Raw genomic sequence first — 65493 nt, 5'->3', positions numbered from 1 at the left:
ATTCGGTAGATGACATTTAATAAAGTTAGAGTGCTTCAAGGATCCAGTGGGAATTGAGTCATGTTCGAGAGTTACAATTGGGACGTTTACACATTTATTTCAAACCTTCCTCCAAACACCACCTGATTAATTTCCCTTTGATGCTTAACCCTTAAAAATAAATAGCGTGCTTAAATATCGTTTACGTGATTTAAATTCTGCACCTGAACCTAGCAAATAACTGAATTTTCCTCCTTACCTGGCATTCACATCGAAAAATTTGATCGAAAAATAAGTATAACGTCACGGATTAACAATCTATATAATTTGAGATACGGTATATATATAAATTATTGTAGCAAATACGCAATCTGAAGATGATTTGGAAAAATGTATCACGGAATTTTCCCGAGTTATTTTATTTAACATGGACTTTCGGTTTGAAGATGTTGGTCTTCAGATTATGAATTTATGTATTTTGTGAAATTGTTGGCTGGTATAAGTTTTTTTCCTCTTGTGTCCCGCGGCTAATCAAGATAATTATTACAGTGTTTACTATATACAGTACTTAATTGTATTAACTACATTTACTTCATTGCATTAACTCTAATATAAATCTGCTTTGTCTTTCTTCTTTTAAAGGCATCGCTACGTCTTCAACAACTCCAGGTAGTAACACTCCATATTTCTGTTAAAAAAGTATCTCATAAAATCCTGTCAAACTTGAAATAGCGTTGTCATTTCAAACATTATTTCTCCCTTTTCTTGCAGGTCCATGTGGGATTAGCCACCTGTATGCTCCTGCTACACTTAAAAGTCCTCTTTATCCCAGTTACTACCCTAACTCGATCGACTGTAACTGGACTATTTCTTACACCAATGGATCAAGGATTCTGTTGATGTTTTCATCTTTTTCGGTAGGTCATAATCGGGTTTACTATAATTCAAAAGAGGATAGCCCTTTTAATCTTGGAGAAATCAGGACGCATAGCCATCACTTTGATTATGAATAATCTCGGGTTGTTTGTTTACTATGTTAGACATTATCTGCTCTCTCGTCTGAAAATCGAACTTTATCCTACGAACATTATTTTTTTATGGCTGCAAAATGTTATTAATTTTTCCCATGTCCATATCTACACAGCCATCAATTTTTTCAAAGCTTGCGGACCCCGCACGTAAATAAAACTTCGCTTTCACGTACTTCAAAAAGGCGAGCAAAGCATTTTTGTTTCTGTTTCACCTTAGTTGGAAAGTCATTCACGTTGTAATTATGATTACTTGGACATTTATGACGGTGACTCCTCGTATGCAAAAAAGCTTGGGCGATATTGTGGAAGTCAATTACCACAAAGTATGATATCATCTGGATCCCACCTCTTTATTGCGTTCCACTCGGATGGTAGTCTACAAAAACAAGGATTCGTTTTGAATTTCACAAAATTTGGTAAGTTTTATGTACAAATTTAACTTCAGGATAACCTAACGAACACTGAAAATCCATAAATTATAAAACTGCCTAATTATTCATACGGGAGCATTTATATGTATATCAGTATGCAAAGTAGCATGCATCGATCCATATCATTGGCTAATTAAACAAATCCATACTGTTTCCATACCAGCATTTCCACAATTAAAGGAAATTCCTTCAAAATGTCAACCATGAGGGAGGGAGGGATTAGTTTTAATAGGATATATTATTATAAATTCTTTTCAAACGTTTTTTGTTTCTCTCTTTTTCATTACCATCTCCCCATGAGGACAGCCTTATGCAAATAAGTTGTGGAAACGCTATTCCATACATGCATAGTATAACCACATTTGAAATTTCTCAAGTCGTTCTTGCGTCTGAATAATGGTCACTTACACAAACTCTGACCATAAATCAAATCAAAACTTCTGATTGATTTAATTACCATCGGTATAAAATACAATCATCAATCATGCCCCAAAGAAGGTAAAACTTCATGTAAATGATCTGCAATTGCTCAATTCTGACTTAAAAACACTAATCAAATCTCTTCAGCTTGCTTTTTCAAACGGCGAAAGCGAAACATATCACTATTACCGGAAAAATCTTAGAAAGAAATATTTCGCGTCTAAAGTCCAGCATCTTAAGGACACGTGGTAGACCTCTGTTAAGCGTGTAGCAGTGATAACATCCTCCTGCGATTCGGAGTCACTGCTTTCCAAATTGCAAATCCCAAGTACCGATTCACTTTTGCAACAGGAAATTGCAAGCATGGTAAAAAAAGCTTTCCTTGAACACATGCAAACTTTTCAAAGGGTTGATCCTCCCCCTTTTGAACCACACGGAATTCCAAATTGGATCCTTAAAGAATACGCTGTAATACTGTCAGATCCCATTTGTCATGTTATAAACAGTTCATTCGCCGATCAATGTCTCCCATCCTCCTGGAAATTAATAAGAGCTAATGTAATACCTATACCTAAACAAGGCCTAGTTGAGGATGTTAATAACCACCTCCGTCCCATTTCTTTTACACAAACTATTTCTAAGTTTGCTGAAGACTTTGTAGTAGAATTATACATTGGAACTGCGATGAAATGCAAAGAACTCATCATTGACTTTAACATTCTGAGCATAATTTCGACCCTTTATTAGTGAATGGTAACCACTTTACGTCGTCAAATACCAAAAGATCTTGCTTTTTTCTCATCCGATCGTCAGTGGAATATTCATAAAATTATATATTAATATAGGCGAATCAGCGGATCTATTTCTTGGTATAATTAAAGCGCTGTGGGGTGCCAGCAAACGAAATTAGAATTTTGATCTGTTCCTGTATTAGACCTCAATTAGAATATTGTTGACAAGTATTCCACCGTTCCCAGCTCATATAAAACTGAAATATTGGAGTGATGACTTGGAAAAGAGCACAGGCCATTATCTCTTCAAATTATTTATATGAACACAATCTGCAAAAGTTTAACGTGGCCTCTCTTAAAAGAAAGACGCTCTCATTTATATGCGAAAGGTGGTTTTCGTCAATGGTGGGTTCGGAGTCTTATAGACATAGGTTACACAGCCTCTTACAACTACTGCAAGAGGAATCTCATAATATTAGGAATAAACGAGTTTTTAACATTCCATCAGGAGCCATCCAAACAAGAAATTTAATTCGGTTTGGAAAACAAACTTGGAGCAGTACCTTGTTGTTCTTATTTTATGAAACATTTATTGATTACGATGCCAAAATTTGGCAGCTTAACGACCAGCATTTAATATACCACAATAATCCCATAATGGTCACGTTATAAACGTATGGAGGGTATTACGACTTGACAACTTAAAAAATATTTAATCGAAATATATGTCGGGGCCGGTTGTATGAGAGCCGGATAGTATTTTTTTAAATCGTTCTACAAATGCTGGAAAAGCGATAAAGTTTCTAAATTATTATTCAGTTATTAAAGCCATCCTGTCGCTATAAATGCTGGAAATAAATTGCCTTTTAGAAAAATATGAATGTTACGAATGCCACAAGCAAGCGTCCTGTATTAATACCAATGGCACGCTCCACTGCTCTTGCAACAACGGTTTCACTGGAAATGGGTCTTCATGCACAGGTGTGTTTTTCTTTTAGTGATATTTTCATATATTCTTTATATTTCAGGGCCTAATTCCACGGGTGCTTTTACTCGGCGAAACGGGAAATGAATATGAATTTCGGCCACTTTAATAAATTGATTTTGCTTCATTGCTCACAATTTAAAAAAAGCAGGCAAAATATTCCGCATTTCGCTTAAAAATTTAGCCCGTGGATTTAGGGGTTTATACTTAGATCACCATGACACCGCAGAAATTAGGGCTGCTTTCCACTGCCGCGTTTTTTGCACGTACGTACACGCACGTAAAAACTTAAAACCTTCTAAGTTTTTTTAAATTAACTTTATGGCTGAAAAAGCACACCTAACGTTCAACAGAATCCAACCCTATGTATCTACTCAATCGTTGATTTCATAAGTATCACATAAATGATTTTAAACTTTCACGTGCGGATACGTACGTACAAAAAACGCGACAATGAAAACAGCCTGTAGTAAGACTTGGTGATTTCAAACTTGGTGGGAAAAAGACTTAACAAAAAAATAAGTTTTCTTGCTCTTGTAATTGATCATGGTAACAAAAAATGAGTAAAATAGCTTGTGAGTACACCACGTGGTGTATTTACAAGTTATTAATTTACTTAAAACATGCTTAAAATATGCTTAAAATATTGTTAAAGTTTACTTGCACAAAAGATTTGAAGCTTGCACACGGCAAAAACCAATCGTCCAAATTAATAACATTCTGTATACATTTTAAGTCTCAAACCTCTTTACAGCTGTCAGATGTGAATGATGATGTGTTAAAAGATCGAAAAATGTGTTTTCAACTTTTTAAAGATATTCAATAGTTTTCTATTTGATATACAGAAAGGCACATGTAATTGTGAACCATGCAGTGATTGGATTTTCGGGTTGAAACATCTAACTCCAACTTCTGCGGTGTTGACGAATATTTATCTTTGATGCTGTTGTATTTCTACATATTTTTTCTATATTATATTTCAGATGTCAATGAATGTGAAATTGGAGCAAACAATTGCAATGGCAACGCGTCTTGCAACAATACCATTGGCTCGTTTAACTGTGTTTGCAATATTGGCTTTGTTGGCGATGGAACAACATGTAAAGTACATTTTTAATACAATTAAAAACAATATTCATCAAACTAAAGCAAAATGTTAGTTAAGAAATTCAAAACACACCATGTCTTCCAGTTTTTTTGTTAATTTATAAGTGCACGTCCTTACACACACATATATAAATGAGTTTACATTTAACACCACAAGATGGTTTTGAGGTAAATTAATCCTACAGTGTTCGCAAGAACATCTTGCAAAGAAAAGGAATTTGAAAGACTTTTTATGTGAAAAACTACTACATTATTGTTAGGAAATAGTTACTCAACTTGTCGATTACCATAAGCGCAACCAAATTTCAGGGGCGATTCATGTAAAAAAAAATATTTTAGGTGAAGAAATAACAATATGCCCAAAAAGAATCGATCTTGGATTTATATTGGACAGTTCTGGCAGCATTGGTAGTTACAGCTTTGATCAAACGAAGTCATTTGTGAAAGATCTCACGAAATATTTCACGATTTCTCAAAACAGCACCAGAGTGTCAGTGATGTCATATGCCTCATGGACAACATTGCATTTTCGCTTTTCTCGAGTATTTGGAACACGACAAAATCTTTATTCAGCAATAGATAACATTCCATACAGTGGAGGTGGGACGAACACCCATCTGGCGTTGTTAAGAGCGTATACAGATATGTTTAATGCAAAAAACGGTTTCCGAGTCACAGGTTGGTTTGGTATCAGAATTTTTCATTGCAGTAGAAATTGCAAGTTTTTAGAAATGAAACAACTTGAGCGAATCGTCTAGTATTTAGTCTATATAAAGCAACCAATAGAAAAAAGTAATATTTGAGTACAAAAGGATTGTCATTTTGAAAATGCAATTTTTGGCCTACATTCATTGAAAAGTTAAAAAATAAAAGCAATCGGTAACATCAGAACACGTTCAGGGCCGCGTGACTGCTGCCAGGAAGTGTGTGGTGTAACACTAACACTAACATCCCCCAAAATAACTATAAGCCCCGGAATTTAGCAAGAAAGAAAATATTTTCAGTTTTCAGCTGTCTTTTCACCGATATTTCCTGAGCTCCCGGCGTTTTTTCTACTTCGAGTCTCCCGGAATTAAGTCTCAAAGCAGCGCTCGATTTACGTGTTTGAACTACACGCTGCACGGGGGGGGGGAGAAAGACGATAAATGTCCGTTTTGGATTAGGTAAATGGAAAAAGAAGCTCGCCATTGCATCGCAAAATGTTTTGCCTTTTGTTCTGCCTTCTCAGTTAAATCACTCTAATTATTTTGTGTAACACCAGCCAACTATCTTTAGGTGTAAAGAAAGTTTTGATCGTTTTTACGGATGGCCATAGCTTTGGAAATGTATACCAACCCTCCCAGCAACTCAAGAATATTGGTGTTGTAATATATTCCTTCGGAGTTGGAAATGGAGTCCATATGCCAGAGTTGAGAACGATGGCTTCTTCTCCTGCGAATAATCATGTTTTCCTTTTGCGAAATTTTGATCAATTATCAACATTGGAGAAGAATATTTCATATTCTGCTTGCAACGGTAATGTTTTAAAACGTGCTCAAAATATGGCTTTTTAACGGGTTGAATGGATGCTATCTTGCCCAGAATAATACTGTTACAATAATTAATATCTAATAAATGCTGCTTTTTAAAGGAAATTATGATTTACATTACTACGACAAGTACATTCTGAACATTACTTTCCAGATAATTTTGAATGTTACCGCTGCGATATTCGTGCATCGTGTCTCAAATCAAATGGCTCGTTTCACTGCTTTTGTAACATCGGTTACACTGGAGATGGATTGAGATGTTCTGGTATGTTTTACGAAACTCAGCATTGACTTTGACATCCATAATTATTTCTATACATAGAGTGGCGGGGATTCGGTGAAATATTTCCCGAAGTTATGAAATTATATCTTTCGTCAAAAATACGGTTAATTTTCATGGCAGAATCGTTAATTTCTTGATTTCAAACAAACAACAACACCATTCCCGCCATTATTTCAATTGCGTGCGTGTACTTCTCGCGAGACGTCGCGTGAGATAGATTTAATACCACAGTGTAATAAATTTAATGCCACACCCCCAACTCGGAGATAGAAGTCTCGGATGCGATACCGCGAAAAATATCCTCGTCACATGATACAAATAATGTTTTTTGTTTGGGCAATTTGAATTTGAGGTATATAATATTACATAACATATATACCGAAATTGACGTTCAATTGGTTAGTATGTTGTACTTCAGATGTGAATTTTGTATTTTAGATGTTAATGAATGTGAAATTGGAATTAACAACTGCAATAGTAACGCGTCGTGCAACAATACCATTGGCTCATTTAGATGTGCTTGCAACGTTGGCTATGTTGGAGATGGAATAAAATGTACAGTAGATATTAACAAATGCGTGATTAGAAAAAAATCCACTGATATCTCTGACTAAAATACTTATTCTGCAGTGACCACAAATAAAGTTTTCTCCGACTATCAGAAACTTTCAGTTTACCATTTTTTTTACTAAGGGCGACCTAACTATTGCTCAATTAAAACCGAGAGGAGGTTTTTATTCAGCGACATTCACGCACCTAGCTCTTCTTTGGTGAATAATTATTTTAGCATACTTACACAGGTGTTTTGTTGAAAAAAAAGCGAAACTGTTCTAGAATGTACATTGCGTTTAAACAGCTTTACTTGTGTGTGTGTGTTTTTTTGTAACCGCATTTTCGTATACTTTACCACACTCGCCGCCATTTTGAAAAATTTGCTTAGGTTAATTTGGCGTAATAATCTGAGGTCGCTCGACCAATTAGAGGCCAGAATTTTTAACGATCACCTGTTTAATTATACTATATAAACAATAATATATAAATATAGTCCCATAATAACCACCTAATGATGTCCCTGCATCTTTTAGCGTTTCGATAGCTACTGCAACGATGCTATTAATGTTTTGTCTTAATCTTATCTATCACGTTTTATAGGTAGAAACCTGACAATCTGCACGAAAAAGATTGATCTTGGGTTTGTAATTGACAGTTCAAGCAGCATTGGACATTATAATTTTAACAAAACCAAATCGTTTATAAAAGATTTTACGGATTATTTCAAAATTTCTGAAAACGGAACGAGAGTGTCGGTGATAACGTATGGGACATGGCCAACATTACAGTTTGGATTTTCTCGAAAATTCACCACCCGACAGGATCTTTATTCAGAGATAGATAACATTCCATACACAGGATATTGGGGAGCGGACACCGAAAGGGCTTTAACAAAAGCATATATAGATATGTTTGATACCCAGAATGGTGCCCGGATTTCAGGTATTTGATCATTTGATTTTGGTCATTATCAATCCTTTTTTTCATTTTTTTTAAATCGCGTCTACAGGGTGTATCAAAAAAATGTCCAAAATGTAAAATTTTCGTTTTTCAGTATATTTTGCAAAATTTGGCAAATTGTTGTGTTCCTAGAGATAGTCGAGACTTATCTGGTATGCCCAGGCCAAGTTTGGTTTTTCATTAACAAAATTATGTTACCGGGGGAGTGGTTCCTTTCCACTGATATTTAGAGGGCTTGCGCGCAAAAATGTGATGCTGAAATTGAGATATTATTTAGCTGTCTAAAAGTAGGAAAACTTTTTTATAAACTGTCAAAGTTTCAAGAAAAATAATGCATACTGGGAGCAACGCGAGACTCCTAAAGAAGACAAATATTTTATTGCGCGCAGTGGAATAAATGCATCGTCGATTTTAGCGTGACCGATCTCATGCAAGGGTGGGCAAATGAATAAATTAAAGCGAGAAACTGAACAAAAAAACGAAGCGATTTAATAACAAGATTTTTATTCGTGATGTTAATCCTCAACGTTTCCACTATTTCTTTCTAAGCAAACTGGTAAACACTGAACGGCGAACCATTTGTCTGGTCTGCCTCAAATTCTCCATTTCGTTCGAAATTCTTTCTTGCAAATCGCCTGCGCTACCACCGGCAAATATAGGGGAATGGACAGACAAATGGTTCGCTGTTCAGTGTTTACTATGCTCAGACGAGCCGCGGTTTGCTTAGCATAAAATGGTGGACATGCTGAGGATTAATATCACGAATAAATCGCTTTGTTTTTGTGTTCAGTTTCTCGCTTTAATTTATTCATTTGCCCAGCCTTGAATGAGATCGGCCACGCTAAAATCAACGATGCATTTAATCCACTGCGCACAATGAAATATTTGTCACTTTTAGGGGTCGCGCATTTCTCGCAGTATGCATTATTTTTCCTGAAACTTTGACAGTTTATTAAAAAGCTTTCCTACTTTTAGACAGCTAAATAATATCTCAAGTTCAGCTTCACATTTTCGCGCGCAAGCCCTCTCAATATCAGTGGAAAGGAACCACCCCCCGGTAAGATAATTTTGTTAATGAAAAACCAAACTTGGCCTAAGTATACCAGAAGCCTTAACTATCTCTAGGAACACAAAGATTTGCCAAATTCTGCAAAATATCCTGAAAAACAAAAATTTTACATTTGGGACATATTTTTGGCACACCCTGTATATACTATTATTTGTGAGCTGATCTTACATTGTAAACAAATTAATTCCGATGAAAATTTCAACTTATGTTCTTTCTTTGCCGTAGTTAGATCAATATTTTCAGAAACAAGAGGTCCAAAAGAGTGTGGTTTATTTGCTTCTAGTTTTTAGTAAACTGATAATGGCCTGACTTAATAGTAAAAAAGTTAATTCATTGAATTTCATCCGCGCGGCAAAACTCTACCATTTTCCACCGGACTTTATCAAAACCTGTGTTACATATACCAAATCTAGGAAATTCGCGATGGGACGGAAGAGTTAAATTTGCCCACCAACAAAACACAGGGAAACTGCGTTGTCATAACATATTAAACGAAAACAGATCAGCAAAAGCCGTTTTTACAAATCTTCCGTATTTTTTTCTCATGCTTGCTAATAATATTTAGGAATAAAGAGAGTTTTAATAGTTTTCACTGATGGAAAAAGCAGTGGAAATGTTTATTATCCTTCTCAACAACTGAAAAACATGGGTGTCGTAATATTCTCAATTGGGGTTGGTTCAGGGATCGATGTTTTACAGCTCGAAACAATGGCTTCCTCTCCTGCAAAAGATTATGTGTCCCTACTCCGCAATCTCAGCGAATTCGCACATTTGGCTCACAATATTTCATTCATTGCGTGCAATGGTATGTTATTAAGTTCTGTTAGGCGTTGAGAAGAATGGGTAAAATAGTATTTTATCTCTCATTCATAAAGTGTTTTTAAATTGATGTTTCTGTTACAGGCATCACTACAAACATAACGCGAGGTAATTTTTTAAATTTATTTTATTGTAGTCAACGTTATTTTAAAAGACAATGGAAAACGGATTTGTTAAGAAATTTAAAAAAAATAATTTCAGTAATGGGTTGAGCACTAAGAAGGGGATATGGCAAAAACTTTTCCTCTTTTATACTCTCCACCACGCCACATCCCACTAAACGGTCTAAACCAACTCGAGGTACCATGAAAACTCATGTAAATTCACATAACCCAATATTCGCAGCAGCTATAGTTTAATACATTCTCCTTGACTTTTTTTCTTATTCAGATTCATGCGGAAATACTCATCTGTACACTCCTGGCAGACTCACAAGTCCTCGTTATCCTTACGAGTACCCAAGACAATTAAATTGTTCTTGGATAATTTCTAGTACCAATGCAACATATGTTTTACTGCAATTTTCAGTGTTCTCGGTATGTCACAATTGTAATATATATTTTTCGACTTCGATAGTATAGGTATATTATTTTTTCCCTAGTGTCGCTGGGTTGTCCAATTAATCAGCATTTTGATAGTGAGTTGGAAGTAAACGCCGTCAAAGATTATGACCAAGCAAACTTTGTTTTTAAAAACATTTATTTGAATAATGGCCGTGTAAGATCTTTTACTGAGGGCGCCAATATTCATATATATTCACGTTCATCATTACTAGTTTATTCTTAATTGATTTATTGATATAACGTTATATGCTAATTTTCTATTGCTAAGTTCACGCATCACTAGTCGGCCGTAGCCTATGTAAATGGAAAGCCTTAGATATCCTATGAGAAAGAACTAACTGACGTCAAGGGGAATAACACCTTACAAGGGATATATCTTAACCAATACAAGCACGGGTACAGTCATGGTATATCTCAGTATTTGCCAAGGTTTAAACTTTTCACTTTGGCTTTGCGCACGGGACGAAAACGCAGTGTCAACCAGACGAAACGTAGAACGCAAAGTGATTTTATGAATTAGATTATACCCTCTGAGGATTATATCATGTAATTATACAGCCACTGTTATCGCTAACATATACAATTACATCGTTTTTTATTGTGTGTATTCACTATTGTCTCTAGTTTTCACCGACGAGATAATGATGTAAGTGTATGTTAGGAATAACAAAGGCTGTATGATCATGGTATCGCGAAAAAAGCATTTGAAATAAGCGCCAAATCCTAACCGCAATCATTTCCTCCATTGTAAAATAATAGTCTGTAAAATTTGTGTCCGCTCATAAAATTTATTTTGAGCCAAAAAAAATTAAATGCATGCATGGTGCAACTGCAAATTCATTTCATTTATAGCTGGAAGGCGGTTCAAGTTGTCAATATGACTATTTGGACGTTTATGATGGCAATTCTATATATGCGAAAAAACTGGGGAGGTTTTGTGGGCAGCAATCGCCAAGAAAGCTGGTATCATCTAGTTCAACGCTCTTCGTCGTATTTCATACGGACAGTAGTGGTCAGAAACAAGGATTCGTTCTCAACTACACGGACACAAATGGTATGAAATAGTTATTTCAATAGTTATTTTTATTTCTTTGCACAGCTCAAGTTTTTTTAGAGTTATATTCTTATTGTGCTTCACTTTATCTTCATGTCACGCATTCTTACTATTACCTGTAAATTACCCAGGTAAAAATTTACCACATTTGTGTCTACGATATTTTCTTTATGAGAGAACGGAAATTCTGCAAGGGTTATAAAATTTTATTATCGTAGTAACCAAGCTATAACGTGCTTTATTTTCTTTTATTATATTATATAGAATTTTTTCTAGCCTTACGCAGACTTACATGGTCATTTAGAATTTATTTTTATACTACAGTCTGTAATAATCTGACAATTTTAATATAGACAAATTTAATTGCCTTTGTAACTAAAAAATCTATTCTGCCCTCAGAACGGGTTATTTGTATAGGTAATAGTAGGCAGTAGTGTAGCCAGGTTGACTACACTTACCCCACTAATAGTAGGCCTATGGTTTTGGGTGCAAATTGGATATATGTAACATGCACGAGTGAGTTTTTAAAGACGTCAAAATAGCACGAGGCCGAAAAACGAATGCTATTTGAGGTTTTTGAAAAATTGCCGAGTGCATGTTATATCCAAATTGCACTCGAGCCCATGCTACTACCTATACTAATCCCCGAGCCGGTGCGGAGCACCGTGCAAGGTTACTAATTCCGCCAGGAGATTAAGAATTACACCCGGGACCCGGGGGAACATAACGGAATCCAAAGTCGCCTAAATTTGGACCATGGACGTTCAATGGTCATGGTACTTGTGCGCACGTGCAAAATTTGAACGAGTGACGAATGGTAATTAGCAACTTGCTGATTGGCTAACACGAAACGTTCGTGTTTCAGTGAAAAACGTCAGCAATTTAACTGTCATTTTGCAAAGTATTTTTTTAAAAAAATGTTTCGAAAACACAATATGAAATGTTGAATGAAATAACAGATAAAACACTGGGAAGAGTTTAAAATATTATCAGAACTGAAAGAATTAGCAGTGAAAAGGAAGAACTGGCTTATAATCCTTGAAATGGTAGGAGTCTATTTTGTTTATTTGGAGGTTTCTTTCGTGTTTGCTGTACGAATACATTTTATGACCTTGGTACAGTATGTCGTTTTGCTCGATTTTGCGAAAACGTGACCGACTATTTAAGGCATTACATCATCGTTTTACCTTCAAAAAGAGTTCTTAAACGTGTATTTTGGAGTTTTTATATAACAAATATCATTTTAAAGGTTTATAGAGTCGACTGCAATCACTGCATGAATTTAAGAATCGAAAAACAACATTCGACGTTCACTGCTTATTTATATTATTTGCGTTGTTTTGATGTTTTGAAGGTTTAGCTATAATGGAGTATTAACTCTCACTTAAACTGTGAAAGTCTATAACTTATTGCAACGGAAAGAAGCAGGAAAACGGGTGATTTTACTTCACCTTTACGACTGTGTTTGTTTCTGAAAAATTTGAAACATCAGCTATCAGCTTTACATTTAGGACATTTCATAATATTGAAGGTTAGGTCTGGCTAGCTCAGGAAATATTTTGCTTCGTTTGAAATGGCGAGGGGTTGCTGCAAGCATGTATTTCTAGTATATATAATTTAATTGACCACTTGCGTATTAGCTGATGCCCGCTAAAGATGACGTTAGGAGTCTGTAGGCTGCTTTCGAACGAAATGGCTGCGGGATTAGCAAGCGATTTTGTCCGGGAGAAGAAACGGCTTCTTTTTGACAACATTTTGCATGGATCCATACCTTTTTGGGTGGAACATTACGAGGCTATTTGGCACTGCTCATAGAGAAAATTAGAAGAAAATCGTTGCATTAGTGGCGAACAAATTTTGTTGCAAAGACATCAAGTTGTCAACGCGCTTCCTCTAAATTTCTTCGCTAAAACTTAGGAGCAGGAACTAAAACAGGTTTGTTGGCTTTCCCACTTGCGATCGGCTACGTGTTAAAAAAAAATAAGCTCAACCGATATTTTTTCTCACGGTAACTCAAGGTTATTTGAAAATTATTGTTTTCAAAATGCAATTTTGAGCGTTATGAAAATGATATATCTTTGCCAAAATTTTGTTCCAATTTACGATTTGAAAGGTCATAGTCTGGCAAAATGTTTCGAAGTGGTTTTTGCGCGAAAATATATCTGAGTTAATTTAAATTAGTATCTTGTAGCGATAACAGGAGAATATAAGTTGAATATGTTTATCATCGTTTTCTGCTGCCGTTTTTCCTCGAGTTGAGGTAGGCTTCGGTTCGTTTCATCCTTTGTGAGCTGTAGAATTAATATTTTGATATTTTAGCTAGAGTATAAACATTGAGATTCATTGAGGTAGGATTGTTATAATTAGAATGATATATACATAATTCATTTTGGAAATTGAAGCGCGGGCGGCGGAACAGCGGGGGGGAGGGGGAGGGGGAGGGGGAGAAGGCGAGAGTGGCGAAAACTTCTGCCAGATTTGAGGCGCAATATGGCTTCAAACCGTGCGATCTTGCGATCTCCATAATTCACGAACAAAGAGGCAACATGGCGTTTCTAAATTTGAATAATTCATGTCCTCGCAGAAATTTCTTGTATCTTGGCGGAGCGGAAAGACTTGTTGCTCAATTTTTTGTAGCGAAGACCTAGCCACGTTTTTTATAAATGGCCTTCAGCATCATTACAGAATGGTGCATAAATGCGTGGATTTTAGCGATATGATAATAAATGAAGGCATTAATTCATTGCGTGAATTTGTGGTACCTGAAACCAGACAAATGTTTTGAATTGATACGTCCAATATATCGGATTTCAGAACTCGCAAGAGTCGTCGGCCCCATCCTCACAGTCATCTGATGACTGATTACAACTCTCCATCGCAATAACGTCCAAAAACGACGCTTATATAAAAAAACAATGACGCCAGTAGAAAGTAAATAAAAAGTAAACGTTAGTAAATTTAGTATAAATCTCCCTCCCCAGCTGTTCCGCCGCCCGCGCTTCAATTTCTTACGGTTTAAAACCCTTTACAAACCCGACTAACCCGACGAAAACCTCTGCGGAGGAGAGAGTATACTCTAGCTAAAATATCAAAATATTAATTCTACAACTCACAAAGGAGGAAGCCTACCTCAACTCGAAGACAAACGCAGCAGAAAACGATGATAAACATATCCAACTTATATTTTCGTGTTATCGCTACAAGCAACTAATTTAAAGTCACATATATTTTTGCGCAAGAACGACTTCAAAACACTTTGCTAGACTACGACCTTTGAAATCGTAAATTCGAACAAAATTTTGGCAAAGATATATATCATTTTCATAACGCTCAAAATTGCATTTTTAAAACAATAATTTTCAAATAACCTTGAGTTCCCGTGAGAAAAACTATCGGTTGAGCTTATTTTTTTTTAACACGTAGCCGATCGCAAGTGGGAAAGCCAACAAACCTGTTTTAGTTCCTATTCCTAGGTTTTCGCGAAGAAATTTAGAGGAAGCGTGTTGGCAACTTGATGTCTTCGCAACAAAATTTCTTCGCCACTAATACAAAGATTTTCTTCGAATTTTCTCTATGAGCAGTGCCAAATAGCCTCGTAATTTTCCACACAAAAAAGGTATGGATCCATGAAAAATGTTGTCAAAAAGATGTCGTTTCTTCTTCCGAACAAATCGCTCGCCCAGGCTGCAGCCATTTCGTTCGAAAGCAACCAACAGACTCCTACCCTCATCTTTAGCGGGCATCAGTTAATACGCAAGTGATCAATTGGTTCACAGTGATTGTACAAAATTGCTCTGTGACTACAAAAAATTGTAATTACATAAAATTGCACTGTCATTACAGATTTCTGCACTGTGGTTACAGACATTTGCACTGTGGTTTAGGATTAACTTAATTGAAATCAACCAATCACAGTAAAGTAATGCTTTTATATAAATTATTAGACAGTAAAAGCAGGATTAGTATTTTGAATCCGCCTTTTACAATTCGAATGTGACGGTTCGTTATTTCCGCAGAAAAGAATGATTGCTTGATGACGGATTTTCTAACATTTGGGTGACTTAAACCACAAAGAAACAAAGACGGAAAATAACACAAAATTAATAAAATATTAAGTATAACTGAACAACTGGCAACTAGAGTTTCACCCGCTACTAAACTGACTTTTTTTCTTCAGATTCAGATCCATGTGGAAATTCTTATCTGTATACTCCTGGCAGACTCACAAGTCCTCTTCATCCCTATTATTACCCAAGAAACACGGATTGTACTTGGATTCTTTCTAGTACCAGTGCGGCAAATGTTTTACTGCAATTTTCATTCTTCTCGGTACGTCACATTTTGATACATTCGTAATATATCTTTTTTAACTTCGATAGTATATTGGTATATTATTTTTGCCGTCAGTAGTATTTTTCAGGAGGGGGTGGAAAACGTCGTCAAAGATTATAATTACGCAATCTTTCTCAATAAAAAATATTCTTGAGAAATAATCTTCTTAAGTCTTTGCCTAGCTATTAATTATTCCTAATTATTCCTGCATGAGACAAGATTTCAACCAATCTTGTTTTTAAATCTGGGGAAAGGATTGCATATTGTTCCAACTAAATTGTCCTAATTACAAATAACCCATGCCTTTACGAAATTGAAAAAATTTTAACCAACGTTTTCTTTACTACAAAATAATGAACTGATTCAAAACACACTACAGTGAATAATTTCGACCTCATCCATTTTAAAGTATCACGGGCCGTGTAAGATCCTCAACTGAGGGGCCAATATTTATATATTCACGCTCAGCATTATCAGTTTCTTTTTAATTGATTTTTTACGGTTTGTTCACAGGAATATATGAATATCAGCCCACTGCTTCTATACCCAGGTGTTCAATTTTCTATGATATCTCGCTGAAACACAGTACTTTTAGAGTTACTAACTCTCCTAACGAATGCCCTCAAGTCGAAACGCCGAGAAGTGTTTTATCTATTTTAGGCAGTTGTTACACAACATTTGATCTTAAGTTACTTCTGTATGTTCTTACAAATTGTTTTTTTTAAATTACATAATTCAACACATAACCATTCGAAAACACCAATATATAAAAACTTACGTATATCATTTTTTTGCAATGTTCAAATTTTTTTCCCAGCACCAAAATGATTGTAATCAGATGCGTAACCAGAACGATAAGTGGGGGGAGGGTGAATATTCATATAATCATTCTGTTCCGCCTGACGGATTTGTATTGTAAGCTATTGCACTTGCAAAGAAATCCGCATGGCAGAACTGGTTATACTATGAATATTCACCCCCCCCCCTAATTATCGTTCTATTACGCCACTGATTATAATTATCTTTCTTCAGTGCAAAATTTTCAACGGTTGTCAAATAACGTCTGTAAAATTTATGTCAGCTAGTTCATATCAAACACTCAAACTAATTGATTGAGCCAGAAACATTCTAAATTGTTGAATTACAACTTCGACATGAAATTTCTTAATTTATAGCTGGAATACAGTTCGAGTTGTCAATATGATTATTTGGACGTTTATGATGGTAATTCTATGTATGCAAGAAAACTCGGGAGGTTCTGTGGGCAGCAATTGCCAAGAAAACTGTGGTCATCTGGTTCAAAGCTCTTCATCGTATTTCATACGGACGGTGGTGTTCAGAAACAAGGGTTTGTTCTCGACTACACAAGCACAACTGGTACGAATAGTTACAGCTCAAGTTTATTTTACAGTTATATTCTTACTGTGCTTCAACTTTTTTATCATGTCACGCATTCTTACTACTACCTGTAAATTTCCCAGATAAAAATTTACCACATTTGTGTCTACGAGATTTTGCTTTATGAGAGAACCAAAGTTCTGGTTAGAAATTTTTATTATTATATTATGGCATTCAAGCTATATAATAAGTTATATTTTCTAGATCTTTTATTCATGATTTCTTCTAGCCTTAGGCAGGCTTCAAGGATATATTTGAGTAAAGTATTACCAAATGGTTTTCCCCGCAAGATGGAGTGATCCATGTACGTACGAGGGATGTTGCGAGCCGCAGGGGAGTGTTTTTATACGCTTTCCGAAAGTCGAGCAACATCCCGAATACATGCATGGATGACGCTATTTTGCGCGAAAAAACTCTTGGTAAAAGTTTTATAAAATAACTACAGTGAAAAAACAATATTTTGAGAATCCCAAGAAAATCCTTCGAGTGCTTTTAAATTCCTAATGAAGGATTACATGTTCCTGCATGGCTTGCCTGATCCTGCATCAAATTGCGGGTTTCAGTGTAGTTGTTATATAAAATTTATCCTTATTCTTGTTGAAAAATCTTTTCAACAACATCTGTAATAATCAGACATTTTTAATCGTCTCATTGGATTGCCATTATAACTGGAAGATCTATTCTGCCCTCAGAACGTGTTATCAATTTTGATCTCTTAGGTGAAAGCTGGTTCAGTTTTTTGAAATTGTGTTATTGGAATGTGATGGTTCTTATTTCCGCAGAGACGAATGTGTGCATGATGAGGAATTTCCTAACATTTAAGTGACTTAAACCACGAAAAACCAATAAGGAAAATAGCACAAAATTAATAGAATATTAGGTATAAACAAATAGCAACTAGAGTTTTACCCGCTACTTAATTCACTTTTTTTCTTATTCAGATTCATGTGGAAGTTCTTATCTGTATACTCCTGGCAGACTAACAAGTCCTCGTTATCCTTACGATTACCCAAGAAACACGGATTGCACTTGGAATATTTCTAGTAACAATGCGACAAATGTTTTACTGAAATTTTCATTCTTCTGGGTACGTCACATTTAGCTACCTTCGTAATATATCTTTTTCATCTTCGATAGTATTGGTATATTATTTTTGCTGTAATATTTTTCGCGAGTGGGCGTAAAACGTCGTCAAAGAATATAATCAAGCAATCTTTGCCTATAAAAAACATTGATTCAAATAATGATCACTCTAAATTCTGAACCTTATTCCGAAGAAATAATTTTCCTAAATCATCGCCTATTATTCTTAATTATTCCTACATGAAACAATATTTCAACCAACCTTGTTTTTGAACTCTGATGGAAGGATTGCATATTGTTCAAACGAAATAGTCCTAACTACAAATAACGCCTTCTTTTACAAAATTGAAACAAAATTTAACCAACGTTTGCTTTACTACAAATATTTAATTGATTCAAAAACACTACAGTGTCTGTGAATGATTTCATTTTGATCCATTTTAAAGTGCCAGACGCCGTGTAAGATCCTTAACTGAGGGCGCCAATATTTATATATCTACGTTAAATTTTTTTCACGGTTTGTTCACAGGAATATATGAATATCAGCCCCCTGCTCCTCCGCCCTGGTCTTCAATTTTCTATGATATCTCGCTGTATCGCACCACTTCTAGAGTTACTAATTTAACTGACTATGGCCCTCAGACCGAAACGCCGAGAAGTATTTTGTCTATTTTAGGCAGTTGTTGTACAATATTTGATACACATAACCATCCGGAAAAATTAACTTATCAAAAATTTACGTATATAATTTTTAATTCTGGGGTGTAACTAAACGATCATTGGGGGGGGGATATATTAATTCATACATTTATTCTCCCTGACGGATTTTTAATGTAAGCTATTGCACTTACAAAAGAAATCCGTTTTGCAGAACTGGATGCATTATATGAATATTCATCAACACACACCCCCCCCCTCCTAATTATCATTCCAGTTACGCCACTGATTATAATTATCTTTCTTCAGTGCAAAATTTTCAACGGTTGTCAAATAAAGTCTGTAAAATTTATGTCAGCTAGTTCATATCAAACACTCAAATTAATTGATTGAGCCAGAAACATTTTAAATGGTTGAATTACAACTTCGACATTAAATTTCTTAACTTATAGCTGGAAGGCGGTTCGAGTTGTCGATATGATTATCTGGACGTTTATGATGGTAATTCCATGTATGCAAAAAAACTCGGGAGATTCTGTGGCCAGCAATTTCCAAGAGAACTGGTGTCATCTGGTTCAAAGCTTTTCATCGTATTTCATACGGACGGTAGTGGTCAGGAACAAGGGTTTGTTCTCGACTACACAAGCACAACTGGTACGAATAGTTACAGCTCAAGTTTGTTTTACAGTTATATTCTTATTGTGCTTCAACTTTTTTATCATGTCTCGCATTCTTACTATTACCTGTAAATTTCTCAGATGAAAAATTACCACGTTTTTTCTACGAGATTTTGCCTATATAACGTGTCATAATTTCTTTTATTATATAAAATTTCCCCTAAACCTTGGCAGATTTACATGGTCATTGAAAATTTATTCCTCTTCTAGTTGAAAAATCCCTGCTTACGTTGTCAGTAATAATCTGACATTATTAGCAGACAAATTGGAGAGCCTTTTTAACTAGAAAATGTATTCTGACCTCAGAACGGGTTATTTTTATGAGTAATAGTATGGTTTCGAGTTCAATTTGGATATATGTAACATGCACGTGTGAGTTTTTCAAAGACCTCAAAATTGCACGAAGCCGAAGGACGAATTCTATTTGAGGTCCGAGGTCATATTCTAAGGTCACCTATTCAATTAAACTAAATATATACATTAATCTATAAATATAACACCATAATAACCATCTAGATATGCTCCTGCATCTTTTAGCGTTTCGGTGCATGGCCACTGTAACTGTGCTATTAATGTGTTGTCTTAATGCTATCTATCACGTTTTATAGGTAGAAACGTAACAATCTGCACGAAAAAGATCGATCTTGGGTTTGTAATGGACAGTTCTGGCAGCATTGGATTTGATAATTTTAACAAAAGCAAATCGTTTTTAAAAGATTTTACGGATTATTTCAAAATTTCTCCAAACGAAACAAGAGTGTCTGTGATAACATACGCGACATGGCCAACATTACATTTTCGATTTTCTCGAATATTCAAAACGCGACAAGATCTTTATTTGGCAATAGATAACATTCCATACAGCGGAGGGGGAACGAACACCGCAAGGGCTTTAACAAAAGCATATATAGATATGTTTGATACACGGAATGGTGCTAGGATTTCAGGTATTTGATCATTTGATTTTGTAATTATTAAAGATGAGGTAAAGTCCGTTCTGCGCATATATTCCGCGCATCAACACATTCCATCAGTGGGGGAGCAACTTTTGGAATGTTAATGATATGCGATATTAGTGCGTTGTATTACAAACGGCAGTTCGGGAGCACAATTATTTTATTTTATGTCGCAAGGGCCGGCAAGGCGAAGAGGCTCGAATTGCGAGTCACGAAGATAACTTATCTTATCATAAGGCTGCTAGAAATAGCAATATTAATTATATTATGCTGAAAGGAATGCTCCAAGAATTTATTTGTTGAATGAGGCCGGAAATGGCGAGGCTATTTCTCGTTGCTACAGACGCTACCTTCTCGCTTGTCCTACAATTACAAATATATAACGTTTTAAATAACGGCCGGTTTATTTACAAGCTTCGCTTTATATTTTCTTCAAAATATAACAATATTTTTTTCAAAATATAATATAAAATAAGCATATTAATCACAGATCACAGCCGGTCGAGCGAGAAGAAAATAAGAAAATTATAACGACGCATACGTCATGTAAAGATTATATAACCAACCTAAACAAACATTGTTATGCGCAGAATATATGCTCAGAACGGACTTTAAATCATCTTTAATCATTTTACTTTTAATTTTAAAAAATCTCGTACTATTATTATATGTAAGCTGAAATATTACAAATATTATAGGCTGTAAACAAATTAATTCCGATACCAATTTCAACTTATGTTCTTTCTTTGGCCTAGTATACAATACTGTCCAGAAATAACCTATAACACTGCGGTTGTGCGGTTCGATCGCGGTTCGGTTGCTGTCGACCGATAGAAACCGCAGACGACCGTAAGGGAAAAAATTTCATCGCAGTGGCCGTTCGCCTCCGAACGAAATGTTAGAAATAGTTGAGGACTACAATACCATAACCAATTAAAAAAAAACCCTTAGGAAATGCCTGTCCAACCGAGCCGAGCTTTAACGTCTGCTTCACCGCGGTTTGACATTGGTCTGACCTCGCTTCATCTGCTATAAGACCGAGGTTTGACCTAGGTTAACCGCTGTTTTTGTAATAGGTTATTTCTGGACATTACTGTATGTTTAGTTTTAAATCAATATTTCGAGAAACGAGACTTTCAAAAGAATGTCGACTATTTACTTCTAGTTTTAAGTACAAAAGTTTATTTCATTAAATTGTATTGGCCGGCAAAACTCTACCATTTTTCACCGGACTTATCAAAACCTGTGTCACTCATACCAAATCAACGAATTTTGCGATGGGACGATAAATTTGCCCACCAGCAAAATACAGGGAAACTGCGTTGTCATGCATATATAACATATTAAACGAACGCAGATCAGCAAAAGCCGTTTTTGAAAAACTTCCGTATTTTTGTTCTTATGCTTGCTATTATAATATTTAGGAATAAAGAGAATTTTAATAGTTTTCACTGATGGAAAAAGCAGTGGAAATGTTTATTATCCTTCTCAACAACTGAAAAACATGGGTGTCGTAATATTCTCAATTGGAGTTGGTTCAGGAATCGATGTTTTAGAGCTCAAAACAATGGCTTCCTCTCCGGCAAAAGACCACGTGTTCCTACTCCACAATTTCAATCATTTTGCACATTTGGCTCACAATATGTCATTTAATGCTTGCAATGGTATGTTAATAACATCTGTTGTGCATTGAAAAGAATTGGTAAAATGGTATTATATCTCTCATTCATAAAGTGTTGAAATTAAACGGATCTTTTTTTTGTTGCAGGTAACACCACAAACATAACGCACGGTAACTTTTTAACATTATGTTATAAAGTTAAGTTATTTTAAGAAACAATAGAAAATGGATTTATTAAAAATATTTTAAAATAATATTTCAGTAATGGGGTGAGCACTGAAAAGAATAGATTAAATATCTGATAAATTATATTATACACACATAGTTAATGCGGTATAAGGCTCTTTCTTTTCTTCTTTTATAGTCTCCACCACACCACATCCCAATAGAGGTACCATTATAACTCATGTACTGCGTAGTGAATATCTTAGATATGAAAAAAATTTCACATAACTCATTATTTGCAGCAAATGGAGTTTTACCCGTTCTACTTTATTTGCTTTTCTTATTCAGGTTCATGTGGTGATATTTATCTGTTTACTCCTGGCATACTCATAAGCCTTTTTATCCTAACGATTACCCGAGCAACACGAATTGTACTTGGATTATTTCTAGTACAAATGCGACATATATTTTACTGCAATTTTCATTCTTCTCGGTACGTCACATTTAACTATACCTTCGTAATATGTCTTTTTCAACTTCGATAGTAAATAGCTATAATATTTTTGCCCTATGAGTTTGTGCGCGGTAAACGTCGTCAAAGATTATAATCAAGCCCTTTGTTTACAAATGATATTAATTAAATTAATGATCACTCTAAATTCTCAACATTGTTCCAAAGCAATAATCTTCTCCAATCATCGCCTAGAATTATTCTTATATGAAACTTTTAACAAACCTTATTTTTAAATCTTATGAAAGGAGTGCACATTGTTTCTACTAAATGGTCCCAATTACAAATAATGCCTTGACGAAATTGAACGATCCTATTTAAGCAAATATATTTTAAATACATATTAAAAGTTTAAATATTTATTCAGTGATTAAAAAAAACTCTATAATAGCTAAAACCTCTGTAGTGGTGGTACTACAACTTCGATATGGAATTTCTTAACTTATAGCTGGAAGGCGGTTCGAGTTGTCCATATGATTATTTGGACGTCTATGATGGTAATTCTATGTATGCAAAAAAACTGGGGAGGTTCTGTGGGCAGCAATTGCCAAGAAAACTGGTATCATCTGGTTCAAAGCTCTTAATCGTATTTCATACGGACAGTAGTGTTCAGAAACAAGGGTTTGTTCTCTACTACACGGACACAAATGGTACGAAATTTTAAATTTTTTCATCTCAAGTTGTTTTACAGTTATATTCTTATTGTGCTTCAACTTTATCTTCATGTCACACATTCTTACTATTACCTGTAAATTTCTCAGATAAAAATTTACCACATTCGTTTCTACGAGATTTTCTTTATGAGAGAACGGAAATTCTCGTGATAAACTTTTATTATTATAGAAGTCTTTTATGTATAATTTCCCCTAGCTCTAGCCTGGCTTCCATTAAACTCGTTTTTCCCGCGAGTGCTTTTCAATTCCCGTGAATTCCTCATGCTGATCCTGCATCAAATTGCATGTTTCACTGTAGTTATTATACAAAATTTATTCTTATTCTACTTGAAAAATCTCTCCAACATTTTCTGTAATAATCAGATATTATTAATGGTCAAATTGGATAGCTTTTATAACTGGAAAATCTATTATTTGATCGGGTTATTTGATCCCTTAGGTGAAAGCAGGATCAGTATTTTGCTATTGGAATTTGACGATTCGTTATTTCTGAGGAGAGGAATGTGTGCATGAAAATATTGGTGACTTACACCACAAAAATGAAGAAAATAGTACAAAATTAATAGAATATTAATCATAAACTGCTAATACATTGTTCTATTTCCTTTAAAGATACCAATAAATGTTCTGGAGCCCCGTGTGCTCCCTATGCAAACTGCACAAAAATTAATGGTTTGTACGTTTGTGTATGTAAACCTGGATATAATGGAAATGGGACAAGCTGTACAGGTATAAAAGTCACCTTGCTATTTCTACATGAAGTTCTATTATGTTATGAAGCTCCATCTATATGTACCCGTTATGCCCGTGGACCGATTCTGTTAATAATTTTTTAACGACGTGTGTCCAAAACCAGTGGGAGATCGCAACAGGTTTCACGTTTTGAAATATTGACAAAATTCACCACAAATGTATAGTGTATTGTGAAGAAGTTTTTTGAAGGGTGGGAGGAAACCAAAAGCTTTCTTCTAATACAAATTTGAGGTTTCGGTGAATGGCGCTGCATGGTTCTTTTTTTCATGACGAACAAACCGTGATCTATTGGCCTAAACAAATGCGTTTTTCACGCTTCAGATCTTCCTGAAAAACATTATTATAGGGTAAAAAAACCAATTGGTTACAAAATAAAAGCTTAGGATTCATTGTATAGTGAAGCGCATAAAATTAATTATCAATTGACCGTATTCTGAAATGTTAAGATAATATAAGATTAATTAACCTTCTTCGACAAAACAAAACAGGGGTATATGTTACGCATGATTTAGAATAGATCCAGGAGGAAAGTAATTACAATAAATATAATGCCGTCATTTTATCGTTAGGTCAGGCAAATTCTCCGCAAAACACTGAAATTAACCTTAGATTTGATCCTTCGTTTCTGCGTTACCCAAATATAAGTTGGAATAAAATCTATCCCTTCTGAACTTAAAGTGCCTATATCACTTGTGGGATCTTTACGGATTTGAATAGAGCTTGAAAAATTAGTTTATAAGTTCTACAACTCTTTTTGATATAGTTAAATAGTTTTGAAAGTATTTGCATCTAAACATGACGATTTGGGTAAATTTCGGTGGTGCTCGGGAGCCGCTGGGACTCAGGAACCGAGTTCTTGTCAAACATGATATAATCAAATTGTAATTTTACTTCGATTTTCCAATAATGTAAAATATTTTGAGAAAAACTCGCCCAGTTGCTACAGCTATAAACAACGCACCGTTCCCACATTTTTTTCTTGAAAAGCGCAAACTATATCGCTAGTGAAACTCTTCATATTTACATTATAAAAGACGGCGTGTTTGCAAATCATTCCTGAGTCCCAGTCCCCCCAACCGACGTATTTTTGAAACTATTTAATTATACCAAAAAGAGTTGTAGAACTTATAAACTAATTTTTCAAGCTATTCAAATCCGTAAAGATCCCACAAGTGATATAGGCACTTTAATCCAGCAGCAAGTTGCTTCTTCAATACTGCGTTACTTTAAATCCATTTTAGATTAATAACCCTTGACACTTCATTCATTTTCTCTTCATAGATATAAGTTTTCTATGAGATATAAGTTTTCTCGATAATCACAATTAGCTGATTTTTTGTGGTTGAAAGAAAATAGATGTGACTTTTTCTCAACCTCATTGAGTGCGAGAAAGTCCTTGTGATCTAAATACAAACTTTATTACATTTATGAGGCAAATGAAAAAAGTTTACATCAGATTAGTATTCGCTATTTAATTTCTAGCAATACACCCTTCCGGACAGCTCGTCACATGGCTATAGAGCTTCGCTTTCTTAAAGGAAATTTGGCTAAGGGCCTTTATTTTGTTCAGTAGGTTGCGAAGTGATCTTATTTTTACGTAACACATTAACTATATTAAGCACTCATGATCACATGAGGGTGCAATGCCTTTGTGAGGGAATTCGCTGTAGATGATTAATATTTATACGCGTACTGGCCCTGAACGATTATCGGATAATAGTCTTTAAAATGAAAATTAATTGTGCCAATATCCCGGGTACTGTAAATGTTCCTGCTGAGAGTTGGTATGAGGCAACGGCTGCCAATGTACAAGTACACATTGCATTAACACGTAAATTATGATTTTTTGACAGAAAATTCATCCCATCAGATCTACGTCCACCACTTAAGTAACCATGCACTTTAGAGTCTCGAGACAATAATGCAACACCTTCTCAGTTTCATCTAATAATTATACGGAGTGCAATTACGGCTGACCCCAATTGTCTCAGCCTATACATGCCAAAGCAAACCCATAACAAAAAAAATAATAAAATTCATGAAAAACCGTGCAAAATCAAATTTTATCCAAACACACGCTATATTTTACAGTTTAAATTAAATTTATTGCCACTGATTGTCATGAGTTAGGATCAGTTCCAGTAGGTATACCTTGGTTCGCATCTATTTTAAGATATCGATGAATGTAATGGCCCTAATAACTGTTCCCCGAACGCTGTCTGTCATAATGTAGTCGGGTCGTACACGTGTGATTGTAGTCATGGATATCACGGTGATGGAACTCGTTGTGGTAAGTAACTTTATCTTTTAAAATACTGTCGCATGCTCAAAATAATCAAGATATTAAACTTAATGTATAAAATATAAAACATTATAATAAGTATAACATTTATAGTTCGTGCGTGTTGATTGGTCGAGAAGCGTGTTTCTACTTAACAATTAGACAACGAAGGCGAGTTGTCTAATTGTTTTAGTATACACCCTGTACCTAGATATATTTATTTCGAGAAAATAATCGATATCCCGCAATTACATGCACCGAAAAATAATTTAAATAATTCAATTTTATACGGTCGCGCGAGCGAATTTTTCCCATCACGAATAGACAATGGTTGAGTAGACAATCAGAATGTTGGATTTGTAAAAGACAAGAGTCTGGTGTATACTAAAACTGTATAGAAACACGGGAATTTTCCCGCCGAACTTGACAAGCAAAGCGATGTAATGAGAATTTGTGATTGAATCGAACTATATATAATATTTGTACAAAATCGGTCTTTACCGAGAAATATCGGACCTCAATATTTTTGTACAAACTTTGCTCTTCGAGCTAGGTCTGTTTGAAAAGACCTCGGTCCCTATATTTCTCGGTAAAGATCTCGCGCTCGGTTAATAAGAAGTTAATCGTTTTTAAAGTACACGGTTTTTTACGGAGTTTTTATTTTAATACTTTACATTTTACCAAAATACTTTAAAAACTTTAAACTCAATGTTTTTCTTTTACAAGATTCCCTAATATGCAAAACGATAAATGTACCTAAATATACCTCAGAATACTTAAGCATACCTAATATTTTTCAGCCTTGAATTTTGTCGCGAGTGACACTCTGCAGTCCCCCCCCCCCTCCAGCGTTTGTGAAATCTGCCTTAAAAGTCGATCCGAAAGCCTGCATCCGATGACAAAAGGATATCATATGATTCATATCCGATGATATCTGACTTGTTTAAACTCGAAAGGAACTATTATTCTGTCTCAAACCTTTGACAAGAATAACCAGAAAATGCACAATAGATAAAGTTTTAACTGTCTTCCTGCAAACTCCTTTTAGTCCCCTCAAAAATGAGATAAAATGTTTAAAATTTAAAATTGTGTCATTCATCAGTTGATCAAATTTTCAAGAAAAACGCTGTGATAAAAAGACCTGAAAAAAATTAATGCTCGTTTATGGGAATCTAGAGCAATCAAGTTCAATCTCAGCCCTTGAGAGTATATTTATCACAGCGGGGCGGTGGCATTTAACAGAATTACGCTTTCATCTGTTCACCAAATCGGGTAGTTTTTGCAGTGATAGATAGTCTCATAAAAAATCTTAACCCGTACCCTAATGAATTGGACACGGATATGACCAGGTCTGGCCGTACTGTGCCAATAAAATACCAAATATAAATAAACATTGCGTAAGTCGGTCACAGATCATATGCGACACCCTCCAGATATTTTTTATGGAACTCCATGCCGATTTAGTTAAAAATGTCCTATTTTCCAGGACAGTACGTGGTTATAGCTATCTTTGATCATGACTATAGCTTTCGGGGATACATAGCTATATGCTAATTTCATTGTTTTTTATAGACGATATAGATGAATGTAGAGACCAACCACAGAAATGCACGGGTGCAGGTGAATCGTGTACCAACTATCCCGGACGATACCGCTGTGGGTGTATCAGTTCAGGCCAGCAATTTATTGATAACAAATGTACTGGTGTGTATAATTTAATCCACAATCTTAGGTGACTTCAGTTATTTGACAGCGTTAGAAAGTTGGCGGATATTTTGCCCACTTTATTCACCGCATATATATGCAGCAAAAAATCATTTTCTTGTCGAGAGAATATATCTATATTAAGAATTTTCTTCTTATGTAAAGAAGAATTTTTCTTAAACAGATAATTATTTTTTCTAACTCTAGGATATAAAATCTCGTTTAGAAAGTAATTTCTTAAAATAAGAAATAAATCAGGCCACAAATTTACAGATTTTAACGCAAAAAATTATATTCTTCTGAATTGGAATTTTTTTCTTAAACTGAGAAAATAATTTCTTGATATAAGAGAGATTATCTTAACTTCTGAAATTCTCAATATGAGAAAATTAATCTTAAGCAATATCCCAAATATTTCTTAAAATAGGAAAGCTTGTCTTATCTGATCCTCGTTTCAAGAAAATAATTTCTTGGAATAAGAAGATAATAAGAAAAAAAGAGCTAAATGGGGTATAGTAAAAAAATACTATAATTTCCGCCTGCCATTGTAAATTATATCTGGCTAAGTCTTTTGTACAAACAATTTTTACAATATAGAAGCTCTTTAGAAACAAATGTCATCATGAGAGAAATGTATCACATTTTCCAATTATCATGGAAAGGAGCATTGATTGCCAAATAACGTCGTGTCGAGTGCGCGACATATCGCGCGTGATCCCGCGGTTCCAACAAATAGCGCTAACGGAGTTGTGGGTAAGAAGCGCGTCCTTTTTCAAATTTTCTTCGCTGTCCGTGTGTAAAGGCGGACTTCCAATGAATGCAAAATGTCGCGTGATCGACTTTTTGCAATCGACAATTTAGCTCGATTTCCACTCCTGGTGTACAAAGCGAAGGGAAATTTAAAACAAGAATGCAAAAATGCTGCCATACCAGACGAGTTATAATTATTGCGCAGGCTGCGCAGTAGAAAAAAAAACACGTGAAAACGCAAAAACATTCGTAACATATCAGAAAATGATCGGAACATATTGTTTTAATTTTTCCTTTCGTTTAAAAAAATTTAGGAAGGAAACTCAGCTGTCCGAATACTGGCACTTTCGAAACTGGGCGACATACTATACTCTAAATTCGTTACGAACTCAACTCAAAATTCTGCTACTGGTAAAATAATTCTATGTTCCATTTTACGAATAGTAACCAACCCACGCTTAAGACTGACTTAATATTATTTTAGTATGTTGTTATTTGCGTTTTTATACTCAGATGCATGCTGTTACATGTAAACGTTTAGGTATATATTCTCGCTGCTCGCCTTCCCACACAATGCCTTCGACTGAAGAGGAATTCAGATTGGGAATAAATAATTTTCAGCTTAAGGCAAAAATGCGGCAAGGCGCATATCGTCGCAGCCGAGGGGAGGAGGGTGGGCGAAATTTTTCCAAACTTCCAATGAGAATATTATCCGATTTCTGTGCTGTGTGATCTGGGGTCTGGTATCTAGATTCCTCTCCCCCACACATATTGTAATTGCATGAAAAGTGGTACACCCTGGTAAATATTTTAATTTTTTCTAGGAACTACAAAAACTATATGATTATGGCCTACACTTCAATAAAGCTCTATGTTACCTAATTTTTGCTAGGTAGATTTTTGCTAGATATGTTGCAAGTTATAAAATTATCTCCCAAACATCCAGGAGGCTTGTCTTAACATGATACATCTCTTAAAGAAGATTTCTGTGATATTTCCTGAAAAAAGTCCTCAAAATTAAAAGGTAAATGAATTAGTCCATGAATTAGCTGCATGTAAATATGTTATAAGATTTTAATTCTTCTATGCACGAGGTAGGAGATCTTTACAACGTTTTACTAAAGTTCACTAATGTTCTCTTCTTTCTCGTTCTTCTCTTCTCTTCTGATTCTTCGTCCTTTCGGACCTCGTTGTTTTCTGTTCTCGTCTTGGCTGTCTGTTCTGTCAGGTTGAGCTTCTCCAACGTTTCATATACTTTTTTACTCCGCTAGTCCACTGACTGTTCTGTTGCTGTGCGCCTCCTTTTATAATAAAATTTGAGGGGATCTTGAAGACGCCCTGTGCAAGATGGTGTGATTCACACAATCCAATCAGCGTTGTAGGTTGTAAGTGTGGGTTGGCGTTAAAAGCTCGGACCAGCTTTCATACTTTGTTTACTTAAGGCCGGTGACGCACTAGTCAAGTTGGTCTTTTACTTAATCGATCACTGTTAAAACTTGTTCACAACTTAAAATATTTATCATTAACTTAAAGTACAATTATCAACTTATTACTCTGTGAACCGTATCTCAACTTATAACCTATTTTACAAATAATTTCATCGAATTAAGCTTTTAGTGACGTAAGGCTTCAAGTGCTTAACCGAGCAAAATATAACAAAGACATGATTGACATAAACTAGTATCCGCCTAGAACTTATGTTCTTGAGTCGTGACACTTGTACTTTGTACGACATACTATTGTTTCGGAGGAAATCCCATGGGCTGTGACCTTATGACAGGAAAAGTAATTTTGTGATTCCGAAGGGTCATAATAATATTTACTTTACACTTCATTTTATGTGACATGTTCCCCAAGTAATTTCCTCATCTGTATTGACCTTCTATTTCTTAACAATGCTAAATTACATTATATATTCGCATTTCGTAACAAATATATACAGAGTGGTTCGTCGAATCGACAATACACCCTTATTACTACGCTGCACGACTGGATATTGCTATATCGTATATTTATTGTCACAAATAATATTGTGCACAAACACAATTCGATCTAAATATTAATATATGAATAATAAATAAAGTCCGTTCTGCGCATATATTCTGCGCATAACAATGTTTGTTTACGTTGGTTATATAATCTTTACATGACGTATGAGTCGTTTTAATTTTCTTCATCTCTTCTCGCTCGACCGGTTGTGATCTGTGATGAATATTCTTATTTTATATTATATTTTGAAGAAAATATTACTATATTTTGAAGAAAATATAAAGCGAAGCTTGTAAATAAACCGGCGGTTATTTAAAACTTTATATATTTGTAATGGTAGGACAAGCGAGAAGGTAGCGTCTGTAGCGACGACAAATAGCCTCGTCATCTCGTGTCCTCATTCAACAAATAAATTCTTGGAGCATTGCTTTCAGCGTATTACTTTTTCTAGCAGCCTTATGATAAGATAAGTTATCTTCGTGACTCGCAATTCGAGCCTTTTCGCCTTGCAACATAAAATAAAATAATTGTGCTCCCGAACTGCCGTTTGTAATACAACACGCTAATATCGCATACATTAACATTCCAAATGTTGCTCCCCCACTGATGGAATGTGTTGCTGCGCGGAATATATGCGCAGAACTGACTTTACCTCATCTTTAACGAATTTATATACTATGATTAACTTTATATTTAACTTACTTCTGTGCCAATATCCTCGTGTTGATTCACATAAAACAAATACAGCTACAGGTCAGCATTAACGTCTACCTTTTCCACAGTTCGGTTTAGATTCTCATGTTAGCAGTCTAACTTATATCAATTGCATTCTAATCATGTCCGTGCAGATATATGATACCCCGATTTTAAGCCTACTTAATTTAATGTCAATCAAATGTAAATCACCAGTAGTAGAATATATAATATAGTACTGGGTCTAAAGTAAGTGTTCATCACAACACAGAGGTATTAAGCAATATAACATGTATAAATACTCCCAAATGGCTTTCAAGCTTAATTTATAATGTGAACTTAAATTGTTAATAAGAGAATTCATTTTGTTTCTACCCATAAATAGGTCGACAGTGAAAATCAAAACATTTTAGCAGTTGAAAAGATAGCTTACGCAGTTATTGCCTTCCTGGCTTCAGTCTATTAATATAAAAAAATATTTTCTTATTTCAGGTGTAATTTTATCTAATTTAGACATTATAATCTCTTATTTCTAGAAAAAGTGTGCTCAAAAATTTCTTATATTTAACCGTCATTTTGCAAACTATTTTTTAAAAATATAAAATGAAATCACGGAGTCAAATATTTAACTGAACAATAATAAAAGATTTAAAGATCATCACTGCACAGAAACAGTTGGTGAAATAGGAACGACTATTATAATCTATAATCTATTTATAATCTTTGAAGTGGTAGGTGTCTATATTTTGCTTATTCAGTGTTTGCTGTAAGAATGCATTGTTATTTTGACAAGTACGAGCTTGGTATGTCGTTTTACAAGGAGCTAACCGACCGTTTGAGGCTTTGCATTATCGCCTAAACTTTAAAATGAGTTCTCAAAAGTGTACTTCAGAGTTTTGAAAAAACAAATATCACTTTGCAGCTTATATAGTCGTTAAAATCATTGAATAAAATAAATAATCGAAAAACAACATTATGACGTTTAGTGCTTGTATGGTTATTAAAATTATTTGTGCTGTTTTGATGTTTTGAAGGTTTGGCAATAGAAAAGTTTAACACTCACTTAAACTGCAACGTAATGCAGCAGACAAACAAGTGATTTCTGTTCACCTTTACGACTATCTTTGTTTCCGAAAAATTTGCACTAGTTATTTCATAATATTAGCGTAGAAAGTTAGGTCTTGGTAGCGCAAAATATTTTGCTTCGTTTAAAATAGCGAGTGGTTGCTGCATGGATGTATTTCTAGTTCTAAAACAAGAAATCTATTTTTCTCATTATGAGAAATATTTTCTTGCACAAATTCTCTTAGTTAGAATTTTTTTCTCGCTGATCTCCTATAGCAAGAAATGTCTTGTTTCAAGAAAATATTTCTTGAAACAAGTTCTTTCTTCTTGGAAGAAGAAAACGATTTTTTGCTGTAATATATATAAATAAACGTTAACAATGACGACTACATTAGAGACTAACGTTAGGCTAGACTTTAACGGTGTGTAGCACTGAAGAAAATCATTTAACTCGACAAAACATGGCCGCCAGGAAAAGGAAATCACATGCATGGCAAATCGGTCAACTGTTAAAAAGTTGATTAAAATTATCGAGTCACAATAAAGATAGATGATGCTAATTATCTAATCTTTGCCTTCATTCCGTGCAATCTTTCACTCTTCTTCATAGATATTCAGGCATCCGTCCAAGGTGAATTCCGAATAATAAACCGCCAATACATCCCTGCCTTTAATATTATAAACAGCGCCGAGTATTTTGAATTTACTGAAATGTTAATCAATGAGGTGTGTATCATGTCGTCAATATAATTTATTTATACAACTATTACCTAAATATCGGGTATTTTACCATTGGGAAGGGAAGGAACAGAATGCAGTATTTGTGAGGAGGAGTTTCTTCCTTGCCTTTGCATCTTTCCTGTGACCAATTTGGTGGTTTTAGTACTTCAGTCTGAATACTAATAATAGCTATACTTAATTACCGTCTATTTAGCTAACAAGCCTTTACAGGAGGACACCGAAAATACACTCTACCTTCCGTTTAATCATCATATTACGACTATTGTGAGTACTTTTGTGACTATTGTGACGACTATCCATTTTTTTCAGTTCACGCTTTCCACTTGCAACATCCCTTAATCATAGATCACGAAATCTACCACTGTAAAAAATCTGGTAGCCCCTTAATCAAAAAGTTTAATAAAATTCAAATCTGGTTATATGGTTTATCCTAAAATATATATAGTATTTGATACAAGCCGAAATTCCCATAAAACCTCCTGTATTGCTATATTATCCATTATTCGTCTGGTATACCGCCCCTCGTTACGCGTGGTTCTCATATATCACCGACGAATGCCAGGCTTAAAAGAGAGGGTACATAGGAATGTTACCAAAATTGCTTAGACTTTAGGAAATGTTTTCAGTTGTTATTGATCTTACACAAACCAGACACACACATTCATGGCCGTCGCTAGAAGCTAAATTGGGGAGGGGGTATAATATTATATTTATGTTCGTATACAACCGTATACAAATAAAAGAAATGACAAAAAAATAATTTGGGTATATAGCACGAATATATGAATATATATATGCACCCCCTAATTAAGCTTCTAGCGACGGCCCTGTCACACAGTCCGTTAATGTCGTAAACATTACGAATACTTGCCATGCAAGCTCTGAAATTCAGAGTTCAAATTTTATGCAAATCAGGACAAATTTTCGAATGATACTTAACGATTTAAATCCTTTCGTGGTTTCTATTAATTCCTAAAAATTCCTTGTTCAATATTTAGCTCAGTAATAAGAGAAATTGAAAAATGCTTTAAATTAAAAAAATTAAAATTCTAGTCCTGGATCGGTTGGCTTCGAATACGTGGCAACATTCAGCGATAAAAAGGGCATCGATCTGGGAAATATTCAGGATGAGCTGGCACATTCACTACAAGTCACACATGATGGAACATTCCTAGGCAACGGTCTCAAAATAAGCGACAGTACGAATATCACTGAAGTGGGAAAACGTCTGAGAGTTCAAGGTAACAAGGAAAGAAAACCAATAAAGTCAATGCAATGAAATTTTGCACGTTTGCACGCCTAGGAAAATAGATGAAAGAATGTTGCCGGGAACATTAAACATTAAATCTGTAATTCGCGAAGCATTTTTAACATCTTCCTGTTTGGCCCAATGTTGAAAATTCTTCCATAGCTTTATTATTGCGAAGTTAGGGAAAAGTGCATCCGCGAATAGTTTTCAATAGTTTGTTCATATTGCGTCAAACGCTAAAATCGTTAGAGGGAAGTATAAGCGTGGTAAATTCACACCTCCACATTTTTCGATCAGCCACGTAATGAGAACTAGCACCACTCTGAACTTTTCTATCATTTTAAAGGAACGACATGATTATTTACAAAATTCGTTTACGGATTTTTGTTAAGTTTATTATATCTCAAGATATTCTTGAATGAAATTATCAGCCATGCATCCGCGCCAACTGGAATGCATCACGTCGCATGACACTTAAATCCTTAGAGGGAAATTAATTTTTATGAGCATTAAAATATTTTGTCATACATCATTCTAAACTTGCAGATGCCGAAGAAATAAAAATTATTAGTCGTCCTTATAATAGCACCTATGCAGGTTTGCCCTAATGTCCTCTACTTTCTTATCACCAAGCTTTGCTTAATGCAGTATATGCCCTGAGTGAGTCTTGGTGGTAAAGGCAGTAGCAATATAGCTTGATTTTCTCTCAATTTTGACCGGTGAAGGGAATCCGCTACGGTCGAATTCTTGCGTTTGAAAAGAAAATCGAGCGAAAAATTTCATTTGATCGAAAAATTCCGCTTGGTGGAAAACCGCCTTTAGTAACGACACGCTCTTTGTAACACTACTGGATGCATGTTTCCCTGGTTGGAAGAGATGTTATTAACGATGACTCATGCCATGCATGTCAAAACAATCTCATTAACGCACTTTTAGATATCGACGAGTGTTCTGAGGATAGTAATTCCTGTCCGGCTAATTCTGAATGTAAAAATACAATCGGATCTTTCACATGTTCCTGTAATTCTGGATACGTTGGTAATGGGACTATTTGTCAAGGTTAGTTCCCAGTTTCTAAGAGGTAAATAATTTCACACAGCCCATGGCCTATGATGTACTTCCTCTAGCTAGCTAAATTCATATAGTTTCTCTCAATGAAACACATTTATAAAAAAAAACCGAGAGGCGCAAGGGATGATGTACATAATTACGAATTTGAATTGAAGGTCTTAAAATTACAGCAAATTATTTTTGATTATCATTCTAAAGGAACGAGATGATTATTTACCAAATTCATTTACGGATAGTTTGTTAACTTTATTACTTCTCAAGATATTTTTGAATGAAATTATCAGCCATCCGCGCGAACTGGGCATGCATATATTCTTGGTCTGATATGTATGACGTCTTTACCTGGGTAAATTTTGTTTCGTATTCAAATTTCAAATTAACGATCCGCTCGAAATAATAGCTTAAGGGTATTACAATCGCACGCAGTATAGCGTAGCCAGCCTGTCGATTTGTCCCGCTATGCTAATATCTTGGTGTTTATTGACTGTGAAAACAATAATTTTTTTAAGAAATGAATAATCATAATCACTCAAAATTTACATAGCGGGACAAAATCGTCAGGCTGGCTACGCGACTGATCGCACGTATCTCAAATTATAACGTTTGAATTGAGTAAACATGCATGCAGCTGTTATTTTTGATCATGAAGCGTCAACCGTCAATAAAAAACAGGATTTATATCGGAAATGTAAGTTTCCTTTTCAAAAAGACAAAAATATTTTTTATTGCAGTGTCCATTAACGAGCTGATAATGTTGACAACCTATCATCCCTTGCGCACTCAGTGTTCAATATTTGAGATTTTAAGGGAACAACCTTAATCACACAATTGTTGTGTTTGGAACTTTATCCCCAAAGAAAATAGCAAAAATTAAAGTAATCATTCTAATGAGTATATTCACAGTTTCAGAAATATCAAAGGAGCCGACTGAGCACGGAACTAAATGGTATATCTTCGTAATAATAATTGTGGCTGGAATTGTCATCGGGCTTTTAATTGCATATGTTGTGGCATGCCTTCGTCGTCGATATTTGAAAAGAAAAGTTTTATGCAATGCCGATGTTCAACATTCATATCAGAATTCAGTTTACGAATTAGATGTTGCGAAACTTGAGGACAACTTTTATGAGTCTGGGGGGACTGCCAGCCGCGAGAGTTCTCCACCTTATGAAGAGTTGAGTAATGTAAGAGATCCCGAGAACACTTATGGAAGTCTAAAATAGCTTAACGCCACGAGACGAAGAAAGCAGGCATTTTTATAGAACGGAAAAGTTTCGCTGAACTAAGGAACAATTTCTTATAAAATTTGATTAGCATATAATTTTTATCTAAAATTAAAGTTAGAAGTAGAAGTTGCTAAGCGACAATCACATGCATAATGATTAATTTACATGCACGGAAATGATTCATAAATTAAGAGAAAATGAATGTATTCTCATCCACAAACTATATATAGCATAGGTAAGCCGCTTTGGCTAATAGTCAAATGCACGTTTGCATAACTAGAAGCGTATATAATTAACCCTGACTCTTAGCTTTCACTATATATGCATGCATAATAGATGGATTAGTTCATTGACTTTGAAATAAATAAATTTCTAACAAAGATAGATGAATAATCATCCCGTAAAGTGTTTTTGGATCAAAACCTATTTTTGAGAAAATATCTACGTCCATACCACTTGAAAAGCACCGGATCTCGAATTTAAAAAAAATTCGTGCGAAGGTATTGGTAGCCTCTCTTTCCACTGAAAAAAATCGAGTCGCTGCCCCACGTTCCTATAATTTATATGTGTTCAAAGTTCAAAGAACAAGAATTGTCTTTTTATGTAGCAGTATAAATATCGAAGTGATACCCTTCCTTCATTTCTTTTTGCGAAACAATTGTTTCCATTTTCTGCGCTTGATACCAAACGTAAATGAAATGATTTATGGGTCTAACTTTTAAGAAAAGCCACGTTTTCATTCGGCACCTTTTCAAAATAGTTATTTTCAATCTTCAGCAGGGTGTACCAAGCTGACAAAGCAAAAACGGCAAGGTTAATGGACAGTGATGAGAGGGTAAAACCACTCAAGGCATCACTATTTTATTAGTGATGAAATAAACTGAAGCCGACATATTTTTCACGTATTCTATATTAACTCTTTCGATCTAATTTCGCAAAAAACTCAAACTTTGATTGTGTAACAGTATAATTGTATATAAACGACGAGGATAATCTTCTTTTGATAAGTATCAACTGAACAGAATGTTAAAATTTAAAGACAAAAACGTTTGAATCGTTTTCGCAGGTCCATATCTTCGTACGTAACACACGCTTTTATTGTGCACTGAATGTATCTTAGCATCAAATGTGGTATAACAACTGCCTAAAATAGACAAAACACTTCTCGACGTTTCGACCTGAGGGCCTTCTTCAGGAGAGTTAGGGGCTGTTTACATGAGCCCGGTTACCCGGGATTCAACGAAACGTGAGATGATTTTGAGGTATTGAAATGAGCAGATAACACGATCCTAGCAGTCTTATAATCACCACAACAATAGCATGTGCGTGTTTGATGTCATAAAGACTTATTTCAATACCTCAAAGTCCTCTTACGCTTCGTTGAATCTCGGGTAACTGGGCTCATGTCATCCCCTCAGTATGATACTCTCTTGACGAAGGCCCTCAGGTCGAAACGTCGAGAAGTGTTTTGTCTATTTTAGACAGTTGTTATACCACATTTGATGCTAAGTTGTTTGAAGACGCTGACACGCTACTTCCTGGTTATATTGTATCAATTTTCAAAGAACAAGAACTTAAAGTTTAAGAACTTTCCGTGTTTTGTTTAAGTTGAGTTTCGTTATCCCCATTTCAGCGTTTTATCCCCGTCTAAGTTTTGTTTCCCACCACTTTAATATCGTTTAAATAATTGAGCAATTAACCACGCTATGCCTCTAACACTTGCAAGTACCTAAAAGATCCAGAGCTTTATTCTATAAATGATTATTAATTTTATAATAATATTTTATATAAAATAATTATCCTCGTGAGGTTAGGTGAGGGTATTAATTCCCCTCGGATATTTACACTCATGCACGATTTGCAAATGTGACATAAAAGCAGTGAATTTAAATAAGACTGGAACTCTAAGGGGCTGTTTACATGAGCCCGGTTACCCGAGATTCAACGAAGCGTGAGGTGATTTTGAGGTATTAAAATGAGCAGATAATATGATCTTGGAAGTCATATTACTCGTATAATCACCATAACAATAGCATGCCCTTGTTTGGTGTCACAAAGACTTATTTCAGTACCTCAAAGTCCTCTCACGCTTCGTTGAATCTCGGGTAACCGGGCCCATGTAAACAGCCCCTAACTCTCTGACTTTCTCCTCATTAATTAGTGAAGCCAAGATGGCGAAAAAAAATCTGTGTTTGCGTGGGCTAGTCACGAAGGGTGAAGCTACGGACGGAAATTTTGTACTTTTTGTATAAATCATACCAGCTTTGTACGATTTTTCTTTCAAATAATTTTCAAGGGAGAGGGTATTTCATGAAAAGAATGTGCATTCGACAGAAAACGTAACTTATTTTGCGACGATTCCTCAGTCTGAGATAATAACAACTGTGTTTTGTGATTTTCGGGCACGATGTCTGTTTACAAAAGTTTTCTTAAACAATGTCGTACAGAATGATTTGCTGTTCCGTTAGGTGATCCAATAATTCCTCGTATAGAATACATGCTATATTTTATATTATACTGTTATCTCAAAATGTCTGTAATTTGAATCTAAAGACGAGCTTTAAATATTCGTTCATAATTGTCGCTATTTTACCTACTGACCTACAACATTTCCACGCCGGAGGACTGGACTTACCTGCAAGAAAGGCTTCAGTGTCCGCCATCTTAGCTTCAAACTTCTGGCGGTGCTAGCGTTCAGTCTTATTTGAGTTCACTGAATCAAAGCAGTGAACTGAATATTAATCAAGACTGGAACGTTAACTCTGTGAAAAATTTGAGGCCAAGATGGCGGTATATGAAGCCTTTCTTGTTGATATGATCCAGGCCTCCACGCGGAAATTTCGCAGGTAATATGGCGGCAATTATAATTTTACCTATGAAATTTCCGTGCCAGAGGCCTGGATCATACCTACAAGAAATGCTTCATATTCCCCCATCTTTACTTCACTCATTAATGAGGGAAAGTCAGAGAGCTAGCGTTTAATAGATCTGATTCGAGTTCGTCCGCCATTATGCTATGGACCACACGTCTTGATTTGGTGAGAAAAATTTTTTAACTTTTAACGGTTTTACAAAATTAACAGAAACAAATTTCGACAGAATTTACAGTGTATACTGAACTTGAAATGTTTACGCTTGATATTATTTCAGCCTGCACAGCTAGCGCTTTATAACTGAAGTGATTATTTTGCGGTAAACACAACTCTAACTATTCACTATAAATATAAGTGCGCTACGTAAAAAACGACATTATAATTAAAGCAATGTAGCTTACAAAATAAGATTTTAATTCCACTAGTAATTCAGAGGCTATCGTATGTAACTATGCTGAATGGGAATCTAATTAGTCACTGATCTGGCTAGCTAGGAAATATTTTGCTTCGTTTGGAATGGCGAGAGGTTGCTACATGCATGCATTTCTAGTATGCTTTTAGTGCTATATTTTGAGCAAACCATTTCTCCGCAAGGAGCAACTCTTAAGTTCACGAAGTATAAAGCCCATTCTCCACTATGTGATTTTATTCGCGCGACGCGAAATGAAAACTCGAATCTAGTGATGTGGTTGGTCGCGAAAAATTTTCCAGCAAAAAGAAACATGTTCTTTTATCAGTTCGACAAAATATAGCCGAATCTTAAGTTATCCATTGTGATAGACGTTGTTCAATGCGATTAAAAGATTGGACGTTGTTCATTCCGATAAAAAAAGACCAGCAAAACAAAAAGAATTGTGTAGAAAACTTTATTATCTCTATCTTACACCGTACATTTGGCCTCATTATTCACATTTACGTCATATTAACATAAATCGTCTTCTTCAATCAAAAGAGAATGAGAATAGTCCAGTTACATATAACATCGAAGGCGAAGCATTGGATGAAAATATTCACAGCTCGTATTAAATAAATAAGATAATTAAAGAGGCTTACGAATCTTCGATATCCTAGCCTTACATATTTAAACAGAGGCGTTTAATTTCCATTTAACCAAACAAACATGAATATGACCTTACTCAGTGTTTAAGATCACAATAAATATTTTGCTGAATTGATATTTTTAATTTAGTTGGACTTTAGTCATTATAGTAATAAATATATTTTACTTTTTCTTTACTTTTTCTTTTCATTTAGGATTGCAAAATCATTTAGAGTTGAGTTTATATGAACGTAGTTTTAATTTGTACCAATAATTAATTCAATTTTATACTTACCATAACCAGGCATTCAAATCATTTTATATATGCTATGGACTAGCTGCAACTTTTCGACTTGCTGTAAAACAATAAAAGCACAAAGTGGTTAAATATCTACTAATTTCAACCTTATTAATGTAGATATGAAACATTAGCATGCAATAGACCCCTAAATACAATGTTTGTATTTTTTCAATAAATTCGCCGGAAAGCTAGTAGGTGCATGGTCAAGAGCTACAAGGCCCCAAGCGCGTTGCATGCCGCATGCAGGGTTGGAATCAGTGGGGCGTTTCTCAGTAAGTTTCTTTGTCTTGCCACAATTTCCGGCTTTATACAGGTAGAGAATAAAAAATATGACGTTTTGATCATGCCTTCATGGCCATGGATTCGAGGACTAGGTTATGTTAATTTTTTTGGTGAAATAGCTCCTCGCTGCCGCATTACACATTTTATATGTACACTCGTTATCTTTTCGAAAAAGAACTTAATAAGGAATCATTCAAAAACTAGCCGAAGCTTAGGAATAATTGCAGATTTGTATTGACTAGGTATTAACCTACCTGATATGCCCGCCCCTGATCTTTGATAAAAACTTGCTGAATTAGACGAACCGATAACGTGAAAATGAACCAATAATTCCTTAAAGGCAGGCTGAATTGCTGTAATGCCGGGTTTCTAAACGAGAAATGCTATAGAAACCGTACCTTTTACAAGATAATGGAATGAACAGAAATATCGAATTTTCATTAGCCGATCTTATCATTTTGTTGAATACAATACAATACAGTACAATGCAATACAATACAAATCGATTTCATTTTCTGTCTTGGTCTCGGTTATTTCTTATGTCGGCACAATTGGGAATTTAACTAACAGACCACAATTTGATAGAACAAGCAGTCGCTTCTTTACGTCGTTAATTCTGGTCACATTATCATTCAGGAATCATTTGTCCGGTAACATTACTGTCAATTGCTAAACGATAACGCGGAAAATAGGTTTTCCATTTTCGAAATTGTTATTAATTTTAGAAAAGGTGCTGCTGATATTAGTAAAACAAACCCTTGTGCACCACAGATTGGTCACGCCCAGTAGACTGTTCTGTAGCAAGTAGCACCGTATTAGCATGGAACTGCGCTATTTGGGATTTTACCTCTATCTTCGATGTTCTTTCGGAAAACTGGATAAGGCCAGATTCTCAATTTCCGTCTTGGTGAAAGCGTAATTAACTTACCATGCGAACGTACAATTTGTCGCCGTTTGTGCTCTCCAATATCGCAACTCTACTTTGAAAACTTCATTGTTTAGAGGCAAAATAATAGTTAACCCTATTTCTAGGAAATGTACGGAATCCTTGCACATATATTTTATTTCAGGTCAAAAAACAGAATGTATTTCGACGCATACGCAGGGATTTGAATCACTGAAAGTTTAAAAACACGTTACATTAAGTATGAAAAGCCAATAAGCTACAAACACTATGAGTAGGTCGAAGCGTTACTTAGGAAACTATACCATTCAACCTCGTACCCTAAGTTTCTCATATGGATCTAAAAATACTAAAATCATGCAAGTAGCGCATTTTTAAAAACGAGCTGATAGTTTCAAGGATGTTCATGAAGAAAAATATTCTGGAATGATAATTCATCTCATACTACAAATGAACGAATATCTTGTCTATTCGGATAATGAAATCGTTTCGAGTAACCCATTTAGTTCTCCAAGGACAAATACGACATGTCTTCAGTCAAACGTCTTCACGTAACGAGTCGTTTAAACACTTGCATTCCACTGGAAGGAGCTTGCTTGATCTTCGAAACTTTTCCACATGTGCGCGTATATATGTGTAAACTTTCGCTTTTCTGGCTCTTTTCCACCGCCCAAACTGGAAGTCCAATGTAATCGATTCACTTTCACTACACCAGAGCAATTCACTACACCAGGTTTCGTCAATAACATATCTCAATATCCAAAGTTCAAATAAAATGTCGCACCAGAGGAAATGACGACTCCTCATTTAATTCTAAAGTTCAATTACATGAGAATGCACCAGAACAGAAATGCGACTTTGTGTTGTGTCCAATAATTTCTTGATTGTCCGTTAAAAGTCAAGTTCTAATGGTCAAAAAGTAAAATGCTTCAAGTTTGTTTTCTTAATAGCGTCTCATGGCACTACGAGGAATGGTGGGCACAGGTGCACCCCTGAACGGGTCACCACGACCAGACATAGGGACAGGACGACGGCTGTCAATAATAGGTACAGTCATAGGCAATGGGGCTGAATGTTGGCTGATAATTCTTGTTGGCAAAGCCGAGCTACGGCTTGGTGGGATTACTGTACGAGATCGATCCATAGATGGAGGCAACATGGCGCTTGAAGGATTTGTAGAAGCACTCCAAGCAGAACGGGACATTTCTCGCGTAGCAACACCACGATCACGCTCCCGGGATCTGTCGTGCTCTTTCTCAACAGGCCACCCACGTGCAGGCTCACTCACAACAGGTCTTCCAGCACGAGCTGTTGCATTCCCGGGGGGTGCCAAACTGTGGGATGACATAATAGGACGAGCATGAGCACTGCTACGTTCACTCCAACTTTCTCCAGGTCTGTCGCGACTTGATGAACTACCAGCAGGAACAACTGGTTTTGTCAAACTCGAACGACCGCTTACTTCACTTCCCAGGATGCCACTGACGCCAGCACGTTGTAACAACAATGACAATCCTTTCTGTGGGTCGCTGCTGCTCTCGGCACCATGTTCCCAGCTTGGTCGACGGTCGCGCGAGTCACGTTCACGAGGGGACTCGCGGGTTGATCGACTTGCACTCGGACGATCCCGCTCGGCACGACGATGTTCATCACGTGGCACCTCATCACGCGTGGAATGACTGCTTCGCGGGTCTGAGTGCCCACCACGAGCATCACCACGGGGGTCACCACGAGGATCACCACGGCGTTCTCTGCTCGGAGCTGGTCTTGTTTCAGGGGGATCGCGAGCACCACGATCACGACTGGACATACCACTGAAGAACTCTCGACCATCACCACTTCTTTCAGTCGCAGGTCTCTTACTATCAGGCCAATATCCAGGGCCACGTGTTGGGGATTTCTCTCTGGCATAGGGATCTCCGGGTCGCTTCACACCACGACGTTCTTCGGCACGTTGTCGTTCCATTCGTTCACGTTCCAACCTCTGCAAGCGCTCACGTTCTAGCCTTTCACGTTCACGTTCCAATCTCTCGCGATCTTCACGCAGCTGCCGTTCTTGGATGAGTCTCAAACGTTCTCTCTCTTGTCTCTCTCGTTCCCGCTCACGTTCCAATTCTCGTTGTCTCATTCGTTCGCGTTCCAATCTCAGCCGTTCTTGACGCTCGCGTTCTTCTCTCTCGCGTAACAGTTGTACACGACGTCTTTCTCTCTCACGTTGTCTAATTCGTTCGCGTTCACGTTCCATTGCTCTCTCACGCATAATTCGTTCGCGTTCTCGACGTACTCGTTCCCGTCGTTCCCGTTCTCTTCTTTCACGCACTTGACGTTCACGTTTCTCACGTCTCACATCTTCAAGGGACTTGATGGCAGGGCTGGAACGCCGATGAGAGGGCTTGTCATCTTTCCCGTCTTTCTTCGCGGAGCTTGCTTTTGTGGTCTTACTATCGGTTTTCCCCTTTTCCCCTTTCGCATCGCTTTCTTTTCCTATTATTTTCGTTAATAAAACAAACGTATTAAGCATACAAAATGTTATACTAAAGGTATGGATATTGAATAGCTTGATATAAAAACAGAGTTGCCCGAGAACTCTTAATGCGTTTAACGAGCTCCATGTTTTAATGTTAATGCCATTCTTCCTACAAATATAATACGGATATGGAGAATATTAGCAGTGCAACGGGGAGATATACAGTCAAAAAAGCCAATCCATTCATGGTTTGTGGATCTTCAACAGTGCTTCAGTTGACATAAATACTATTGCAGCATTTCTCTTGCGAGAGATATGCATTAAACATCCATCGGTAAACCAGAGAAAACTGATTACTGTGCAGCTGGTTTCCTCAGAACCCGAGGTTGAACAGATGATCGTAATGCGGCAATGCCAATTCAACATTATTTCATCTGATGAACACAAGGCCCGAAAGCGAAGTGATTACTTCCGTGAGGATACACACTTGCCGTTAATTTGAATATATTTACACAATTTGCTCGTTGCGCGGCTAAGAAACTTGGAACTACTGTATTGTAACCAAAAAGAATGCCTGGTCAGATGAGTGGAAACCAAAAAAGAAATCGCGACTGCGATCAACGATCCTCTAAACGCTGGCGAAAAATCATTCAGTTTCACCTAATCCTAACGCAGCCGAACGCAAACGAAAATGTATGAAAATGGATAGAAGGGATAGTAGTGGGTAACGGGGCCAGGAGAAAAAGACACTTTAGTTTCCAACACCCCCCCCCCAAAAATCTCACCAGTCTTTGCAGTCGTCTTGCCATCCGATTTGACAACCGATGATTTCTCGTCGGATTTTTCCGATTTTGTCTTGATGTCAGCTGCCTTCTTCTCGCTGCTCTTATCTTTACTCTTCGCTGCCTTTTCATCCTTTGCCTTGTCGTCCTTCGCTTTCTCATCTTTTGCCTTGTCATCTTTTGTTTTGGTCGCCGCTTGAGGTAAGATATCATGATTAACTTCAAACCATTCACGAACGCAATGCACGAAAAATTTGCTGCGCGATGAAAAGCCAATAAAATACCGTAGATAATGCAACTATTTAAAATTGACCTTCCTTCTGGAAATTGTGGCATACGGTTTCAGAAGGCCTAGTTAATAATATATTTTGAGCTGCTGGGAACACAGTACTGTATTTTGGAATTAACTGGGGAGCCAACATAAGATTACAGGGGTACATAAATGAAAAAGAGGGGGAAGAGATGCAACCTGGCCATTAGGCATTGAGGTACAGTATACGTACTAAAGCCTCACAAAGAACTTGATATAGAACGGCCACAGATAAATTTCGTTCTTAAAGTTGCGCAAAAACGATTCTACATAATTGCTACGATATACTGGATGATACGCGAGATACTAGTGTACTCACCAGGTTTGGTAACTTTCTTTGCAGCAGGTTTTTTAGCAGTTGTTGCAGCGGCAGTTGGGAGACGATCACCTTTAGCCTACCAAAAATCAAATGAAGATATATCACTTTAGAGTTTCAGACCAATTACCACTGATACTCAAAGCCTTGATGTGCTTTGACTTGCATTAACATGCAGGGGAACATTTTACCATTACAATATGATACTTGTAGTAGGATTACAAAAGCAAGACATACCCGATCGACTGTTATACTACGTCCATGCATTTCGGTCCGATGGAGATGCTGGATACATTTCGCAGCTTCTTCGCTGGTTGACATTGTAACCAGACCAAAGCACTGACCGCCAGGAGATTTGGAGTTGGTTACTATCTTAGCACCCACAACCTGATCACCAAAGATAGATGATTAATTAATCAGAATAAAATTTTAACTCATTTTTGCAACAGTTTTCTTAGAGCAAAACCATAGGCAGCCCAAATATGCGTGATATTTTAAACGCGAGATTTTTTTTGGCAATTTGTCAATCTGGGGCCGGTTGTTCAAAAGCAAGTTAACGCTAACCCAGGGTTAGTGCTAAACCTGGGTTAAAATCCTTAACCCTAGGTTAGCTAAACCTGGGTTAAAACTGTGTTGTTCAAAGCTGGGTTAGCGGTAGGGTTAGTTAACCCAGGGTTAAAATATTTAACCTAAGATTAAATGTATTTTAACGACTAAGTTGGATATAAGAACGTTTTCGATTGGTCAATAAACGAGCGGCAAAACTTTACCCGACGAGGATATATTGTCAGTCGAAAGATTATATGCCGTGAGGGCAGGGTCGAAGGGACGTTGTTTTTAACAGCAATTTCCGTGCATGCAATTTTGGAAAGATTCGAAATGAAAGGCCATTTTGTATGATAAACAATGTCGCGATGTGAAGCAAAATTAAGCAATGCATATTATAAACAATCTATTTTGAAAATTTCAGGCATTCTTTGATTATTCAAAATTCAGGAACAAACGTAGCCTTACCATTTGCTGCCAATCAAAAGAATCAAATTTTGGCATCCGAAACAAATATTTCGATTACCATGTTTCATTTCGTACGGTTGTATGCATTTATCATGTATTGCATTGAAGCGATTGTAAATAAATCAACACATCAGCTGAAACAGAACGAAGTCAAACTTAAATAATTCTTTGCTGTCCAAAATTGTTCGTAAAACCTTTCAAAAGTGTTTAATTCATAAAGGATCATCTGTATTTACGTGTTTCCGCTCCTTATTCATCCATTTTGAATCGAAATTAACCCAGGATTAAAAAGTTAACCCACCTAGCTAGCAGGGTTAATTTTTTTGTCAATTTTAACCCAGGGTTAACGCTAACCGAGCTTTGTGCAACGCTAACCAAGGTTTAAAATTTAACCCTGGGTTAGGCATTTTTAACCCTGGGTTAGCGTTAACCGGCTTTTGAACAACCGGCCCATGGTGTAATAATGTCTCATTACATTATCATTTTTTTTACGTTACGAAACTCACCCCTTATACTATCACAAAATACCTCAATTTTATTGACTGAAATTAATAAATAAAATATAGTAAACTAATCTCTGATTATTTTCTTAACTTCTTACAAGCGAATTACGATTTAAAACTGTCTTTAACATGACAAAACACGGCAATATTTTTATAGTTTTTGATCAGAAACTTTTCCTACGATGCGGGATGACACTGGTCCATGTATTCGGCATTGTTTTGAAATATTTTACATAAAACTATTGGTTGAAATTGGTTGAGGTGTGTTGGACTATTTTTTAACCAATAGGATCAGGTAAAATATTTCAAAATCATGACGAATACAGGGACCACTGGCATCCCGCATCCTAAAAAACGTTTCTGATCAAAAACTATAAAAATATTGCAGTATTTTGTCATGTTAAAAGCAGTTTTAAATCTTAATTCGCTTGTAAGAAGTTAGGAAAATCATCAGAGATTAGTTTACTATATTTTTTATTAGTTTCGCTCAATATAATTGAAGTATTTTGTCATAGTCTCAGTGGTGAGTTTCGTAACGTAAAATAAGAGCCTCCCACCTTGTAATTATACATTATTACATTATATTGACAAATTGCCGAAAAATTTCTCGCGTTCAAATCATCACGCATTATTTGGGCTGCCTATGGCAAAACTAAACATCATGAAAAGTGAAGGACTTCCCAACAGCAGCCGACTGTCACTCAATAATAATAACAAGAAATAATCACTCATACCTTTCCATACTGACTAAATCTTGTCTTCAGATCAGCTGCACGAGTCATGGAGGACAAGTTACTGACCCATAAACTTTTTCCCATTTCTTTCTTCTTTGCATCTATTCCGGTTTTCTTTGCATCTGCTGCACTTTTCTTCTCGCCCGGTTTCTTTTCATCCTTGGTCTCTGGTTTTTTTTCTACTTTCTTTTCATCCTTCTTCACTGCTGGTTTCTTAGCTGGCTCTTCTTTCTTCACTTGTTTTCCATCTTTTTTCTCGTCTTTCTTCTCCTCGGTTTTGCTTTCCTTTTTCGCCTCTTTCTTTTCAGTTTCTTTCGCCTTTGTCTCAGTTTGAGCCTCAGTCCCATCTTCTTCCTTTTCCTTATCAACAGCTTCCTCTTTATCGCTTTCAGCCTCGACTTTCACATCGTCCCTAGACGTAAATGGTCCATCGATTATTACAGAAAAAAGACCTACGAACCGTCAGGTGGACGACAAAGTGTCAAATAAAAGAATAAGCCAAAGTAATTGAATGTTGTACATTCGATTAAGTAACCATGTATGAAATCATGTCGGTGACAGTCTTACACAAGCTCATAGGGTCTAATACTGCTAAACTGTTTATTTTATATCACATTTGATGAGCGGTTATTTAAAGACGCTGCCATGCTGGATCCAGCTTGGTTAGCTACCTTGGAACTCTGATATTGCTGTGAGTTTAATGATTGACGAGGAAAACGCAATATTTTTCATGGTTGATAATATTGTTAACAAACTTACTCTTCAACTGTCTTTTCCTCAGTATCCACAGTCATCTCTTGATCTCCCTCCTGACTCTCTGCTAATGCTTCGTCGTCTTCATCTGGAACATTTTCGTCAGCTTCCATTTTTTCGACATCTTCATGAGCATTTTCGACCGGCTGTTCTTCGTCCATGCCCTCGTCTTCTACAGCTTCGTCCTAAAACAGTATTATAAATAAACTAGGAACCTCACACAAGTTCGGAATTACAGTTATCAACAGGAGGACCTTGGCTTCCAGTGGCTTACATGTAACCTGTAATACCCAATACTAACTGTATTAACTTATTTTACGTTACACATGGCAACATAACTGATACAGTACGCATGGTTTGCCAAAATCTAAGGCTACAGTATGTGCAAACGAACGTCGTTTTCAAGTGTTTTAAAAACCTTTTTTTCTATTTTATTGTTTAGACGCCTTGCCCACGCGTATCTATTTAACTTCTATTGTAAATTGACGGTGTTTGAAACAGTTTTAGCATGAAAACGAATGTTAAAACGCTTGAAAAGGTTACCGTGTGCACATAGCCTATGTAAAGATGCGAGCGTTTTCGTAGAGTACAAAATAGAAAGTTGCTGGCAAAATAAAAAAAAAATTACGTAATCCACTTCTTTCAAATCTTCATCCAGATCATCTTGAACATCATCCGTGTTAACACACATTGACAGCGACAATTGATTTTCACTTGGTTTTGTGGTAGACACATCTGCTTCAGGTTCAACATTTGATTCCTCAACCATCTCTTCTGAAGAAAACAGTAATGAATATATCAACACCACACAACACCACGCATATTGCAACACCACAAAAAATAGTCCTTTGTGCAAACCTTCTTCGTTTTCATCCTCTTGTCCTTCATCAACAACCTAAAACATTGGTGAGGAAAATGATGATATACAGTAAGTATGGCATTGCAACAGAAAATTGTCCATTGGGAACACAGTAATCAAACCCCTAGGGCAAGTTATACTTTAGGGCCGGTTGATTACCACTGTCTAATGACGAACTATTACTCTTCCTATAAAAATATGTCGGGGATTTGTATTTTACAGCTGCATACTCTACCAGTGGTTTACTGTACTTACTGTACAGGGGCCTAATTCATGAAAGCTAGCCCTTTGTCAGGTCAGTCAGGTATACCTGTAATTTACACCTAATTAGAACTGTGTTTTTATGATGTACATACCATGTACCTCACAAAAAAAAGTTTCCACAATTGCATGCATATGGCAGTCCTACTGCCAACTGCCATAGGGGAGGGAAACCATACCCACCCACAGTGTGCAAAAATAATTAATATGTTGCTTCTTTTTCACTGTACTTAATGAACTCACTGACATTTAACACAGCCAACTCTACAGTACCTACAGGTATTACTGGACTCTCTCTATTAACTTCAAATGTGCAGGGGCCGGAGTCAACTTGAATATCATGCACTTAATATGTAGTTGTAAACAGTATCTTTGTATTAAGGTGAAAAACATTTAGTTCGCTTGTTGAATAAAACGATAGACTTGATTGCTATTTTGAACTTATCCACCGTTTAACTAAACGGTCTTGATACAACCGGACCCAGCAGTATACTCTACACCAGGTTCACTGTACTTATTGTATTGAACTTACACTATGCATAATTTACTATATATACAAATTATACCGGTTTACAATGTATAACAGTATACTCTACCTCTGGTTTACTCTACTTTCTGTACTAACAAGATACAGCTAGATACACTATGTAGTACTCATTGGTACTGAACAAACTAACATTGTAAAACAGTATACTCCCCACTCTGCTTTGCTGAACGTACCATGCTCACAAGACGTACAGATCACATACATCACACATTGGGCACTGTACAAACTAACATTGTATAGCAGTATACCCTACCTCTGGTTCATCTTGATATTCATATTCTGGAGAACATTCTCCCAAGTCATTTTCTGGTTTATCCTCCTCTGTTACATCAACCTATACACACAATAGTTATTTTTACAATCAAGCCCTGTTTCACAACATCCACTGCACTCAGTGTTTTGTTTTGTTTAATTACTAAATAGTATTCTCCAGACTGTGCTTTAGCATTAAAAAAGTCCTTCTAAAATTTAAGTGCACTTCTAAAATTTAAAGTTAGTTTCTTTGGTGTTTCTACATTAATTAACATCATTGAGGTGTTTTATGTATCACAAGCTTTCAAGTACCAAAAATACAGCAGTCTTCCATTCATTTCTCAGTCCAAAACTTTAATTTTATGAAAAAAAATCTTCACTTATTTTTAATAGTAATAATGTTTATTTGTAACAATTGTAGAAAAAATTATTCCCATCTGTAACCATTTATATGCAGATCTACATAATTTCACATATTATTTCAAAAATGAATGACTGCATAGAAAAATAGCTTGTGCTTGCTGCTACTGTTTTAAGTCTGTTAAACATCCGAGGGATGGCAAGACAAAAATTGAGAAGCTTTTAATATATTTTAAAAGTTGATTTTAAATATTCATTCTTAATAACAATTTTTAAAAAATACTGTACCTGTTCAACAGTTTCATTCTCAGTTTCTTCATTTTTCTCACTCAAAAGAACATCATCCACTTCTTCACTGCCATGCCCCTCCTGTTTTAAAAATTTGTAACATAAGAGAAGTCAGATATGAACAAATCCATCAATCTTAATTATCTAGAATATTGTGATCTAACAGGTCTGTACAACTGCAATCAAATGCAATTTTGGATGCGGCAACTCTTTGGAAAATCTATTTTAGCAAAAGTAATTTTGCCTATAGGGCAAAGTCAAAAATTGCCTTGAACCATGTGTGAGATTTAAAGCAGTAAAATTTTCTCTAGATAGGATGGGAAATATATAAACCACATATGAGGAATACTAAAGAAGAATATGTTTTACAAAACTATGTAAACCTATAGGTCTGCTAAGTTCATACAAGCAGAAGAACAAACCTGTTTTTCTTCTGCATCATCAATCTCGGCTTCACTGTCATCACCATCTAACACAATGAAACCTGAAAAATCATCTGGAATTTCATCATCTCCTAAAATTAAAAAATATTATGTGCAAACCTTGTATTGTATTTGACACTATATATATAGCTTTCTCATTCATTCATATGATATAAAATTGTTTTGATATAAAAGCTATATTTTGCTGGTTTTCTTGGGCTAGAACAATTTAACGAGGCTAGCCCACTTGCGACTGACCTAGCTATATTGCAATGTAGGTACTGGGAAAATAATATAGGGAATGTCATTTCAATAATTAGATAACAAATACACTGCTTGCAAGGGCCACGTAATCAGCAGTAAAATAAAAGATGCAAGGCGGTTGGCCCAAGAATGATGGGAGAAGGCTTCCAGCCCAAATGACATAAACATCCAAAGGGTGTATTGATATAATAATGAAACGATTGCTATAGTAGCATAAAAATACTAAATTACAATCAAGCCAAAAGCCTTATTTCCAAAGAAGTCTGCATGACGCCTAACATATGACTGTGCACTGCCAGTCTGCCTGACTCTGCCACTGGGTCACAAAATATGTCCTTTAGAAAACGAAACATGCCTTAAAATAATTTCAAATGCTAACCGAAATTTGGCTATAGTCTACACAAGTTTAAAACATCACATGGACCACAAAATTGCCAAAAAGGTTCTTCCAAATAAGAATACAAACCGTCCACGTTGCCGTTTGGCGTTTGAGTGGCTTCGGATTCAGCAATGTTTGCCTTTTCGTTGCCCTCGCATTCCTTCTCTGCTGACTCGTTTAAATCTGCCGATTCGTCCAGCAACGACTGCAAAAGAAAAACACATAAAAAATCGATATATTCTTGTGCTTAATAAGCCTCTCTGATCGCCATAAACGGCAACTTTTCTATGAAAATATCGCACAGGAATAAAGCGTTCACTGACTTCACTCGAATACATATAAATAAATTTATCAACGAAATAAACGTCTTACTTTCTCCAGTCGCTCCACTAAAGCTCCCTTAAGACCGGTTTTGTCCAAACCTCTTTTCTCTAGTTCTGCTCTCAAATCAACAACACGAAGTTGGGTTAACTTTTTACCCCCAATAGAAGCCATTTTCCAAACACGTTTTACAAACACGCTTCTTTCCTCTTGCAACGAAATGAAGGTGGAATGTTCGGTTCCGCCGTTCTGCGCATCTCGTGGTTTGTCGCCATTTGTCGCCAATTGTCGTAAATAATCCATGGCCATTGGCGGAATCGACGGATGGAGGGAAAAACGTAATTGCGTACAACGGGTTAACGTGAAATAAAATAACTGGAACGCTACCTTTTAACCAAAAGTTGAAGTCACCCCCAGTCTTTACACGCCAAAACAAACACGGCCAAGACAAAATATTTAATTTTCTTGTGATTTTTTTTAAATCTGATGAAAACTCTATTAGAACTTCGACTCCGACCGGCTGAGACATTCTTGATGTCAGTAGACAGGGACGTTAGCCAACGGTGAGTCGTGCCCCCCTTTGAAATATTCATTGCTAATATATATACAGCTTATACACTTCAAAATCAATTAATGTAATTAAAACGAACTGCATGACAGCCGATTCCGTTTCACCGTCAAACAACATGCGTTCGCAAAACACGTTGGGAAATTTCAAATTAACTGTTTCTACGGTCAAATGACATTGTTGCTAAGGGTGGACTTACGGTATATAGTGGAGTTGATATAGATTGTGACGGGTAAACAAGAAAGGTCGTTGTTTTCAAAACGGAAAGGCCCTCTCGCCTAAAAGAAGAAGTAGTATTATTGACGAAATCGTATTCAGGGACGCAATAAAGATACAGATGCTTTTATAGGGAGTTTCGCTAAGGTCGCGAAAAAATTTTCTAATGCGACCGTAATAAAATTATGACGCCAATACTGCGAAACTGAGAGCCTTAACCAAGACATGGAGGGGGAAACTGACGCGGGGGAAGTTTGTCCGATGGTGACATTCACTTGATGGAAGTTCTAAAAACGCACTGAACACGTCTATTACATATTCAGAAATTATGGAGTACTTATATGCATGAGTTCGGAGATCTACCAGAAGGCAATACGTCCACAACCTCTCTCCGTAATGCGGTCCGATATAAATTAATAATTATCATTAATAATAATCACGACTGTGGCTGAAGAACGTTTCACAATTGGCAACATGGAAGCCGGTATAAGTAAAAGACCCGTATATACTTATTTTTCTTGCGAACACTGAATTTAATTTGTATTAATAATTTATATTCATATTTTGGCTATGTATCTTTTGTTCATTTCAGATGAAAGCTGTTATTGTGGAGAAATTGTAGGCCATAATTTATAAAGTCTTGGCTTTAAACGCCTTGTTTTCTGATAAAATTTCAAATGTTGATAACAGTTCAATCCGTTTGCTGTCTCCTTCACTTCACAGCTATTCACTTATAATGTGTCTTTCTTCTTCTGTGATGTTATCATACTTGGACGCGAATGTAATGGCTTTGTTTAAGCATAGACAATCCAGAAGACAGGGACTGGAAACGCTAGCTAAAACACTTATAATGCTGACGCGCCATCCGTGATATGGCTTTATCACGTCAATTTTTACGTTTCCAGGCAACCGGGCTCTTTATTCAGAAAAAATAATGCAAAGTAGATCCAGCAAAAGTTTGCATATATTGAAGGATTTTTTGAATATAAATACTATATTTCTATTAAGTCAGATAAATTTTCAAGGTAAGTGCGTTTTCATTTTTCATCTTGAGACTGTGTAAACAATGCTCATAGTTCCAGTTCCAGAAGTGTTGGCATAAAAAATATACGCACGTAAAATCAGGTAGTTTTTTGGGACCCTGTAACTTGAATTCCAAGCTATAAATTTTCTTTGACCACCTACAAATAGCATCTTATATTACAAAAAAATGCATTAGGACAGAAACTGTAACTTGTAACTACATGCAGACTAGTGTATGAGCCCGACAGTAAGAACCTTTTTTAGTCCCAACCACAAAAGGATCGCCATGTATGCACCATTTGTATACACTGCATGTAACTACAATTTCGATAAATTGAGAAACTTTGTCTTACATAGTGTAAACAAAATAATACAGGGTATACATCTATTAACTTTTTCCGCCTCTTTGTGCGCTCAGTTGTAAAGCTAAGAATCGCCAATAACTGCATGCGTCGTGTTTTGATGTTAAGATGTCACTCTTTTTGTTCTCGTAGAATATGAACCTAGTTGGGACCCTATAAAATCACTTCGACCCAGTCTCAGAGGGTCATTTTTATATGTTTGACACAGTAAATCAACTAACTGTGCACTTATCGCATTTTCCAACATCGTCTTATATTAAAAAAGGTAAATTATCAGAAAAAACTGCGTGCGTTGTATTTTTTGCTAAACCGAGTGTCGCCATTGTTTTTCTCGAAATATGTGCCTATTAAATTTACTTAGAGGCCCATTTGAAGATAGTTTAAACAAAAAACAATAAACTGTTAACCCTATTGCTTTTACCAATATATTCTTTGCGTTATTGAAGCTACAAATCACCAAATAACTGCGCGTGCGTTATTTTTTTTGCTGAGAAGTGTCTCCATTGTTGCTCTCGAAAATAGAGTTCTACATGAGCCCGCAAAATGTGCCAGCCGTATCATGGAGAGCGCACGCGAAAACAATAGCTTTCCCAGTCCCTGTCTTTTGGATTGTCTATGGTTTAAGAGCTCGTCTGTTATCGAAGGGTAAATAAATTGAGTCATTGGGGACATCTATAAATTGAGTCTTGAATTCAAACTTGCAACTAGCAAACTTGTTATTAGCTCAAGCAGAATTTTTTATGCAGTTATACATATTTTTCATTTCTAGATGGGGTGATGATTTCCGTTTACCAAATAATACATAGGGCAGGCTTGGGAAGAAACCTGACAAGACAACACCAGTATATAGATGTTCCAATCTTTATTGAAGTTCTAATCCAGTTTCAACTAATTCAAATAATCATGCATGGCATATAATATTATAGGCCTGAAGATATTTGTCCACCTTTCTATATAACCCTACTTTCCACGTCAACTTTAAGCAATTTCGTTATCTAACAGGAAGTAAAAAAAACAGGTATGTAAGTTATATTCCCTAATATAGTTCAAATATAAAGGATTATTATAATGACATATTATATTTGTTAATATTCATGGGGTTAGATGGGGCAGCAAAGTTTATCAATAAATTAAAAAATATATATATTTATAACATTTTTTTGTCTTAAGCTGTAGTAGCTTTCACGCGTATGGCACAGCAAGCAGTATAATAAATTAAATAGCCTAAACTTTACAATTATACACCACAAAGTCATTTTCAAACGCATGGTTTACTGAAAAACTGTAAATTGCTCAATTTTTGCGTGATCTCAATCGGAGAATAAAAAATAAAGAGCACACATGCAGTGATATGAAAAAATATGGGTTTATAAAAGGGATTAAAAATATTTTGTACATAGGCGTATAAAAAATAATACCTTTTACTTTGCGCAGGGTACCAAGCAGCAAAGTTTACTATCATCGCATGACAATCCAGGCACAACATCTCCTGTAGGACAGGTATCACAACAATTAAAGCCTGCACCGTCGCACTGAGCTTGAAGGTCTATAAGCAAAATAGCCGGTATCAAAAATAATGCAGTAACAGAAGAATAATTGAATTACAACAAAATATATTTTTATAAATATTTTGTTGTAATTCATAAATTTATTTTAGTGAAAATTCAGTTGATGAATATATACTCACGACGTTTTCCTTTAAATATATACCTGAGTTCACGCGACGGTTCAACAGGTTTGCATTCGAGACAGTAAAAATCACAAGAAACAAGCAAATTATAAATTTAGAATTCATGATGATCTAAAATATAAAACATCAAGCTATCAATACGTTAGTTCATATAGCAGCAACACAATTAAATCGCCCTTTGAACGCGCACATGCAGCATTATTAATATACTAAAACGGAGATAAATTATACATGTGAAGCTCGATCGACGTTCTTAACAAGGTATAAGGATACCCCAAACTTAATAAAGGATCTTATACATGCATATGATTAGAGGCGTGTATATACGCGGGACTGTCTAAAGAGGAAAGTGTATTGAAGAGTTTATTGCACTGATGAAGACGATCGATAGAGAATAGTTATAAATGATTAATTGACATAATAATTATAGAAGAAATGCCTTGAAGGGAAAAAAATCAATAAAGTGTTCCACTAAATTCTAAGATGAGAAATTTAAAGCCAAACAATATAGGTATATACGCATAGAAAAGCCTGCCAGATACAGGAATTAAAAATTATATAGCTACACCATGGTCTATATACTTGCAAACATATACGTAATTAAAATAATTGATATAATGCACTGTTGTCGGCCATGGAAGATTACATTAATTTTATATGATAGACTTTAAATTATAGACTCAAGATGAACGTAAACTGAATGAATATACTAATATTGTATAGAGAGAAATGAATCGAAAAATTCGAGTATAAAATTTATCGTATATACTTACATTCTTTGCAATCCAGTTCGACTTCCAATGTTTAGTGGCTTCAGTCTTCAGTGAAAAGATTCAGTAGATGAAGTGACGGCAATGACAAGGTTTTCCCCCCTTTATATAAGTCATTATATTACAGTTATCGTTATACGTCGGAATGATTTCTTTGTGCGGAAAAGACATTGCCGTGCATGCATGGCATTTACGCATGCAACCAGTGTTGCTGAACAGTCTCCCTCAAAGCAAACAATTAACATATTAGGAAAAAATTGTTGAAACACTACGATTACAGACGGCTTCTCTTCTAGGTACAGGCAGAAGAGAATACGGAATAAAGTGAAATACAAAACAAACATATTCATTGCGGGGTGAATTTTCAAGACATACATAAAGTAAACATACATAGCTATAGCTCAATATTACTGCATGGGGCAATATATGTCGCTTGCATGCATGACGGAAAAAGAAGAGCCTATATCATGTAATTCCGTCGAAAGTCATTGACGCAAGTAGATGCGGGTGGGTGCGTTTAACTCATGGGGGGGAAATTCATATAGCTATATTATAGGCCTATTAACATCTTTGTATATTGCTTCGAAAAATAATAGCATTGGTGAATTTGAATTCTAAAATATCTATATTTGGAGTATTAAAACAAGGGCATCGATATTATTAAAAAAATTGAATTTACACTGGTGCTGCATTGAAATTATATGGCGTATAGCTATAACGCTGTGGGTCATTTGTGCATGTAAGAAATGGTCGAACAGTTTTCAGGAAGTGACGGAAACGCGCTCTTTCTCCTATACTGCATGACTACATGCGAAATAAGAAATGAATAGAATGCTCGTTGAAAGAGTAGATACAGTCCTCGTTGAAACCTACAGAAAATAGTTGAATAAATTGCTGTAAGCTCATATACTAATGATACTATAAACAAGGAACATAGTCAACCATGCACAGTTAGCCCGCTATCAGGCGCACGTCGTAGTATATTATATCTATATATATATATATATATATATATATATATATATATAATATATATATATAATATAATATAATATATATATATATATATATATATATATGTATGTGTGGCTCAACAAGATCATTGCATTCCCTATTCAGGTTTCCTTCGTCGAATATATATAGAGAGCCACCTCTAGACGTAGCCTAGTAATCTAGGCCTTTCGCTCCCTGCTTTGTGTGGCCACGCAGAATATAGATCGTGGGAGACTAAAGAGTGGGGGAGGGAGCGAGAAGAAGAAGGCGGCTTCTCGGCCGGAACCGGTGAATGCACAGTTAGCCCGCTATCAGGCGCGCACGTCGTAGTATATTATATATGTGTGGCTTAACAAGATCATTGCATTCCCTATTCGGGTTTCCTTCGTCGAATATATACAGAGCCACCTCTAGACGTACGTATAACGTGGCCTAGTAATCTAGGCCTTTCGCTCCCAGCTTTGTGTGGCCACGCAGAATATAGATCGTGGGAGACTAAAGAGTGGGGGAGGAGCGAGAAGAAGAAGGCGGCTTCTCGGCCGGAACCGGTGAATGCACAGTTAGCCCGCTATCAGGCGCGCATGTCGTAGTATATTATATATCCGTGGCTCAACAAGATCATTGCATTCCCTATTCAGGTTTCCTTCGTCGAATATATACAGAGCCACCTCTAGACGTACGTATAACGTAACCTAGTAATCAAGGCCTTTCGCTCCCTGCTTTGTGTGGCCACGCAGAATATAGATCGTGGGAGACTAAAAAGTGGGGGAAGGAGCGAGAAGAAGAAGGCGGCTTCTCGGCTGGAACCGTCACGAAAATTACCGATCAGCTTCAGCGTTTCTCAGCGTTTCCGGATAACTAATTAACGGCGGTAGAATGCCTATTAACTAGGCTAGGTATAACGGGGTCATGGTTTTTGGTTGAATTTTGGCAGTATTCTGACATTCTTGCGGCCGTGGTAAGTGGCCAAATGCCTATAAATTTATCATATGCTGATGATGTATGTTAACTATAATTATAAGGTCTTCCCATGCAGGTAATGAGGATTTTTCCCCTTTCTTTCTCTCAGACTGTGTCAACACTAAGTGCGCTCGCCAAAACAAGATCGTCACATGCAACTATAGTTCGTTAACATGCTAAGCATAAACAGTCCTTATTAAATAAATTATGCTATATACGCCTGGATCCTGGCATACAATTTATAAACAATATTTGACCTTGTCCGTATACCCGCGTTGTTCGTTCTTTCATCTTAAACACCCGATTATGCACGATAAGCTAAGTTATATAATTCTTTACAAAGGAATACATAAAAACATAATTATGGATTGGATCTTTAGATTTTATGGTTGATAAGCTACAGTGTATAAATATTTTTCTATATAATACTATAATAAAAGGGGTTGCAAACAACTGGTTATAACGTTTTTGAGTGATAACAGCTTTTGCCCACCAATTCTAAGTTATAGATGGGGAATGATTGTGCGGGAGAAACCAAATAGCAGAGTATTCTAATTATTCAATAAAATGTTTTACTATTTTACCATCTTAATTAAGTTATCCATGCAAGCATGCTATTTTCACTAAAAATTATGTATAAACATGATTGCATGTCCTTCAGGAGAGTTTGTTTCTTAGCTAATCGAAGAGACAAATTTTTAATTGAGGGATTCACTTTAGTAGCTGCATGTAGAATTTATACGTCTTAAACCGGTGAGAATATGTTGGAGTGCATTTCGATTTATCATATACTTGTTTATAGATTCCGGCAGAGATCATGCGCGAATATTAAGTAACGACAGAAATACATACGCCTGTATTCTCAAAAGCTAATATACTCACACCCAAATTCATTGAATGGGAGATCTTAATCTTCTCATACAACGTTTCAATGGCGGTTTTCCCAGCCGAATAGGGGTTTGATTTTCAGTGATTTATTTTATATCTTTCCATCTATTCAGAAAAAACTTTCTCATTGAGTCAGCATTAACAAGATTTACTGATACGTCACACTCAATGAGTGCATGTGATACAGGCGATAATCTCATTACATGCATGCATAAAAATAACTTAATTTACGAACCATTAATGTTGCCCATGCAGATGGAAATTTGAAAACCGAAATTTGCAGGCAATAACTGGAAAGCATTGTTTAACCGCACTCATGCCCTACTAGTTTAACGTTAACGTTTAGTATAATATCAGTATAATATCTGGACTTATCCGAACACTCGCAGTGCATACATATATGTAAATTGTACGTTTAAAACCGGATAACACTTTAACACTATCGCCTGTAATCTAAACGCTCACTGACACACAAACTCATTGAGTGGGAGATCTTAATCACCTCCTAACGATTCCATGAAGGTATTTAATTTCCACACGAATAAATAAAGCGTGATTTCCATGAAGTGTTTTACCTTAAATATTTCCATTGATCAAGAAAGGCCAGCCTCGTTCATCAGTAATAACACATTTCCCCTCTCACACTTAAAGAAAGCCGGCAAAAAAGCTTAAAAGCTTAAAGCTTTCTCTTAAAAATAACCTAACAAAAACCGCTGTTATAAGCTAGGTCAAACCTCGGTCTGATCGCGGTTGAACCAAGGTCAGACCGAGGTCGAACGGCGGTGAGACGGAGGTTAAACCTCGGCCTATAACTCGGTCTGAAAGACATTTCTTCAGATTTTTTTTGATTTGCTTATTGTGCATTTTGTCGTTCTTAGCTGTTCATAACATACCGTTCGGAAGCAAACGCGAACCGTGTTCTTTTTTACCCCCCTTGCGTTCGTCTGCGGTTTATATTGGTCGACCGCTACCGAACCGCGACCGAACCTAACCGCAACCGCAGTGTTAGGCTACTTCTAGACAGTACAGTGCATGTATTTCTAGTTAAAGTGCCTATGTGTTTAGGGGAATAGACTTCTTCGATACTTTACCCGATTTTAAGCTTTTGCAATATATTTGATAAATCGAAAATGATTGCATGTCCTTCAGGAGAGCTTGTTTCTTAGCTAATCGAAGAGATATATTTTTAATTAAGGGATGTTGCTGCATGTAGAATTTATACATCTTAAACCGTGGAGAATAATTATGTTGGAGTGCATTTCGATTTAACATATACTTGTTTATAGATTCCGGCAGAGATCATGCGCGAATATTAAGTAACGACAGAAATACATACGCCTGTATTCTCAAAAGCTTATTACTCACACTCAAATTCATTGAATGGGAGATCTTAGGGGTTTGATTTTCAGAGATTTACCTTATAATAACTTAATTTACGAACCATTAATGTTGCCCAGATGGAAATTTGCAAAACAGAAATTTGCAAAAATAAAGAAAATGACAACAGGCAATAACTGGAAAGCATTGTTAAACCTCACTCATGCCCTACCAGTTTAACGTTAACGTTTAGTATAATATCAGTATAATATCTAGACTTATACGGACACATGCAGTGCATACATATGTAAATTGTACTTTTAAAAGCGGATAACACTTTAACACTATCGCCTGCATGTATTCTAAACGCTCACTGACGCTCAAACTCATTGAGTTTGAGATCTTAATCACCTCCTAACGATTCCATGAAGGTATTTAATTTCCACACGAATAAATAAAGCGTGATTTCCATGAAGTGTTTTACCTTAAATATTTCCATTGATCAAGATAGGCCTATCTCATTCATCAGTAATAACACGTTTCCCCTCTCGCGCTCAACGAAAGTGAGCTTTTAATTTGAATACAGGCATAAGACTAGATTTTGATTTGCGTAGGTAGGAAACACTTCATGCTCTGTTGCGTGAAGAAAGTTCAGATGTTATCTTGCCATGCCGCATAAAAACGGCAGCGTCATCGCATGTTACATTACGAATCCTAATAATAATATCCAAGTATTCAGTAGGGAAAAAATTCGATTGATCATCATCAAATATTAATAATTCACTTCGTTATTAACACAGCGCGCCTTTGAAGTATGGATCTTAGCCGGTTTTCCACAAGCGATATTTTTCGCGCGAATCGACATTTTACTTTTGTTCCAGAGCTCTCAACTGCAACAATTTGGAACAAATTGCTCAAATATACCGTGTTGTTTGATGCTGGAAAACTCTTGGAAAACAGATTTTATTATTTTTCTCTCAACATATCAGCAAATTTGCTCTTTTCGTCATTATTCGCACATGGCCGCATAAGATCCATACATTAAAGCCGGTTTTCCACTAGCGATATTTTTCGCGCGAAGCGGCTTTATTCCTTTGTATGAAAAATAGTGAAAAGACATTTAATGCCAACTCGTTTAATTACTGTCCATTAATTCATACCGCTATTCGCTTTTGATCAGGAGCTAAATCAATGCTAAGGTGCCAATGTCCAAAAGGGGCTACCCACAAGTAAATTGGTAAGTTTATAGTCATCGTAGTAGTTCTTTCCACGTAATGAGGTGCAATAACAAAAACAATTTCACATCGAACTGCTCGATACATCCGTATTATAAGTAAAATCACAAATTATTCCATCACAATAAATATATAAACTAATGCATGTTGTTGGATGAAGTACACTAGTTTCAATTAATCACTATATACTTATGGTCACATCATGGTTAAGTTATATGAAATTAAAAGATGTATACTTCGAAATTCCAGTGGCGTAGCCAGCATCGATAATTGGGGGGGCCCATATTCATATAATCATGTTAACACACTGTAAAGACAATTGATTTGAAAAGAAATTAAACCTGCGTATCACGAATATATGAATATTGGCCCCACCAATTATCGTTCTGGCTACGCCACTGCGATCACTCCGCAATTGCATGCTGGACACGACGGCTTTATTTGGCCACGTATATGGCACGAACTTTCTTACAAGCGCAAGGACACAATACGCCCTACTCTTCACCCTGATTTTAGGCGATTGTGCTCAAGCGATTGTACCTTTTTTATCCCAGAGGGGGAGAGCACAGTGCCCTCCCAGGAGACATTAAAATTACCAAAAATTGAAAAAGAATTAGACTGCTTAAAAAAAAAGATAAATACATTTAAATCATTTACTAACATAATCCCTTACTTAACACAGAAGGTTATACCTCCTTCCTGGCCGGTCAAATTTCAAAATTTTGCAGGGAATGGAAAAAACTCACCACTGACCCTGACTGGCCTGACATTTTAGCAATGGTTTCAGGCACTCGAATTTCGTTTAATGGCATGTATGTGCCCAGGTCAACACTAATCTGCTCCAAATTCTCTTCCCCGTGCTGAAGCAGACAAGATAAAGGGTGCTATCGAGGAATTACTGGATATTAAACAGTCATTGTCCCTTCTGACTCGAATTCAATCGAATTTGTCTCACCTATCTTTACCACTCCTAAAGAGGACGGCAATATTCGACTTATTAGAAAACTGCCACTTTAAAATGAAAAATATTCATACAGCCCTTAAACTCTTCACAAAAAGTTGTTGGGTGGCCTCACTACACTTGAAAGACGCGTGCTATAGTGTACTTATAGCCATCTGGATTCTGAAAAACAATTTAAAATTTTCGTGCAAAGGTACTTTGTTTAAGTTTACTGTTTTCCCGAATGCCATCTCATCCAGCCAATAAACCTTACAAAATTAAACAAGTCTTGGCTATACCTTACGTGTAAAAGGTCACATTATAATTATTTACATGCATTGATGACTTATTCTTCGTCGGTAGGAACATTGTGTAACTACTGCATGTGATTGAGACTTTGATTCTACTAGAAACTGGGGTTTGTCATTCGCCCTTCGAAATCGGTCTTTATTCCTTGTCAAGAAATATAATTTCTTGTTTTTTGATAAATTCGCGTGAAATGACTATTCGCCTTACGGAAGAAAAGACAGCCAAACTAAGGCCTTTTATCACAAACACTTTGGCCACTTCTAACATAGTTAAAACCATTGTTAGTCAGGTCATTTGCCACGGTAGCCAGTTTCCCTGCAGTTGAATTTGGCCCGTTATATTACCGTAATCTTGCATGAAAAAGGTAAAAGTTGTACCACTTGGTCCAATGCCAACACGTTTCGAACTTTTTATAAAGCCTATTACGTCTTCTTTCATTCTGGCCCTTGGCTCTGCATGCCATTTTAAATTCAAGTACGAATGATTAAGATACATGCAGTGATAATGCAAAGACTCAGGTGTGTATATTAAATGTAAATGTGATGTTGCTACTCTGAGTCACCAACCGGGCAAGCTGCAAAATTAGCTTGACCACGGTGGGAAAAGAACCCGTCATTATTATAACCCGTTATATAGTATTATATAATTTATAGAGTTATTGTTTGTATATACCTATATGCAATAATAGTTGCCTATTCATTGTTGTGTTTGTTATACTTGTGTTTGTAACACGAAACTTGACTTTATTGTTCCCTGTGAAATCTCGTACAACTCTGACACGACCCTAGCTGATGACGTATAGTAGAATTTAAAAATTAAACGAGACTTACCTGTAAGGCGAAGGTTAATTTGAATTCTACAAGTCATAAGCGGGGAGTGGAG

The 65493-nt window shown here is 36.0% G+C and overlaps 3 protein-coding genes and 1 long non-coding RNA gene across 5 annotated transcripts; 2 read left to right on the top strand and 2 right to left on the bottom strand.

Moving 5' to 3' along the window:
- Positions 1 to 17516: 17516 nt before the first annotated feature.
- Positions 17517 to 19732, top strand: LOC114515554 (embryonic protein UVS.2-like). Its single transcript, XM_028534836.1, has 3 exons — positions 17517 to 17547; positions 18185 to 18330; positions 19436 to 19732. Exons 1-3 carry the CDS (start codon positions 17517 to 17519, stop codon positions 19730 to 19732), a joined length of 474 nt encoding a protein of 157 aa, XP_028390637.1.
- A 649-nt stretch (positions 19733 to 20381) lies between these two features.
- LOC114515553 (matrilin-2-like) lies at positions 20382 to 37125 on the top strand (the record flags this gene model as incomplete). Its single annotated transcript, XM_028534835.1, has 14 exons — positions 20382 to 20607; positions 22041 to 22280; positions 22385 to 22408; positions 22602 to 22628; positions 22751 to 22851; positions 23362 to 23563; positions 24200 to 24316; positions 26514 to 26630; positions 28194 to 28325; positions 33433 to 33548; positions 33757 to 33827; positions 34617 to 34804; positions 35749 to 35871; positions 36787 to 37125. Coding segments are annotated over 14 exons (2004 nt in total), but the record flags the coding sequence as incomplete, so codon positions are not given.
- A 3711-nt stretch (positions 37126 to 40836) lies between these two features.
- LOC114515534 (scaffold attachment factor B1-like) lies at positions 40837 to 53584 on the bottom strand. 2 transcript variants are annotated; one of them, XM_028534799.1, is made up of 14 exons: positions 53392 to 53584; positions 53107 to 53224; positions 52377 to 52468; positions 51955 to 52035; positions 51308 to 51388; positions 50246 to 50282; positions 50016 to 50158; positions 49394 to 49572; positions 48635 to 49046; positions 46621 to 46770; positions 46387 to 46462; positions 45761 to 45952; positions 41859 to 44992; positions 40837 to 41377 (listed from the first exon to the last, which is right to left on the bottom strand). In XM_028534799.1, exons 1-13 carry the CDS (start codon positions 53512 to 53514, stop codon positions 43452 to 43454), a joined length of 3225 nt encoding a protein of 1074 aa, XP_028390600.1. In that variant the 5' UTR covers positions 53515 to 53584; the 3' UTR covers positions 40837 to 41377; positions 41859 to 43451. The 2 variants fall into 2 exon arrangements, with proteins under 2 accessions (XP_028390600.1, XP_028390599.1); XM_028534798.1 differs by having other exon boundaries at positions 40838 to 41377; positions 50016 to 50161.
- Positions 53585 to 56356: 2772 nt separating this feature from the next.
- LOC114515656 lies at positions 56357 to 58073 on the bottom strand. Its single transcript, XR_003686216.1, has 4 exons — positions 57973 to 58073; positions 57220 to 57310; positions 56928 to 57055; positions 56357 to 56504 (listed from the first exon to the last, which is right to left on the bottom strand). It is a non-coding gene; the product is annotated as an uncharacterized LOC114515656 (long non-coding RNA).
- Positions 58074 to 65493: the final 7420 nt, after the last annotated feature.

This window comes from Dendronephthya gigantea, unplaced genomic scaffold (genome assembly GCF_004324835.1).
Source record: "Dendronephthya gigantea isolate DGI-Jeju-01 unplaced genomic scaffold, DenGig_1.0 000004F, whole genome shotgun sequence".
Taxonomy (NCBI): domain Eukaryota; kingdom Metazoa; phylum Cnidaria; class Anthozoa; order Malacalcyonacea; family Nephtheidae; genus Dendronephthya; species Dendronephthya gigantea.
Note: the sequence above shows the minus strand (reverse complement) of the source record. Positions and strands in the feature narration are given on the sequence as shown.

Coding starts and splice junctions, on each gene's coding strand:
- LOC114515534 (XM_028534798.1), bottom strand. CDS start 53,514: ATGGCTTCTATTGGGGGTAAAAAGTTAACCCAACTTCGTGTTGTTGAT. Junction 52,469..53,106: donor GCCAAACGGCAACGTGGACG/GTTTGTATTCTT, acceptor TTTTAATTTTAG/GAGATGATGAAATTCCAGAT. Junction 46,771..48,634: donor GATTTAGTCAGTATGGAAAG/GTATGAGTGATT, acceptor TTTGGTGATCAG/GTTGTGGGTGCTAAGATAGT.
- LOC114515554 (XM_028534836.1), top strand. CDS start 17,517: ATGGTTTTCCCCGCAAGATGGAGTGATCCAT. Junction 17,548..18,184: donor CGCAAGATGGAGTGATCCAT/GTACGTACGAGG, acceptor TTTCTTATTCAG/ATTCATGTGGAAGTTCTTAT. Junction 18,331..19,435: donor TGAAATTTTCATTCTTCTGG/GTACGTCACATT, acceptor CTTAACTTATAG/CTGGAAGGCGGTTCGAGTTG.